The sequence below is a fragment of the Anthonomus grandis genome, chromosome 23, assembly GCF_022605725.1.
Source record: "Anthonomus grandis grandis chromosome 23, icAntGran1.3, whole genome shotgun sequence".
Lineage (NCBI taxonomy): Eukaryota > Metazoa > Arthropoda > Insecta > Coleoptera > Curculionidae > Anthonomus > Anthonomus grandis.
Window position 1 is genome coordinate 1,049,274 of NC_065568.1, and position 72,089 is coordinate 1,121,362.

The 72,089-nt window shown below is 33.3% G+C and overlaps 1 long non-coding RNA gene across 1 annotated transcript; it reads left to right on the forward strand.

Moving 5' to 3' along the window:
* The first annotated feature begins 24,970 nt into the window (after positions 1-24,970).
* LOC126749272 (uncharacterized) lies at positions 24,971-45,673 on the forward strand. Its single transcript, XR_007664946.1, has 3 exons — positions 24,971-25,235; positions 34,077-34,255; positions 45,188-45,673. It is a non-coding gene; the product is annotated as an uncharacterized LOC126749272 (long non-coding RNA).
* Positions 45,674-72,089: the final 26,416 nt, after the last annotated feature.

Genomic DNA, 72,089 nt, shown 5'->3' on the forward strand with positions numbered 1-72,089 from the left:
AAAAAGCTGAAAATGGTTTTGTAAAAATCGTGTTTTGCGTCAGGTACAATAAATACATTATGAAATGTATTATGATGCCATAATTTTAACCTTTTCGAAATTGCTGGCTCATAAATGTCCCAAGAATTTTTTCAAGAACACGAAACCAGCGCTTTGTAATGCATTGGGATGGGATAATTCAGTATTGGGGATATCTCGAACGGGATTTCCGAGCAACGACGTACGTTCTCGACATTTGTAGAGAAGGTTGGTGGCTCTCGAGACGTGCGCATTTTTCTCAATTCGCTACGCTTTCAGTGAATATTAATAATAGTTGTGCCTTTATTTTGGACGCGGTAGTGATGGATTTGGATAGACCAGGTAAGAATCCACTAATTTCGATATAATTTAAATTGTTCTAAAATATTTTTATTTAGTTAATAAAACTTAAACCGTAACAAGTATTATGAAGATTTTTTTGGGTATTATTTTTGCTTACTAATGGATTTGATATACTTTCCACCTAGATCCAGCTATTATTTCTATTACGATTAAAGGTTTCAGTCCTGTAGAAGTAAATGTTTTTATAATTAGTCGCGGAAAAGCGCGGATAAGTACTACTAGGGCACATTGAATTGATTTGTTTTTATCTGAATAAAAATAAAATAAAAACATTGTTATTGTAAGAGTAATAACAGGCGAACATTTTTTTGTTATAGATTGCCAAGGTCCCTTGGGAGTAAAACTAGTGACCCGTAGAAACATGTTCGACCGTATGCAGGCCCTGGGTCTACCAAGTTTGGAAGAAAAACTAAATGCTTTGAAGGATCAAATTTTGTCCTGTGACAATTTTACAGAAGATCAAATTGAAAGTTTTAAAGCCAGTTTTGCACGTTTTAAATCACAAACGAAGCAAAGGTGGGTAAAGGCCCATAAGAAGGAAGACGTGTTTTTAAAATACAATCAATCATGGTTAGAAGGAACTATTGAAATTCCCGTGGTTATTCAAAAAAGGCCAGGCCGACCACCTAAGATGTTTGAAGAATCAAGTGAAAGGACTAAAAGAAGAAAAACCGAAGAAATACGGGCTTCATTAGCCAAGGAAGTTATCATTTATGCTGCTCAGGTTGAGTTGCGAAAAAGCGGAAAACGCGATGCTTCCGACATACTAAAGGAAATAACCACAAGTAGCCCGTTACGTGCTACGAAATATAAGAAGGCGTTTTCAGAAACAAAAACCAAAGAGCCTACCCAACTTGCTCCATTGGAGGCGCTATCAATGTTTGTGGAAGCAGATTTAACTCGAAGACAATATGAGGTAATCCGAAATACGAACAAAAAGTTTTTTCCTTGTTACAGTCTTTTACAAAAAGAAAAACAAAAATGTTACCCACCAACAGAAGAATGCAACGTAACCAATACCAGTGCCGAAAGTAATTTGCAAGCTTTGGTTGATCTCACCGTAATGCGTTTATCTACCTACCTGAACGAAGTCCTAATAACGCTGAGAGAGGAAGAAAAAGACAGTTTAAAGGTTATTTGCAAATGGGGCTGTGATGGCTCACAACAATGTCAATTCAAACAAAAATTTGAAAATGACGCCGACTCAGACGCTAACATATTTCAAAGCTGTTTTGTACCTCTAAGACTAGTTTGTGGTAAAGAAGGTAAAAATATAGTCTGGGAAAATCCTCCTCCCTCATCTCCCAGGTACTGTAGACCAATAAGGTTTCGATTCGTAAAAGAAAGTACAGATGTTACGCAGGAAGAAATTGAGTATATAAATAAGTCTATACAGCGATTTCAACCAACACGTGTTAATTTACAAGAAAAAGAATTGTTAGTTAGGCATGTCTTTATCATGACAATGGTGGATGGAAAGGTCTGCAATGCAGCTACAGGCACTAAATCAACCAGCAAGTGCTATATATGTGGTGCAACCTCCAAAGAATTTAACCAGTTAAATCTAGAAAAGCCAGTCTGTTCTGAAGCTTTAGAGTTTGGACTCTCAATTTTACATGCGAGAATTCGCTTTTTCGAAACTATCCTCCACTTGGCATATAAATTGCCGGTGAAAAAATACAGAGAACGAAAGACCGAAACAGAAAAAAGTATGGAAAAGGAGAGAAAGCTGGAAATTCAGGAAAGATTTCGCCGAGAAACTGGACTCTTAGTGGATATGCCAAATGCTAATTTCGGCAATACAAATGACGGCAACACGAGCAGGAGGTTTTTCGAGGACCCAAAACTGTCATCAGAAATAACTGGCATTAGCTATGAGCTAATCTATAGACTAAAAGTAATTTTGCAAGTAATTTCAAGTGGTTATATAATTAATCATGAAAAATACAACATATATGCATTGGAAACTGCTAGGTTATATGTTAGTCTGTACCCTTGGCACCCAATGAGTCCAACTATGCATAAAGTACTTATTCATGGTGCAGTTATAATAAAAAATGCATTATTGCCCATTGAACAGCTCTCCGAAGAGGCTGCAGAAGCCCGAAATAAACATTTCCGAGCATACCGTCAAGATTTTGCCCGAAAATTCTCCAGGAAGGACTGCAACAGGGACATTTTTAATCGGCTTCTTTTAAGTTCCGATCCGGTATTAAGTGGCATAACGAAAGTAAACAGAAGAAAATTGGGATCTTTTCTACCAGAAACCATAACACTTCTGATGCCTGCCAGTCCTCCAGACAGCGTAACTACTGCAGATCCATCAGACAGCGAAGATAATATTTTATTTGACGAATGTTAGTTTTTTTATCATTATTAATTTTATTATTATTAATTTTTTTTAAATTAAATCAACTTGACTTATTAAAATAAGATGTTATTTACTTTAAAATATCCTTTGGCATAGATAAAAACAAAAAAATAATTTTGGCCGCATAGATTAATGAAATACCCCTATGTGCACCAGTAGAAACCGTAGAAGGACTCCACAAGGAAATTTAAAATGCTTCAAATATTATTAAAAACAATCTCCAATCAATTAAACGTACAGGGTGGCCAGATAAGAATGCAAAGTGCTTTATTTTGGAAACTATTCGTCGTAGAAACTTGCGGTAAAAAATTTTATGACTAAAGTGGCCAAAAGAATACCGTTGAAAATATTTTTAGATTTCCAAGATGGTCGCCAGGGGGCGTAACCGCCATATTAAACTTTTTAAGTGATTTTTCACTGATATCTACTCAGTAAATATTACAAAAAAATATATGCTTTTTAAAGCTCAGCTTTACTCGAGTAATTTTTGTTTAACCCTTTGTGACGTATCTATTAAAAAAAAGTGGTGGGGGGTAATTCAATTTTTTTTTGACAGCTGTAACTCTTAAACGACTGAACGGATTTTAATAAACTTGGTCTCGTTAGAAAAAACATTTATTGTTCCATCAAATTCGTCTTATCTGTGATATGTCTAGTTCTTAGTAATGCCGCTAGAGCGCGTTTTTTGATCTAATAACAGAAAATTGCAAAATTCTCTAAAAAATTAAATTAAAAAAAAAATTAAATGCAATATGACTTTTTTTTCTTATAAATGTAGTGAAACGATAGCTAAATAGGCCAGTGGAAACCGCATCTCGATACCTTATTCATAGCCTGAAATATCGAAGAAAGAATATTTAGTTATCATATAATTTTAATAAGACGATATTACACCGATATTTATTGTTATTTATTTGTCTTTTTTCAAGGTTCGATGATAAAATGTCTTAATTTAATAATTTAGTTTACTTTCAGATTACATTTCTATCATGTCGTTCTGCGCTAAGCTTTGACAGATACGGATTTCGATAGACAACTTGCATTATTGCCATTGGCTTCTGGGAATGGTTAACGAAAACTATCAATTTCTATACAGAATTCGCCATAATCGCCATAATATACATTATTGGTCTTCATAAATCCCCATTGGAAGCAAGAAGTTCAGCATCAAGGACGCTGTAGTATAAATGTATGGTGTGGTATAATAGGTGGCACAATTATAGGACCATATGTCTTTGGCGAGGCATTAAGAGGTAACATCTAGAATTCCGCAGAAACACATTGCCAATTTTATTGGGAGATGTAAATCTGGAGCTTAGGCGCAATATATTTTTGCAACTTGATGATTGTCCAGCGCATTTTGCAAGAAATATGCGAGAACCCCTAATAGCAGCATACCCATTGCTGCATTTAGGTGTTAAATGCTGAATTACCATACTTCCTATACTCGATGTATAGAAAGAGGAAGCCTGTTTCTATGGCCAGCCAGGTCCGACTTTACTGTTTTAGATTTTTACCTCTGGGGGAGAGTAAAAGATCTCGTTTTTCGGACCAGGCCTACATTCAGAAAATATGATCCTTAGAATTCAAAATGCGATTCATGGTTTGCCTAGAGAGGAAATTGAATGTGTAGTCATTTCTACGAGGGAAAAATTGCAGCTACGCGTGAACATAGTGGCGCCCATTTTGAACATCTAGGACGACACTGGAGCAATATTCTGTAGTGAATTGCAAATACACATTTTGTATTGTTCAGACATACTTAAGACCCTAACGTACCATTATAGCGTCACTGTACGTTATTTTAAAAAAATTGAGTTTTCTTTCATAAACTTTAATTTTTATTCCTTCTCTATAATAAAAACCGCTAGGTTCTAGGAGTCAAGTTAATTCTTCAGAACATTGGCGCGACTTTTAAAATTGACATAAATACAGTATACTCGCGGTAACGTGAACTTACGATTTTATGAACAACTCATTAATGTGAACACCAATAATTTTCTATGTTAATTCTATAGTGTGAACAAACTTATATTTCGATAATGTGAATTTTAAGAAATCTTTAGTAATCTTAAGAAATCTGTGTAGACTTGTCTAGGCTTGTTAGTGGATATTGGGTTTACGCATTTGAAACCTTGTTTGGTCATTTAGTTGATGTTTATTAGATAAGAGAGAGTGTCGCATCTTGCGCAGTGGCCTTTTAAAATGGTTTAAATGTTTAACTATGAGAAATCAACAATTTTGGAAGAGCACAAAAATGGTACGAGTGTTACTGCACTAGCAAATAAATATCAAATAGCAAAATCAACTATTTGTGCAATTAAAAATAAAGAAGAAAAAATTCTAAAAGTTGCTGGAGAGAGTTTAAGACCTAATAAAATAAAAAAATGCACTTTGAAGAAGTGCAGAAAACCCCAAGATGGAAACTTTCCTGTATAAATGGTTTACCAAAAAGCGTGAACGAAATTTGCCAGTTACGGGTGATATGCTTAAAGAAAAGGCTCTAGATTTACATAGAAAATTAAAACTCAACGATGAATTTAATGCAAGCGATGGATGGCTTCAAAAATTTTAATGGCGATATGGTATAAGGCTGCTTAAAATTGCAGGTGAAAAGTTGTCCTCGCAGCCTCACCTTGTAAATCCCTTTATTGAAGGCTTAAGAAAAAGGATGAAGCAGCTTAGTGAAGATCAAATTTATAATGCAGATGAGACTGGTTTATATTGAAAGTTATAGCCAGATAAAACCTATGTTGCAATTTTTGAAAAAGCGGCGCTTGGTCCAAAAATAGCTAAACAAAGAATAACTCCTTTGGGGTGCACAAATGCTACAGGATCGCACAAACTAACGCCTTTAGTACTAGGAAAAGCAAAATCACCCAGATGTTTTAAAGGATTTGATAATCCAGTCATCTATAAAAGCACTAAAAATGCCTGGATGACGCAGGAAATTTTTAAAAATTGGTTTTTTAAGCATTTTGTTCCGGAGGTAAGTGAAAGTTTTGTTTGCTTTTTAATTTTTTAAGACTAAATTGGGTTTTTAGGTTGAATCATTTTTACAAAGCAAAAACTTTCCTTTAAAAGCCGTTCTCCTGTTAGACAATGCCTCTTCGCATTCACCGGCAGAAGAATTAAAAACTTCTGATGGACACATTTTTGTTGTCTATATGCCCCCAAATGTTACACCATTAATTCAACCATTAGACCAAAATGTTTTGCGAATAACCAAACTATTTTACAAAAAAGCCTATTAAGTTCAATTGTATCAAAGGGTCAAGGAGTAGCTGAGGCCCTAAAAGTTATAACTTTAAGAGATGCTATTATGCAATTGCATATGACCTGGCAAAAAATAGAGCCTTCAGTAATTTCTTGTTGGAATAATATTTTGGGAAAAAATTTGGAGGAGGATGACCTACCTTTAGCTCGACTAAAAGAGATGTGGGAAAATAATGTTAGAGTAGGTACAGTTAATGAAACCACATTGCTTCAAACAATTGAACAGGTATTATTTAGTGCTAGTTACTCCTTTTAATTACCGATTTTTGGAAATTAAAAGAAGAAAGTCTGTAATAGTTTTCGAATTTCTTTGAGATATGATTGTTTCTAGATTGATCATAATCCCAAAGACATTGAGGAATGGAATACAGACGCAGTGGAGGAAAATCTCGGTAGCAATGATTCAGAAGATAGTGACTGCGAGATATTAACTTTTGAAGAAAAAAAAGTTACGCATTTAGAGGCTCTTGCAGCCTTGAAAATTGTCACACAATGGGCCAGCCAAAACTATGTCGACATAAAGGACATTATTACACTAAAAGGTTTAGAAGAAAAGGCTGTAGCATTAAACCTGTCGCAAAAAAAGTGCAAACAAAAATTACATCTTTTTTTAAATAAAACTTTTGTATAATGCTTAAAACTGTAATAAATAAATTTATAAATAAATACAAAAATAAATAAAGTACAATGTAGTTCCCTTTTATTTTAATTTTAGCTATTTTTAATATAATCTCTATAATGTGAACATTTCAGTAATGCGAACTAAGTCGAAATTTTTTGAGTTCACATTAACGCGAGCCTACTGTAGTAGTAAATAAATATTTCAAGTAGTCTTAAGTTATCGTGTTTATTGTGTACGTATAAAATAAATCGGTTAACTATTTTTGAACATCGAGTGTTTTAATTTACACCTTAACGGTAAAAACGCTACAATTTGAAAACATACCTGACCTGTCTACAACAGTTTTTTAAAGTTGCAAAATCAATGTCTGAGGGTTTTTCTGCAGTTTCTGCTGTGCCACAGGGTAGTAATTTGAGGTCGTTGCTCTTTTTAATTCTTATTGATAGCCATCCAAGGGTGGTAAAACACTGGGAAAGTCTCCTTTTTTGTTGATGACTTTAAGATCTAGAAGTTGCAAGAAGATATAAACTTTGTAGAAAATTGCTTTGAGCAAAATCGATATCAAATTTCCTTATTTCATAAATAATAAATTATTAATTAACAAAACAGAGGTAAAGGATCTGAAAGTTGTTTTTCAAAGTAATATAAAATTCAATAGTCATTTTGAGAATATTACTAATAGGGTCAAGTGGGGTAGTTGTAAAAACGGGGTACATGTAAAAGGCGTGTTTGTCAAATAGCCGCGGACTTTAAAATGTATGGTGCTTCTGCAGCAATGTTTTAACCTTGGACTATAATGTACATGATCAGGTTGCATTTGTACAGGGTGAGTTTTTCAAAGCGCGGAGTAGTATTATGCATTGATGATATTATTTATCGATGACGTGCTCCTGGACTATTATTTGGTTAAGCATTCTTCACATTTTAAAAATATTTTGGACTATACAGGGTGTTCCGAAAAAGCAGGGCACTACAAAAGTTAATTTTTTTAAATGGAACACCCTGTATTGCAACACATTTTTGAATTCTTTGCGTAATTACCAATCTTTTTTGATAATGGTTTAATATGCCAAAAATTAATAGTTTAGGAGATAAATCAAATTTTGTTAAAAATTTAGAATTTGCACGCATCTCTTTAATATTAAAATTTAGCACCTAAATTTTGAATACAGACTTAATTTTTATCATCAGAAGTAGTATAAAGTTACTTTGATATGCGTGCTATGTAAAATTATTCATTTTGTTATACAGGGTGTTTTTTTTGAAAGGCCAAACTTGCCCAACTTTAAATATAAAAAATCTCTCTTATTTTAAATGAAACACCCTGTATATTTTCATGTCATCTAAAAGCTTACTTAAGAGCCTATAAATTTTATTAATAATGTCCTATCTCTATATCTAACAGTTTTTGAGATATCATGGATTTTTCTGTTTTTCTCCTGTAAAAACTGACAATGCCGACTTAAAGTTTTGAAGCACCTCGTATTTTTTATGCATCCATCAAGGCGCCGTGGAAACAAATGAAAAAAATCTCAATAACAAAAAGACAGTTACATTAGTTAATTAGAGATTAATAGTTAGATTTGTTTTAAGGTGTTTTTTAGATATTTGTTTTCAATATTAAAAATGAATTATTCAAGAAATGAATTTATTGATATGATTTTTGTTTTGGGTGAAGCAAATAAAAATTGTCTGCTAGCTCAAAGGCTATATAGAGAAAAATATCCTCAACGGCGCACATCCGATTCCCGCAGTTTTCGCGTTGTTATGGACCGATTTATGACGACTGGTAGCGTGGATCTGCCAAAACGTAATGTTGCTAATAGGGTGGCAAATGAAGGTAAAGAACTTGAAATTCTTTTGCAAATTGAGGAGGATCCCCACATTGGTAGCCGTAGGTTAGCCTTACTTTCTGATGTTTCGCAGACAACGGTAAACCGGACAACACGGTAATATAAATACCACCCATATCACATTAAGTTGCATCAAGAACTTCACAATCAAGATTTTCAGCTACGTGTAACTTTTTGTGAATGGTTACTTCGCAAAATTGAAATTAATCCAAATTTTGTTAACTATATTATGTATTCCGACGAGGCGACATTTAAAAGCAATGGTGCTGTCAATAGGCATAATATGCACTATTATGCAACAGAGAACCCTCATTGGGTACGTGAGGTTCAGCACCAGAATCATTGGTCCCTTAATGTATGGTGCGGCATCCATAATAACCGTATAATTGGACCATATTTTTTTAATGAACCTCTGAATGGGCATTCATATCGAGTATTTTTACAGCAGCAATTGCCTGAATTATTAGAAGTCAATCTCCAGGAACGGCAAAGTATGTGGTTTCAACAAGATGGTGCGCCTCCCCATTTTCATCGTGCAGTAAGGGAATATTTGGATCAAGAATATCCTCAAAGATGGATTGGTCGCGGAGGATTTGTTGCATGGCCGCCAAGGTCTTGCGATCTTACGCCGCTAGATTTCTTTCTGTGGGGTTATCTCAAAGATAAAGTCTATGCAACAAAACCAACTACAAGGGAGGATATGATTATTAGAATTAGGGATGCCTGTCAAACCGTAACACCAGGAATGTTATACCATGTTCGACAAAATATAATTAAAAGAATTAATATTTGTATCGAACAAGGAGGACATATCTTTGAACATTTGTTGAACAGAAATTAACTTTTATTATATAAAAATAAGTGAATTTAATAAAAAGAAACGTCCATAAATTTGTTTCATTTTATAAGAAAAAAATAACACGAAATGAAGAAATATAAGTATATTTCAAAAACTATTAGAGATAGGGATAGAATATTATTAATAAAATTTATAGGCTCTTAAGTAAGCTATTAGATGACATGAAAATATACAGGGTGTTTCATTTAAAATAAGAGAGATTTTTATATTTAAAGTTGGGCAAGTTTGGCCTTTCAAAAAAAACACCCTGTATAACAAAAAGAATAATTTTACATAGCACGCATATCAAAGTAACTTTATTTTACCTAAGGATTAAAATTCACATGGGTTTTCCTATGTTCCGCTCGGCGACGCACCACCCGGTATATACATCTGCTTGTCAAAGACCCACTTGCTGTAACTGCACTAAAAAAAGCAATAAAACAGATAATTTAAATATTTGGAAATATGTTTCTTTATATTCACTTATAAATAAAAAATAATTGTAGCTTGAGCTATGATAGCTTGCTACATCTATAAATGCTTATTCTGCTCTACATGTTGGATAAAAATATGTTTAAGTAAAATCTGTACTGTTGTGACGAATTCATGAAGAGTTATCTATGTTGTTGGGTATTACATCAGTAATACAGTAAAAATCAATTTAGAAAATACTATGTCATACGCTCAAATATTGAAAGCTAAAATAAGCTAAAATATTGAAAAGAAGATATATGACCTTAAATTTTTAACGAAACCTTTTGTTATATTTGATTTAATGTAAGTTCAATAAGTCTTAAATGCAATAATTTACTTGAAGATATTTTTTATATACACAAGAGCTGAGAATTAATCAATTGATCTCTGAGCTTGTTTCTTCTTTTCAATATACTACCTCATTTTATTATAGATAATAAACTTGAAAATGATGAGAAAAGCCTAATTTTAAAAAATTTTAAATTTCTTAGGTTGATGTTAATACATGCTTTTTTAATGAAATTTAATTAATAATGTTGCAAGCATTCCAAATAATAAAAGAAATAATGGTGATGTCATTTGAAAAAAAAAGTTGAGGTCATTTTTAGGGGATCACATGTCGGGAGTAGTGTTTTTAAGTAATTTTGGGTATACATTTTCTTTAAAAAAATTATACTTAAAAATAAAAAAGTTACAGCCTGTGACGTTGATAGTGGAACACCCTGTATAAATCGAGTTTCTTATAAAGAAAATACATAATAAAATAATTATTATTGAGTCTTAGTTTCTTTGAAATGTCTTTTTTGTTCTTGAATGGCTGAAGAGCTTCTATCTTTCTTCAAGATTCATTGTATTTAGGTCCAACGTAAGAAGATTCGACATTTTTCTTTTATCATGAAAGTGAAAACTTTAATTTTGAGTGATACGTCATTCATTGTTAGTTGGCTCAGTTTATAAGTCCTTGAGATGAATGGCTTGATTTGGATAATGCATTCATTGGTAGTTTCTACCAAATAAGAACTATGAAGTAAGACATTGTCTTTGAAAATTGGGCATGACACTGGAGCATTCAATTGGCCTGGAATGGATATCAACCATTTTCCATCCATAATTCTATTAACTTGAATATCTTGGAGTTCTATGCAAAAAGGGCGACACATTATAGCATTATGCAGACAGTATGAGAATCTTTACATAAATACTGTAGTTCGGCAGATAATTATTTATCCATATAAGAATACGTCCTATCGCTAACCATAAGGAATGGCTTTTGGGGTAAGTTTAAGAAAAATTGATTTTGGTGATACAGAATAGGTATAACTGATACTAGTGATATATATACAGGGTGCCTCCGATTAAGTCGGCACTATTGATATCTTTGTTAATATTTAAGATACAGGGTCGGTTAAATTAGCAAACTAGTAGGATTTTTTCTGTTGATTAAAATGGTGAAAACAGGAAAAAAATTGAACATCGCGTTTTCGAGAAAATGTGAAAAATGTACTTTTGTTAAATGGAATCCCCTGTATATTTTTACATAAATCAAAAGATAATAATTTTCTTAATAAAAAAGTTTATTTACACTAATAGCCTAAACCTAAAAATAACAAAGTTGTAGTGTATTAATAATTTTGTCAAATTTAGGCAAGTTATTGTTATAACCAATAACTGCATATGGCATTAAACATACAATGTTTTCATTTTTATCTTTTTCTTTGAAAAGTCTAATATGTTCAATTAAAGTTGAATTTAATCTTTTATCAGGGCTGTTTGATTCGGGCTGTTGTGGGGTTGTAAAATGCATTTTAATATTATGTGATTTGAATAATGCTTTAACACTTTCATTTTGGAATTCAAATCCGTTATCTAAAATAATTGTTTTATGAATACCACAGAATGAAAAATACTATACCAGAGTAAACTACTGAAATTACTGTACCAAAATAGGTTAAAACTTTTGAAAATTAATCAATTAAAACAAGGCATTTTTCATTTCAAAAGATGATAAAAAAGTTACTTTTGTGTTTGACAGCCAGTAAAAAGTAAGCATTTATAGCAGGTGACTTTAATATTGAACTTTTAAAACCTAATAGAAATAAAGAAGAACTCTTAACAATCATGAACTCATTTAATTTCTAACCAACAATTACAGAAAAAACTAGGTTAAATAGTTGCATGGATAATATATTTACCAATATTGATATTGCTTGTGTGCTAGGCATGATAATGCAAACTCATATTTCAAATCATAAAGGGCAAAAAATAATTTTTTAAACTAAAAACCAGTAAAATGTATATATATATATATATATATATATATATATATATATATATATATATATATATATATATATATATATATATATATATATATATATATATATATATATATATATATATATATATATATATATAAACACAATATATATATAAACGAAGCTTAGAGCGAAGATTATATATATATATATATATATATATATATACATTTTACTGGTTTATATATATATATATATATAGGGTGTTTCCTAACTATGGTATGAAACTATACAGGGTGAATCGTTAGGTCATTTTATGAAAAAAAGTTCCTATGTCAGGAGTTGCTTCGTTTCTGAGATACAGAGCGATGAAGGTTCAAAAAAATAACGGTATTTTCAAAATACCATAACTATTCTTAAACCGATTTGGTTGAAATTTGGTGCAGTTATTTGAAGTTATAAGACGCTTATTTAGCTGTAACTAGATTGAAATTATTAGGTCCAGTGGCGTGTCAGTGGGCACCACATGCTTATTTTTGAGAAAAAACAAGGCCTAATCTCTATAAAAAATGTCACATCAACTGCAAATATTGACCAAACCGAACAAAATATCAAAAGCCACAGAGAGAGCCCCCAATCTTTACTTGTTATCTCCCAATAATGGATGATAAAGAAAGCATCAAGTTTACAATAAGTATCACATGATTTTCGATACACTGTAAGCAAGTGCTTTATTTACAAAATAAGTTTTTTAAGTAATCTTACTACAGCAATCTTACCATTTAAAGAATATTTGAGCAATGCGACAATCCTTTATTGCTATTAATGATAATCAAAAATATTGGGAATTTTCTTTAAGTTATTCTTAATTATATTAATTAATAAATTGTTCATTGCCAAGGAATTTGCAAAACCACCCATTGCTCTCTGAACCTTAAAAAATTAAAGGATATACTCCATCTGATTGCCGCTTCCTTTGATCTTTTATGTGCTAGTTTCTTAGTAATTATTAAAATTGCGGAGCTCTGAACTAAATGAGTTTGCAAAGACAGATATACAGTATCTTCTAGTGAATTAAAAATTAGTTTTTGTTATAGGGTTAATACTTGGTATCTGTTTGCTAATACTATTACAGGCCTTTTACGAATTTCATTATTATATTGTTCCATAAGTTTTATAATGATAGAAGTAATAAATGGTAGAAGCTGTTTATTTGATATAATAAATATTATGACTTAGAATAGGGCAACAAAAAAGCAAATACCTATACTCTCAAAAGTGTTATAAACTATATAATTAAATTTCTTAATAAGAGAAACAGGGATATACATTTCTTAGACAGGTAAGTGACTGCTCCCTTACCCGATTTATTCAGCAAGTGTCAAACATTAAATCAGAAATATTTTAACTTACGCTATTTTAAATTAAATAAGGGGGTCTATCTTGCATGGACCCCCTTCGCCACTGCTGCCTCCTTATTCAGGAAGAGAGTTAAAATCTCATCTACCAGCCCTATGCACGCCACTTTCTACCTTGCCGTCTTCCATCGGTGCGTACACGATAAGCTGAAATTGTAAAAGGGTCTTTTTTGGAATTTCACACTTATTTTCTGACCATTGCCTACAACGTAAAAGAAAAAAAATAGAGGTAATAGTTAGTATTCAAGACACAGAACACAAATATCACAGAACACAAATATATACAAATATAGCTTGCCGCCTTCTCACATTTAACACAGCTGTTGTTACTGACAGCTGCCAATGTTGTCTGTCAATACCAAGTGTCAAACGAAAAGAAAACAAACTAATGCTTCATCCAGATGTTACAGATATCGACGCTACCGGTCGATATTCATTTGGGATTCATTCTTCATTCCCTCGAAGTATCGTATACTTTTGTATATATATGTTACCGCTAATATGCATAATAGCTAGACATATTGGGAATTATGCGTAAATACTGAAACCGTTGGTAGTTATGCAAAATAACGGCGCGTATCAGAAATTATCGATAACTACTAAAATCACTTAGATTCAATTAGAAATTAAATATTTTATAATTATTAAAGATTTCTTAATAAGTTTTTATTATTCTACGTTTATGGCCACGGTTGCTCCTGATTTGATGTTATGACATAGTATATGAGTATATATTAAACTAATATATATAAACTATATATTATATGAGTGAACTTGTGAAAAGATCGGCTTAAATCGCCTTTTTCCCATGGTGCGGGACAAACAGCACATGTTTTTACTATCACAATGGTCCACAAAAACACTCAAATACATCTTTTTTCAGCCAAACACTAAAGAAAAAATAGAACTTCACAAATGCCGTGTTACCATTTCAAATTTTTTTGAAGCGGTTTTAGGAATAAGAATGTTAATAACTTTTTTTGCTTTGAAGACCTTATTTTTGAGCTTAAAATAACATATATCTATTTCTACTTTCTATTTTTAATCCAAAATCTAACATCAATAAGCTAAATTAATATTATTATATGTGAAGGAATTATGTGTGAAGGAAATTATGTGTGAGAGACTTCCCTCGCGTCTGGAGCTGCTTAAGTAATCGTTAAGTACGATCCGTACTTATTAGTAAATAGCGTATTTGGTGCAAATATTTAATCGGGACTTTGACAGTGTTGTGGTTTTAACATCTTGTGTTAATTATAGCTGAAAAATTCCTCTTTTGAAAATGCGTGTAAACTTGACAACAGAGAATCGATGAATATGTTTAGAAACAGAACACCTTCCTTGCCCCTGTGCATATGTATTTTGTAAAACAACTCTGACAAATTCTAAGATTTTATATTATAATTGCAACAGAAGTGACTCGAAAGGTAAGATTTAAAAATATATAAGGCGAACTAAATCGTCCCACTTTTATTAATTATTATTATATAAGTGGTATAATTATTAATATTATTAATTATTAACAAAATTGACATCATGGACAGAATTATTACAATGATAGTTTTAAAAACCTATTTGTATTTGTATTAAAAAGATTTGTTTATTGTAGGTTTTACTGGAAAGTATTTAAAAAATACTACAAAAATTGGAGGGAGCATAAAAATGCATTATAGCAACTTTTATTGAAAGTAGTAAGTTTAAAAAATATTGTTAGATCTGTACACAGTGGCGGACTTACCGTAAAGAAGATATAGTCTATGGCCTAGGGCGGCAAAATTCAAGGCAAATTAAGTGTAAAAAAGTATTTTTTGCATTGCATTAAATTGTTTGTTTCAACTTTCTATTTCAAAGTGTACTACTGAAAGATCATGTTCTGCCTTGAAACATGCTTAAAACTATCATCATTCTTCATTGAGGAAGGAAAAGATTTTTCTGATTGATTTGTATTTTTCGGACCATCCCGTCTCACACATGCGTGATAGGTTTAGAGCGTAATTTCGACATGTAGATGATTCTTTGTAAAACTTTATAACATCCTTTACAGTGGCGAAAGTATTTCTAATTTCTGGCACTTCGTTCGCATCATTCACAACAAGGTTAAGTTTGTGACTTAAAAAAATGCAAATATAAAGCACGAGGATATTTTTTTCTCAAAATGGCTTGTACGCCACCCACTTTCCCAGCCATTGTAAAGAGCCATCGAATCCACACCTTTCGCAATCTTTGGTTGGGAGGTTAAAACTAATCAAGAAATTGTCAATTGCTTCGGCAATTGCTGAAGCATTTTGTGCTTTTAGTTCAATGAACCCTACAAATTCTTCTCTGATTTTCCTTTTGCTTTCGTCGTAGAATCGCACGTCTATTGACAGCTGTTCTTTCCCAGCTAGGTCTGCTGTTTCATCAACTAAGACTGCGTAAGCCATGGTCTTCTGAACCTAACTTATTATATTCTCCTTAATAACTTCGTCACATAAATTTATCAATTCGTGTTGTATTTTTGGAGATGTGTAAACTGCATTGCGATGGCACCTTTCTAGGTGACTCTTTAATTTGTCATCCCCTGAATTGATTCTCAACTTCAATAAATCTACTAAAACACCCTTATCTGTTTGTTTTCTCCTAATAGAGATATCATGTCTACCGCAAAATACTATACAAAAAATAATTGATAACAATATTTGTCTGTTTTCATCGATTGCTTTTTGGTGTCCACTTTGCAGTTAGATGTCTACAGGAACATTTTCAAGAAATTTTTTTGCAGCATTTGTCGCTGTTAAATAAAGGTTGGGTTGGGTTGGATTGGGCATGATGCAAGCATGATTAATTTTTTTTTTTTCAAATGGCTTGCAAATTGCTTTTTTTTTCAAATCATTTTTAATATCGTAATTTCTGGGCGAGATTTAAGGATTTTTTAACAACTCCCTCTTCTTTTCTGTCGATAGTTGGGTAGCCAACCCATTATAACGACTCAGATTATTTCCATAATAGCCATCGTCCACTATAATTTCAGGATCGACGTAGATGTCATAAGTTTGTTGGGACGTCGATGGAGAAGAATAGTCGGCAACAGATATATAACAGCTTCTGGAGAATGTGACGCTTGTCCAATGTTAGCATGTTAGCATAGCAATGTTAATGATCTTGACATTACATGAGTAGTTTTATCATAGTTGTCATTTTCATCACTTCCACTGCTACTTTTCCGACATTTTTCCCTTTTTCGCGTGTTGTCCCTAAAAATGGATACACAAAATACAGAAAATAAAGATTAAAATAAATATAATAACATTACATTGAAATATCATTTACTTCGGACTTATCAGTTAAAGTAATATTGCGATATTCAAAATTTGTTAACTTTGTGGTTTGAATAAAGAAATCAAATAGTTATATTAGGTTTTGTTTTGTTTTGACTCATCTCTTTCAAAGAATTTCCTGATATCCATTTGACAAAGTAATATTTTCAGTATCAAATTGTTCCGCAGTAAACGTAAATTCGTGTCGGCGCAACTAAACTCTAAAACACTATGACGCATGAAATATTGGCTTGTATTAAGCTCCGAACTGAATTGAATTGTATTGGTTGTCTCGTCGTCTCGTCGAATTGAATTGCCTTGCTCTGCCTCACGATCCCGCTTATATATTGAAATATTCCTGCTCTCGAAATACGTAGGATATACTGACTCTCGACTCTATTTTCGTCCTTGTCTCATACTTGCTCTCACTGCCTTTCCTTTCCAGCTAAAACATTCTTCGTGGTATTGCTATTCAATAGAATAATGTTACTCAAACTTTTTTCGTGAGGGAACCGTTTTAAAAAACTAAATTTTTAACGGCACCCTAAACTCTAAATTAAAAGCAAAAGTAGTTATATGTGAATTGTTTATTAATAATCATACAAAAAAAGATAGATTCAGTAAGTAGTGAGTTAGTAAGCAAATGATAACACTAATTTCATTAAATGCGAAGCATATAATTGTTTTTTATTCCTCATCAACTGGGTAATGTCAGGCTTGATAGAAGAAAGTTGAATTCTCATGTCTGGTTCGGCATCCAGTCTATTGCGGTATTTTGTTTTTGTAACTGTATATGCTGAAAGTCCGGTTTCACATAAATACGTTGTTGGGAACGGCAGAAGAACATTCAAAGCTTCTGTAGCAAGTTGTGGATTTTCATCACGAACCCTGCACCAAAAATCATTTAGTAAAATTGTTTTGAACAATGATTCTATGCTTGTATCCGATGTCATTTCTAGAAATGATTCATAGATCTGATTAGATATATTTTCAGGCTTTTGTAATTTAGATGAAAAAGGGTTTTGAATCCATGAGTTTATTTTCAGTTTTGTATTCTGTTCTTCAGCAAAGTAAGATTCAAAAGTCTCTTGCAGATCATTGAGATATTGCACCAATCCAACAAATATTTCATTTTGAAATATTTCTGTATCACTAAGACTATGGTGACTAAGGAACTCACTTTGCAATGAAAAGCTTTCGATTTCTCTCTTACCAAAACAAGTAATCCAAAAATCTAATTTTCTTTTAAAGGCAGTTATTTTGTTGTTCACATTGAAAACTGTTGTCTGTTTTCCTTGTAGTGACAGGTTTAATTGGTTAAGTTTTACAAAGATGTTTGCTAAAAATGCTAGTCTAAATAACCAGCTTTTATCGGACAAACGGTCTTTTAAATTAAAACATCTGTAAGAAAAGTTTGTAATTCTGTTCTTAGTTTAAAAAGCCTTGTTAAAGTTTTACCCCGAGACAACCATCTCACTTCAGTATGGAGCAATAGTGTTTTATGATCGCTACCATAATCTTCACATAATATTGAGAACAATCGGGATTGTAGTGGACGTGACTTGACAAAATTTATTATTTTCACTAACTCATCAAGAACCAATTTTAGATTTGGTGGCATTTTCTTAACAGCGAGAGGTTATCTACGCAGGATGCAGTGGCTGGATTTACAAATTGGCGCTTTCATTTTTATTCGTGATATTGCTCCTGCTGTTCTACCTGTCATTGCCTTGGCTCCATCGGTACAAATATTAATGCAATCATTCCAATCGAGTTGGATTTCTTCAAAAAATATGTTAATCGTGTTAAAAATGTCTTCTCCGGTTATGTTAGTAGGCAGCGATGAGCACATAAGCAAGTCTTCTTCGAGTGAATGTTTATATGGATATCGCACAATTACTAGCAGATGACCAGTCCAGCAACATCAGTTGAGCCATCCATTTGCAAGACGAATTTGTTATTTTGAAACCAGTTCTTGTTTTATGTTTGCTGAGATATACCCAATTCGGCGCGTACCTGTATCGTTCGAAAGCGGCACTGTAGAAAGATGCTTTACAGATTTTTCGTCGAGCATACATTTTGTTATGTCTACCACACATGGTTTTATTAGCTTTTCAGCGATAGTGTGCGCTTCTCCTGCTTGGGCACTGCGGTAACTAACCAAATACTTACATACAAATTGTTCTTTTTTACGTAGAAAAAATTCTTTACTTTTGTTTTTGAAGTCGGGATGTACAGTTCCTAAATGTCGGCGCATCTTAGCAGGTACCATCGAACTAATAAGAAGGAGTTTGCTGCACAACATACAAAGAGGTGAGCCGTTAGAATCAACAAATCCGAGATTAATGTATGATTCGTCATACTTTCGTTTTTTCACCTTCAGTGTGTTATTAGATATTTTACTACTTGAACTTGAAACCATAAAACTAGAACTTGACGCCGTCATATCACCTTGATTTGACGCATCATCCAAGCGAATCACATTTTTTGCAACACCTTTAATCCAGCACTCCATTCTTCTTTAACACTAATTTGATTTGGTCAATTTTATAACAAATAGTATCTTTTGAAGCACGAAATACAAGATTTTAAAACCACTACGAACAACAACAAGACAAGCAAACATAAAATACTGTGCGCAGTGTGAGTAAATTTTGCGGTACGTTGCTTGATTTATAAATTCTCCGCGCCAAACAATCCTCCTTTATATTATACCAGCAACCATCGAATCATCTCGAATTCCTAAGAAACTTCGGAGAGCCAGATTTTCTCCGAAGTACGCGTGAGCACGAGAAACAGCGCGACGAACCGAGGTCATGCGATTGCTTATAGTCCGGGGGGCGTATAGTGGCGTACGAGTAACGGTGTAACACAATGGTATGTGCTATACTGGGGAATCCCACTCCAATAACCACCCCGACAATCTACCATTACGGAACACAGAATCCAAGAAACTAAGTAGCACTAACACCGAACTATGTAGCCAAAGTATTGACGAAGATTAACGTGAACTACTACTAAGACTTGAAGACCTTGAATAACGCAGAAGATCAATAAGAAGAACATTTAATTCACCTGATGTTGTAACGAGAGGTTCAAACGCATCGGCGAGTCGTTTTTTTACAAGAATAATTGATAAGAGCAAAAGTACGGATGTATCGCTTACAGAAACATCTCCAGAACCCGAAAGAGAATGCCACAAGATGGAAGCACAACAAAGGATGCAATAAAATATTACAGAATTATTGCAAAACATAAACAAATTAGTAGAGTTCGGACGAGCAAATAAAAATGTCTACAAACAAGTAAAAGGGCTAGCACAGTCTATCAATCAAGCGGCCAGTAAAGTGGAAAGGGAACTCTACAAGAACTTTGATAGTTTCCTAATAAAAAAAAGGGAGAAGGTACACAAACTTCAGTGTGGACTCAGCAAGGTGAAAGAGATCTACTTGACATAGAAAAACTAACATCTTACGATGTATGGAACACGGAACCTCAAAAGGACTGGAAGGACAGTGTTTATCTGAACACGGTAATAAAAGTAGATAACCCCCTCAAAACAAAAGAGGCAACGGTTAAAGTCATTTTAGTATGTGCAAACGAATTAGAAATGTGTACAATACGTACGAGCATCGAGGCGCTGTTTAAAGAGCGATATCGAGAAATCATCGACACGGCAGCCAATTTTGAGGTGTATAACCGCACAGCAGTGAAGATCACAAGAAATCACAAATCAAAAGATCATTAGAATAAACCAGGGAACTAGTGAGAAGGAACTTTGGGATCGTTTAATAGAACTGCGACAGGAAACTATAGATGATGATAAAGTGGCAATCCATAAAATAGAAGGATAGGAAATTCACAGGCTTAAAAAAATGGTTGAGGCCATTTTTTATGGCCAAAATACATACGTAACCATCTATACAAACAATGAGAAAGACCTGCAGAAAGAAGAAAAAATAAAAGAAAACGACAGAAGGAGATGGCAGAGAGGCACAACTGTCATAATCCTCGAGAAGGGCAACAACCCCTTTGAAGAGATTGCAAAAGAACTGAAAGCCAAATTAAGAGGCACAGTAAAAAGATAATTCAGAAAATGCAAGAGGCAAAAAGTGGCAGTGTTCTCTTGGTTACGGATAAAAACGATCAAGCAGTGAAATTCCTTAAGCAAAAAATAGAAGAAACTATGGAAAACATAAAAACGTAGTATATGCATAAATTGTGATAAGGACGGTCACCTCTCTAAAGATTGTGTTGAGCAGGCAAACTGCTTCATCTGCAATAAGGGACACAAATTGGGAACAGGCCGATGAACTGCTTTTAAGAGAGCCATTTCGCAAGCCAAGAAGTAGAGAAAATACGACTGTCATAAAGAGAAACCTAATATGTGATAAAACTGTGATATGAACTGACCGACTGTAAAAAGACTGTGATATATTCTTTCTAGTACTAGTTCCTAATTAATTTTACATATTTTACTTATTTATTAAATCCAATTAAATAAGTTGAAGATGCTCCAAATAAACGCCGACCGCTCCGCTGGTGCCCACGATATGGCAGCGAAAGTTGCAACAAAAGAATCTACAGATATTTTAGTAGTGAGTGAGTCAAATATAAAATTAACAAAAAAGTCACTCTGGAGTACAGACAGGGCAAGCTGGGTGGCCTGGTTAAACTCTTAAACACAAACATTAATGTCAAGAGGGTTATGAAAGAAAACGGAGTGAAGAATGGGGTTCGCCGGAAACTGATAGAAAAGAACAGTATATCTTGGAGCCCGGGGCAAGACTTGGACTAGCAGTTCATAATGACAGAACCCCCACATTCGTAAGGAGAAACTCGAGATCTCATATAGACTTAACTCTATCTACGCAAGGAATAGCTAAAAATATTAGAGAGTGGAGGGTTTTGGATCACGAGCTCTTATCACTACATCTACATATAGCTGTTGAAATTCTCATTAAAAATTATATCAAGCATGACATTCAAAAATAAAACCATAATCAACAGAGAAAGGCTACGCGAGAAGATGAATGAATTAATCGCGAGAAAAACCAGAAAATCACTACAATCTGACAAATATGGTCAGAAAGATTCTCAACGATTCTACAGATAAACATTATGGACGAAACAGACAAAGAACCCATACTGGTGGAGTAAAAAATAGAGACACTAAGAAAGAGCTGCCAAAGAAGTCGCAGGACAAAACAAAGGTTTCATACAAACAAAATTTGACTTGGCAACAGTCGAACAGCGAAGTGCTGCCCATGAAAAACACATAAACGCAAGAAAAGCGCTCAAGGACGAAATTAGAAAGGAAAAAACAAAAATGTGGAAAGAACTCTGTAATGAACTGGAGAACGACCTGTGGGGACAAGCCTATCACATTGTCAGAAAAAACATAAAAGGCGGTACAGAACCAATAAAATTGACAGATGATAGAGTGTCGGAAGTAATAAACGAGCTGTTTCCCAGTTATCCAATCTCGAATGCTTCTACGGCGAGATTGGATCACTGTATGCAAAGGGTGGCTCAGGTACTTACCTTCATACTCACTTTTCTTCCTTCACCCTCGCCTTCTTTCTTCTAAACTTGGGGCGAGACTCTTTTCGTCTTTCTATTTCGACCGCTCTTGGTCAACCCTTGATATTTTTGATCCCGGCGCTATTAGGTTTTCGAGGGCAAAAAAAAATAAAATAAAATAAATTGATAACATGATAATGACTCGGCTATGGACAAGAACTATAAATAAATAATAAGAGGGTAAAACTACAGGAGAAAAGTTTACGGAGCAGGGGCACGGATCCCCAGTTCCAGTCGGTGACGCGGTTGAGCAGGCCCCGTCCGACCGTCAGCCAAAAAACTGCTCATTTCCATTGGCAGGGAACCAGGCCTGGGAGCAGTCCTATGCGACTGAGAAAGGAAAGAGAAAGGAATTATTAGAGATGGATTCTTCCCAGCGAGAAACAGTATATCCAGGACACCCCCATTTGCAAAGGGGACCATATCGTAGGAGGTAAAGAAACACCAGACAAGTGAAGAGGAAGACGCAGTATGCAACAAAAACAAAAAAAGGAAACGAAACGCTACTCCAGAAGCACAGAATATATTTTGGATCATATCGAGAAACCTTGAAGTACTGAAAACTAGGGTTGACGAACTAATGAAGTTTTGTGACCAAACGCAAAATGTACACAAAAATATTAAAACTTTAGCAAAGCAAATAGGCTTAACAAAACTAAACGGTTGCAGAATATAAAAGTGACAAATACGAAAGACATCAGACAAAAAAGGAACAAAACGTTAAGATCGCAAAATATGAAAAAAGATTAAATAATTTAGTAGCTAAGGAATTTACAGATGCGTAAACACAAACGGGAGAAGAAGACTGTGGGGGCCAGCTAAAACTACCCGTCTTAGCTGCTTTATCCACTTAAAATACTCGGATACAGGGCAAATGATAAACTACGAATTCCTCGTACTCAGAACGTAATTTATTCATACTTGAGTTTCAAATGATAAAGAAAACAAATAAACACTTTTTACACAGTTATCGGGAGTATTTAACAAACATTAAACTTAAAATTTACATGAGTAACCGCATGATTACAGAGGGCCAAAACACGGCGGCCGCGCGACGTTACTTAATTGTTACCGAATGGATGACAATAGACGATTAACTTATTGTCCGGGGAGCGGGGAAATAACAGCGCGTAATTATAAATAGATTGAAAAATGAGCGCTGTTGCCACTACACTTAAACTAATTATGAAATTAGGGGAAAATAATACTGTCCCGAACAAAGACATTATTACTACGTAAAGTTGATAATTTTGAGAAAATAGCAGGCCTTAAAATAGCCCGACACAGTACACACAGCTATAAAAGTAGGTAGCCCTCTTGCAACAGAGAACAGTGTACTCAAAGTGGTAATCACAGTGCCAGAAGACCCGAAAATGGAGAAGTCCATACAAGATACCTATAGACACAGATACCCAGATCTGTGCGACATGACAGAACCTTTCGACATACTTGAAATTACTAGTAGAATTGCATCCCAAAGAGACCTAAAGCAAAACCAAAAAATAATAAAAATAAATAATTCTACTAAATGTCAACAAACGCTTTATGAACTAGCTAAATGCCCGCGGCGTTGCTCGCGTGAAATTTGAAAATAAAAGAAAAGTTCTACTGAAGAACTTCTTTGTAAACAACTTTTTTTGTTTTGCCTTCTTGTGACAGAATTGATAAATTTTTTGGTGAACTTGTTCTAGAACAGGCTACATAGAATTATCCATGCGTAAAGCAATCCTGTCTCAAATCAATCTCTGCTGTCTTTGAGTCTGGCCCTGCGACCTGTAATAAACAAAACAAAAAATTCTTCAAAGAAAGAGAAAAATTGAAAAATGAATAATATTAATTTAGCTTATTGATGTTAGATTTTGGATTAAAAATAAAAAGTAGAAATAGATATATGCTATTCTAAGCTCAAAAATAAGGTCTTCAAAGTAAAAAAAGTTATTAACATTCTTATTCCTGAAACTGCTTCAAAAAAGTTTGAAATGGTAACACGGCATTTGTAAAGTTCTGTTTTTTCTTTAGTGTTTGGCTGAAAAAAGACGTATTTGAGTGTTTTTATGGACCATTGCGATAATAAAAACTTGTGCTGTTTGTTCCGCACCATGGGAAAAAGGCGATTTAAGCCGATCTTTTCACAAGTTCACTCATATAATATATAGTTTGCTCATATACTATGTCATATCATTAAATCAGGAGCAACCGTGGCCATAAACGTACAATAATAAAAACTTATTAATAAATCTTTAATAATTGTAAAATATTTAATTTCTAATTGAATCTAAGTGATTTTAGTAGTTATCGATAATTTCTGATACGCGCCGTTATTTTGCATAACTACCAACGGTTTTAGTATTTACGCATAATTCCCAATATGTCTAGCTATTGTGCATATTAGCGGATTTTGGATATTAGCGGTAACATATATATACAAAAGTATACGATACTTCGAGGGAATGAAGAATGAATCCCAAATGAATATCGACCGGTAGCGTCGATATCTGTAACATCTGGATGAAGCATTAGTTTATTTTCTTTTCGTTTGACACTTGATATTGACAGACAACATTGGCAGCTGTCAGTAACAACAGTGTTAATTGTGAGAAGGCGGCAAACCTCTTGAATACTAACCATTAATTCTATTGTTTTTCTTTTACGTTGTAGGCAATGGTCGGAAAATAAGTGTGAAATTTCAGAAAAGACCATTTGACAATTCCAGCATATCGTGTACGCACTCATGGAAAACGGCAAGATAGAAAGTGGCGTGCATAGGGCTGGTAGATAAGATTTTAACTCTTTTCCTGAATAAGGAGGCAGCAATGGCGAAGGGGATCCATGCAAGGAGGACCCATGTATATAATTTAAAATAGCGTAAGTTAAAATATTTCTGATTTAATGTTTGACACTTGCTGAATAAATCAGGTAAGGGAGCAGTCACTTACCTGTCAATGTATATCCCTGTTTCTCTTAATTAGAAATTTAATTATACAGCTTATAACATTTTTGAGAGTTTGGTATTTGCTTTTTGTTGCCCTATCCTAAGTCATCCCCTAAGTCATAATATTTATTATATCAAATAAACAGCTTCTACCACTTATTACTTCTATCATTATAAAACTTATGGAACAACATAATAATGAAATTAGTAAAAGGCCTGGAATGGTATTAGCAAACAGATACCAAGTACTAACCCTATGACAAAAACTAATTTTTAATTCACTAGAAGATACTGTATATCTGTCTTTATCAACTTATTTAGTTAAGAGCTTCGCAATTTTAATAGTTACCAAAAAGCTAGCACATAAAAGTTCAAAGGAAGCAGCAATCAGATGGACTGTATCCTTTAATTTCTTAATATTCTTATATTCTTAAAATGGTGAGATTGCTGTGGTAAGATTACTTAAAAGACTTATTTTGTAAACAAAGCACTTGCTTACAGTATCACAGATTTAGTCACAGGTGCATGGAGAATGTAAACTCCTGGACAAAATTATCGCACCACTTGATTTTTAGAGATTTTTTTTTAATAAAGATAAAAAAATAAGCAAACTTATAAGCATTGTTACCTATGCATTATTAATTAACAAAAACAATTATATTCTATTTAACAAAACGAGATTTAAGTAACTAAATTCAATACAAGGAAAAGCATCGATTTTCAACTTCAAACTTCAATTTTGATACAAAAATAAAACAATAGACCCATAATGAATTCTCAATAATGTGTATTGCCACCTCTAGCTGCAATGACCGCTTGAAGTCTTCGCAGCATTCCTCGTATCAAATTATGAAAACTTTCCTGCGGATGTAGTCTCACTCCTCACGAGCAGCATGTTCCATGATAAAGCATAAACATAGTTTTTGTCCAGTTCTGCTTTTTATATGAGAAAAGATATTACAACTGTTTTAACTGATATTTATTTTTATTTAAATTTTCTTGACAAAATATTCAGTGGTGCGATAATTTTGTCCAGGGGCCGTATTTTTGAAACCATGCGAAAATCTTCGAATGCGAATAAAGTCGAGCGGCAAAATTCGCACACGAATTAAAAAGTGCATTTTTGAACAGCATTCGAAATTTCATTCGCATGCGAACATGAAATGTAGTGGCAACGTAGCAAAGTCGAGTGCTATTGGAGGCCGTGTCAGCCGGGATGGATTTTTAACCTAACCTAAAATTTAACTCTAAAAACATTAGGGAATTTTGAGGTTTTTTCATGCGTTTCTTGGGTTTTTGCAAATTGACTTTTTTTTTTAAATGAATTCAAATAATAAAAAATATTGCGGTTTTGTGTCGAGTGAGCAAAAGAAAGAACTAATTTCATTTATGGAAGAGCACCCGGAATTAAAGTCGGGCAAATTCACCCAAAATTTTTCGGCTAAAACTGCACAAGCCTTGTGGATAAAAGTAGCGGACAGATTACAGTCTCTGGAGCACATAAAGAGCATATCAATTCTATCGTAATAGTCTTGCTTAATCTATATAATTTATTAAATTGAGCATCTGAATACATTTCAAATGGGTCAAGAAATGAAGAGTACATCCTATTCCTTTCGACGACGTTTCTTTGCACAAGATTGTTTAATCTTGCCATTTGATTATAATTTTTTTTTCAATAAATAACAAAAAAACACTACGAAAATACTTAACCAACTCACAAATTTAAAACAAATACAAAGCTAGTTTAAAATCAAAACAAGACAAGTGGCAGAATCGCACACGAACTTTGAAATTCGAATGGTATATACCCATTCGAGACACCGCATGCGAAAAAGTTCGCATACGAAGCGGTCGAAAATACGAATATCGATTTTTCGTGCGAAATCCTCTAATTTCGTATGCGAATCAACGTCGAATGGTTTCAAAAATACGGCCCCAGGAGTTTATTTACTTTGAATAACCAAGAGTTATAAAATTATACAATTAAAATGCAAAAAGACCATATTAAATCTGAGATTTCTTATCTTAGGGTTGTTGATTTTAAAATCACACTTTTCAGTCCAGTCATAATAATCAGATTATATCAGTCACAGGCTGTGTTCAATATCTACTTGTAAGATGTCTAATATTTATCTCTGGTTTGACATATTCTGGAATACTGATCCCTTGTTTTGTCTCCTTCATTTCTGTTTAATTTCTTTTTGAAAATCATTTATTTAAACAAACTTAGATTATGTTTAATGAGCTTTGGATAAAAAACAAGTGGTTGTGGCAGTGTCCATTGATCTGAAGAAAGCTTTTGATGTAGCATCAATATTTTGTTGCAAAAGTTGCTTGAGGGATTTGGGGGGGTTTAATAGTCTCCGTATGAGCGTCTTTGAAAGAGTATTTCCTATAATGACTTTAGGATTTTCTTTTTAGAAAAAAAAATTTCATTAGCTTTTTCTCACAAGATTTATGTCCAGTTTTCCAACAAGTTTTAAGTAACCATTTTAATGAATTGACATTAATTTAATTTTACCAAGTAATAAATAATGTTAAACCTGAAGAAAGTAATCAAATAATTTAATTTTCTCATAAAGAAAAAACTATTCATTGCAGAATTCAAGAAACTTTCACTCTAATAAAATTAAGCTATTATTGGAAATCAAGGAAAAATGTTATTATAAAATATATTGATAATTGTAAAATCTGTCGAAAATCTAAATATAATAGCAAACATTTGAAACCATTTGAAGTTATTTATATAGATACACTTATATTAGGAAATAATAATAATATATTTCTTTATTGAGTACTATGAAGTAACATTATATATGAAAACTTATATAAAATAAAATGATATCACCAAAAAAGGCCTATTTAGTAAAAAAAAAAACATCTCCCTGACATTACTACATATAAGTTTACATGCTTAGGTATTCACCTTGCAGTTTCACCTTCTGTTTAAACCTGTTTCGTTTGATTTTCTATAGTTTATATTTTATGTGGAAGTTTATTAAATAACTTTATGCACATATAGTAGGGACTCTGTTCAAAGAGTGAAAGCCTCTATATAGGATAGTTAATATTACATATGCGAGTATTAAACCCATGATCAACAGAAGTAGGAAACTTATCTCTATTCTTAAATAAAAACATCACTGCTTCAAATATAAACAAGTTACACAGTTGAAATTCCCTTAGATCTAAAAATAGATTTACAAGATTCTAACTACTGCATCTTAAACATTATTCTAATCACCTTGTTTTGAATGTCAAATATATGTTTTATATTAGAGTTGGCTGCCCAGAAAATAATGCCATGCCTAGCTGCGGACTCAAAGTTTTCAAAATACTAATCCGTTCTTTTAGGTATTTTAGCACTGTACAGAAACAAAAATAAGCTTTATTTAATTTAACTTGTAAATGTTCAATGTGATCTGAAAAGTCTAAAAATTCATCAATATGTACACACACTTTAACCTTGTAATTGTTGAGGTGTACTTCTTTTGGGGTCACTTCCTTGTTTTGTTTTGCTTTAAAAATCAAACGGTTGTTTTTTGCTCATTCAGTATAAACTTGTTTTTACTAAACCAATCTTTGCTTTTTTGAAACAGTAGATCTTCATTCTAGCATAGCTTAGATATGTTCAGAAACACCACTAATAAATTTGTCATCATCTGCAAATATTCTTAGGGTATTGGCTAATCTTAGGCTATGTCAATAATTTCAAAAGACAAGTCATTTATGAACACCATTAATTAAATAATCTAAATTTGTGATATTTTGCTTGTTAACATTACTTGTTGGACTCTATTGTTGAGATAAGAAGTGAACCATTTTAAGGAATTATTTCTCACCCCATATTACTGTAATTTCTTTATTAATAAATTTCTATCTAATCAATCATATGCCTTAGAAAGGTCTAAAAATATTGCCAATGAAAGCTTTCGCCTCTCCAAATTCCTCAAGACTGCACAAGTGAAACTGAAATATGGCAGTTTGTGTAGATTTACTCTCAAGATATCCATATTGATTATCAGACAAAATATTGCACTCTTTTAAAAAAACTGAGAAGTTGATTGCAAACAATTAACTTAAACAGCTTTGAAAAACTTGGAAGTAGGCTGATCAGTCTACAGTGCGTCTACAAGATACGCGAATTTATACGTAAAAATGACAACAAATTTTAGGGTTGAAATTTGACAGCTTGGCATATTTTATTTTTTTTTCAAATCAAGCATTGTAAAGTAGTATATCTAGGGAAGATATAAAAAAAGTTTATAAGAAGTTGTTTAGAATGCAAAATTAAGCCCGAATACCGATATTTATAACCATCGGCCTACTTTGATTTTTACGTTTAAATTATTATTTATTTAATTATTTATTCTTACTTTTCAATATTAATATTTAAAATAGTGAAAATTATTTTTAAAATTATTGCCCTTGGACTATTTCCTTTACGATCGGTAGGAATTTTTTTGGGGCTCGTGGAATGCATGTCGCTTATTATATTGGGTTCTTTTTTGCTGCATTTACGAGTTTTTGTGGAACTTTTTAAAATGTAAACATTCTCAATTAAATGTAGCAGCTACTATAAAACATTGTCACTGTCAAAGTTATGTAACAAAAAACAGAAAAAGACGATGACAACGGTGCTGCTAGAATCCTGGCTTTGGAGTCAATTACTGAGGCCGGCGGTGCTGAACATAAGTAAATCTGAATTACAAAGCATTTATCATGCCAACAATATTAAAGCATTTAAACCAAGGTACTTCCAATGAAAATTCTAAACTTTGTAATCCATGGCAAAAGGCAATATTTTCAAAAAGTCAACGCATGGCGCGCCATATCTTACCATTTAGATATTATTGGACCATAGTTTATTGAAGGATCTCTTAATCAACGTATCTTTGAATTTTGGAAAGATTTTTTGAAGAATACTTAGAACCTTTACCAGTTGATGAAAGAATAAATCTTTATTTTCAACACGACGGTTGTCCAGCGCACTCCACTATAGCAGAGCAGCAGAATGGTTGAATCGAGAAGCAGTAGCAGAATGGTTGAATAGAACTTTTCCAAATCAATGGATTGGAAGACGCGGCCCGATTGGGTGGCCGCCAAGGTCACCTGATTTAACCATTTTTGATTCCTATTTTATGGGGCCGGCTCAGGCAAATTGTTTATTCAGAGCCATTAGCAAATGACAGGGAATTACTAAGACAAAGAATTAGAGATGCTTGTAATTAAATTTCCATTGAAAAATTAGAAATTCTTTTAAAATGTTTAGAAAAGATATTGAAAAATGTTTCAATAATTCGTTTGAAACATGTTTTGAGGTAGCTACTTTGAGTAAATTTAAAATAAATAAATAAAATAATTTTTCTTGTTAAATTAGACATACTATGTACATTTTATTACAATCATATTTTTGAGGATGGTTTGTAACTTTTAGATCAGTGATTTAACTATTAGATAAATAAATTAGTTAGTTTTCCTCTAATAATTAAATATGAATAAAAAAATTAATTGGTACACAAAACGTAAAAATCAAGTAGGCCTATGGGTATGAAATTCGGTATTCGGGCATAAATTTTGCATTCTAAACAACAACTTTTTCTTATAAACTTATTTATATATTGCCTAGAAATACTACTTTACCTACTTATAAAATTTAAAACATGCTCGTATCAAGGCAAGCTTGATTTGAAAAAAAAAATGAAAAAAATTTAATTTTTTAATCAAGCAGGGCTGGATGCCAAATGGTCAAATTTCAACTACAAAATTTTTGTTGAAATTTAACCTCGTAATTTTTACGTATAAATTCCCTCATTCCCTCACAAAAACTTCAGATATTGTTGGAATGCAAATGTTGATAATACTTGCTGATATGTCATTTTCGTAGCTCAATTTATCTTTTACGTTTTTAGGAATACTTAAACGTTCGTTTGGGCTTTATAGACCATAACAAGAAGCTTCTAGGGTTAGCTGCTGTCATCTCAATCTGTTTTTACATCTAATTAATTCTTTACTTCCCTCTTTACTTCCCCCCAACTTCCTTATTATATTTATAGAGATCTTTTTTATTTTTCTGACATATTAGTTTCTTTGGAAAACTTTGATTAAAAATCAGTTGAAATATATTTGTAAAAGCATTTGTATTCATTAGCTATCATTCTGACCAAAAACGTCAGCCCAGTTCTCTTCTTTTAGCTGTTGAATAAAAAAAAGTTTGTTTCAGGAAAAAATTGTTTCTATTGATACACAAGATCCCATGAAATTAATGGCTGCTCATATTTATCTGGAATATATACATTTATATTGAATTAAAACTGATTGAAATAGAGTAAAATTCCATGATCTAAATAATAACCCTGAAATACTACCGTACAAATTAGATAAGATTTCACTCTTATTATAAAAGAACATTTTAATTATCGTTTTAAATACTGATTTTTATTTATATTAGAGAATGTGAAAACACCTTGTTAGCGTTATTTGCTTATAAAAAACGAATTGAAAATAGTATTAGACAAGTAAACCCAAATATACATATTGAAAAACAAAAAAAAATGTATCTGCAAATCAATATATTCTAAAAGGTTGCATATTACAATTAAAAAAGTATCACTCAATCAATCAAATAGTTATCAATATCTTGAACTACATTTTGTAATCAATTAAATATCAATGATATATCAAATCATTTATAATTATTATAATATAATTGGAAAAGTTGAACACATTACATAATTCAATAATTGATCCAACTGGATTAATAAAAGAAATAAATATGTTAAAAAATTAATTAACAATTGATAGTTTGCCAATACCAGTTAATATCTAAAACATTTTAAATTTTTCGATTATTGAAATTAAATTTAATTTGACTCAAATGGTGCACTTATTACCTTTAGATTAGTATTACCATTGGTCGAATCAGATATATATCACTAGTATCAATTATACCTATTCTGTATCGCCAAAATCAATTTTTCTTAAACTTACCACAAAAACCATTCCTTGTGGTTAGCGATAGGAAGTATTCTTATATGGATAAATTATCTGCCGAACTACAACTCTATGAGTATTTATGTAAAGATGCTCATTCTGTCTGCATAATGCTACAACGTGTCGCCCTTTTTGCATAGAACTCCAAGATATTCAAGTTAATAGAATTATGGATGGAAAATGGTTGATATCCATTCCAGGCCAATTGAATGCTCCAGTGTCATGCCCAATTTTCAAAAGCAATGTCTTTACTTCATAGTTCTTATTTGGTAGAAACTACCAATGAATGCATTATCTAAATCAAGCCATTCATCTCAAGGACTTATAAACTGAGCCAACTTAACTATGAATGACATATCACTCAAAATTAAATTTAAGAGTTCACTTTCATGATAAAAGAAAAATATCGAATCTTCCTACGTTGGACCTAAATACAATGAATCTTGAAGAAAGATAGAAGCGCTTCAGTCATTCAAGAACAAAAAAGACTTTTCAAAGAAATTAAGACTTAATAATTATTTTAATCTGTATTTTCTTTATAGGAAACTCGATTTATACAGGGTGTTCTGCTATCAACGTCACAGGCTGTAACTTTTTTATTTTTAAGTATAATTTTTTTAAAGAAAATGTATACCCAAAATTACTTAAAAATACTACCCTCGACACGTGATCCCCTAAAAATTACCTCAACTTTTTTTTTCAAATGACATCACCATTATTTTTTTAAATGTTTAGAATATTTGTAAAATTATTAATAAAATTTCATAAAAAAAGCACGTATTAACATCATCCTAAGGAATTTTTAATTTAAAATTTTTAAAATTAGGTTTTCTCATCGTTTTCAAGTTTAATATCTATAATAAAATGAGGTAGTATATTGAAAAGAAGAAATGAGCTCAGAGATCAATAGATCAATCCTCAGCTCTTGTGTATATAAAAAAAATCTAATATACCTCAAGTAAATTATTGTATTTAAGACTTATTGAACTTACATTAAATTAAATATAACAAAAGGTTTCATTAAAAATTTAAGATCATATATCTTCTTTTCAATATTTGAGCACATGACACAGTATTTTCTAAATTGATTTTTATTGTATTACTGATGTAATACCCAACAACATAGATAACTCATCATAAATTCGTCACAACAGTACAGAATTTACTTATTTTTATCCAACATATAGAGCAGAATAAGCATTTATAGATGTAGCAAGCTATCAAAGCTCAAGCTACAATTATTTTTTTATTTTTAAGTGAATGTAAGGAAACATATTTCTAAATATTTAAATTATCAGTTTTATTGACTTTTTTGGTGCATTTACAGCATCTCATCTGGTAGGGCTCTATTCAACTCTGAAAAATGTAGTTTCTTCTCCTTATTTCTAAAGTTTGAATATTAAAGTCCTTTAGCATGGTTTTATATGAAACTATGCACAAGTAAACATTACCTATGATAACATGAAGTTAACTTAATATTTTTTTCTGAATTTTTTCTATTGTATCACATTTTAGTAGTGCATTATATACAGTTATTGTAGGATTAATATATGTAAAGTTCCTTGAATTCCTTATAACAATACCAAGTGCACCGTACACTTTATTAGTAATATTCTCAACATGACTATTGAATTTTATATTAGTTTGAAAAACAATTTGAAGATCCTTTATCTCTGTTTTGTTAATTAATAATTTATTATTTATGAAATAAGGAAATTTGATATCGATTTTGCTCAAAGCAATTTTCTACAAAGTTTATATCTTCTTGCAACTTCTAGATCTTAAAGTCGTCAACAAAAAGGAAACTTTCCCAGTGTTTTACCACCCTTGGATGGCTATCAAGAAGAATTAAAAAGAGCAACGACCTCAAATTACTACCCTGTGGCACAGCAGAAACTGCAGAAAAACCCTCAGACATTGATTTTGCAACTTTAAAAACCTGTTGTAGTGAGGTCAGGTATGTTTTCAAATTGTAGCGTTTTTACCGTTAAGGTGTAAATTAAAACACTCGATGTACAAAAATAGTTAACCGATTATTTTATACGTACACACTAAACACGATAACTTAAGACTACTTGAAATATTTATTTACTACTATTTATGTCAATTTGATAGCGCCATGAAATGTTTTAAGTCTCCAGATCCACTTTTTTGTTGGCTCAATTCATCATATTTCTTATACCTGTAATTTTAGAGTAGACAACAATGTAATGTTGGATTCACTTAAGGTTGAGGAATTTTATTTTGATTTTAAAAATGGGAACTATCAGGGTTTAAATGATTATTTTTTTTCTATAAATTGGGATACTATTTTTAATGATAACGATATTAACATTATGGTGTCAGAGTTCTATAACATTTTAAATTTTTGTATACAATGTTTTGTGCCTAAAAAAAAATATAAGACATCTAGCTTTCCTCCATATTTTTCTACCGAATTAAGAAGATTGGTATTTCTCAAAAAAAGTAAGCATAAAAAATATGATGAAATAGATTATCATGAATTTACCGTTCTGAGAGCTCATTGTAAAAGGTTAAGTCAAGAGTGCTACATAAATTATCTTGCTACTTTGAATGAGAACTTGACTAGTAATCCGAAAAATTTTTGGAAGTTCGTTAATAAGAAAAGAGCATCTAACATTGTGCCAAGGGAAATGTTTTTAGATAATAGTGTTGCAACTGATGGTCAGCAGATTGTTGATTTATTCGCTACTCACTTTTCTGCAGTCTATTCAAATGCAAACACAACCCCACCTGAAAAGTCTTTTAGCCAAATTAATATTGACTGTCCTGTCATAAGTCTGGCTGAGGTGTTTAATAAGCTGGGGGCTTTGCCTAATAAGTTAATGATTGGTCCAGATGGAATCCCCAATATTCTTTTAAAAAACTGTCGATATGTACTATCACAGCCACTATGTAAACTTTTTAACTTATCTCTTATTTCTGGAACATTTCCAGACATATGGAAGGAAGGTTTTATTTCTCCTATTTTTAAATCAGGGTCGAGGGATGATGTCAGAAATTATCGTAGTGTGTCCATAGTGTCATCCATCCCCAAACTTTTTGACAGCCTTATGTTTGCCCATTTAAATTGGCAATGTAGAGAAATTATTGTTGAGGAACAGCATGGTTTTAGAGGTGGTCGGTCCACTCTTACAAATTTACTCATATACCACAACAAGTTGTCAGATGCCTTGGAGAGGGGGTATCAAATTGATGCTGTATATACAGACTTCTCCAAGGCGTTTGACGAGGTAAATCATTTGTTATTAATTGGAAAATTGAGAAATATAGGTTTTTCTGATAGATTGCTAAAATGGTTGCTTAGCTTTCTTAGTGATAGAAAGCAAGTGATTAAACTTGGTAATTTTATGTCTGGGGTGATTGAAGTTTGTTCTGGAGTGCCACAAGGCGGACACTGCTCTCCTTTGCTATTTAGTTTGTTTGTTAATGACCTTAGGGATATCTTGGAGTATTGTGAATTTTTAATGTTTGCTGATGACCTCAAACTTTTCTTGGTTATTATGAATGAACTTGATATCAGCCTCTTACAGAAAGATCTTGATGGCCTTTCTCTGTGGTGCCAAAATAATTTGTTGGATTTAAATATTAATAAATGCTTCCAAATTTCATTTCATAGGAAAAAAAGTAGGAGACCATCATTTTACACAATTAACGGCCAGAAACTTCAATTAAAGGATGTTGCTAAGGATTTAGGAATACTGTTTGACACGTAATTAAACTTCTGCAATCATATAGACCAAATAGTAGTAAAAGCTAATAGAATGTTAGGTTTTACTCTTAGAAATTGTGAGGGGTTATCGTTGCAAGCTGTCAAATCTGTATATGTGAGATTGGTACGATCACAGCTTGAGTATGGCTCAATTATCTGGACTCCCCAGTATAATGTCTATAAGTCATTACTGGAGAGTGTGCAAAACAAATTTTTAAGATATTATAACTGCATGTTTAATTTGGATCTTATTGCTAATCATGATTATTCCCAAATATTGAATTATGTTAAAGTTTTGTCTTTGGATAAAAGAAGAACAATGTTTGACATCTGTTTTATCTATAAGTTGTTGAATGGTATTATATCCTGTCCGGATTTACTTTCCCAAGTTAAATTTTCTATTTCTCAGAGAACACTTAGACAAAATAATTTATTTCATTTTGGGTTCCATAGAACCAATTATGGTAAAAACTCTTTTTTGGTGAGATTTCTAGATTTTTTGTATCGGGAGGAGAGGCTAGATGTTTTTGGCAATTCATATGGGTCTTTTAAGGGTAGTTTAATGAAAATTTTGAATACTTAGTATTGTTCAATTAATATTTTTAATTAATATCTTGTTTGATGGGTGAACCAAGTGAGAATTTATGTTCCTAATCTATTGGTTAATACAAAGATATTTTTTTTTTGTTTATTTACTTTAGAGTCTTTTTTTTTAACTCTTAATAGTTTAAGTAAGGATTATTAATTATTGACATAACTGTATTTTATAATTTTTTTTTTTGTAATGGGGATTTCCCGTTTAATGAATAAAAAAAAAAAAAAAAAAAAAAGAATAAGCATTGATAGATGTAGCATCTCAAGTTACAATTTTTTTTATTTATAAGTGAATATAAAGAAACATATTTCCAAATATTTAAATTATCAGTTTTATTGGATTTTTTTAATGCAATTACGGCAAGTGGGTCTTTGACAAGCAGATGTATATATAAGATCACTGTCTCATCTGGTAGGCCTCTATTCGACTCTGAAAAATTTAGTTTTTTCTCCTTATTTCTAATGTTTGAATATTAAAGTCCTTTAGCATGGTTTTATACGAAACTGTGTACAAGTAAACATTACCTATGTTAACATGAAGATAACATGTGAAGTTCCTTGAATTCCTTATAACAATACCAAGTGCACCATACACTTTAGGGTCAAGTGGGGTAATTGTAAATGAAATATGCAATTTTTATAAATGTCAATATTTTTAAATATATTTGTAAATAATTTGAAAATCATTGGATATATTATAGGCTTCCTTAGAGTATTTAAATAAAATAAGTTTTGGTTAAAAGTCTCTCTACTGCTTTATTTTTATATCAAAAAAATATTACTGTTTGCTTTCGCTAAAATCAATCAATTGACTTGGGAATTTACGTTATTTAAGTCAACGATATATATTTTTTATGCTATTAAAAGCAGGGAACAAAGCTGAACAGATTGGTAAAAACCGCATTCAGATATAACTACTCAAACTAAAGTTATTAAAAAAATGTAACCATTAAAAAATTAAAATTACAAAAATCGTCGTAAATTCCTATCACATTAGTCGAATTGAGAAAGCTTGTGTTTAAATGAATATTCGTTTAAACAAAGAAACTTAGTAGAAGTAGTTTTTCGAAAATCCATGAGGAGGCGTTCTTTCATATAATACATTTATATTTTTTTTTAATTTTTTTAAAAAGCTTTTTTTAAAAATTGCTCTAGTGTCGTCTTAGATTTTCAAAATGGGCGCCCCTATGTTCACGCGTAGCTGCAATTTTTCCCTCATAGAGATAACGACACATTCAATTTCCTCTCTAGGCAAACCATGAATCGTTTTGAATTCTGTGGATCATATTTTCTGGATGTAGGCCTGGTCCGAAAAACGAGGTCTTTTACTCTCCCCCAGAGGTAAAAATCTAAAACAGTAAAGTCGGACCTGGCTGGCCATAGAAACAGGCTTTCTCTTTCTATACATCGAGTATAGGAAGTATGATAATGCAGCATTTAACACCTAAATGCAGCAATGGGTATGCTGCAATTAGGGGTTCTCGCATATTTCTTCCAAAATGCGCTGGACAACCATCAAGTTGCAGAAACATATAGCGCCTAAGATCCAGATTTACATCTCCCAATAAAATTGGCAATGTGTTTCTGCGGAACTCTAGATGTTACCTCTTAGTGCCTCGTCAAATTGTGCCACCTATTATACCACACCATACATTTATACTACAGCGTCCTTGATGCTGAACTTCTTGCTTCCAATGGGAATTTATGAAGACCAATAATGTATATTGTGGCGATTTACCCCACCAGTGCTATTAAAAGTAGACTCGCCTGTCCAAAGAATTCTGTATAGAAATTGAGGGTTTTCGTTAACCATTCCCAGAAGCCAATGGCAATAATCGAGTCCATATCTGTCGCAGCTTAGTGCAGAACGACATGATAGGGATGTAATCTGAAAGTAAACTAAATTTGCATCAATATGAATCCTATTTGATTAACCTCTAAGTTATTGTATATACAGGGTGGTTCAGTTTAAGCGTCGATTTAGGCGAATTTAAAAAGAAATAGACTTTCATTATAAAATTTTTCTCAGAAATGTTTAATAACAAAGATACAGGGTGCTAAAGTTAAGAATAATTAATTGTTTATTTATCATAACTTTTAAACTACCTGCTCAATTTTAATTAAATTTGGCATGCAGGTTATTGTAGTGAATTATCAAGTACTGATGAAGCCGATTTCTAATAATATTGCCAGTGGCGTAACATACGGAGGGACTTGGTCCTTTTTTGTCTCAAATCTGCGAGGCGATTAAATATTTTTTTATTTGAAGTCAACTGTTTAATTTGGAAAAAAAGGCACTGTGTCTAAAATATCTTAGTTTAATTGTACAGAAACGCCAGTTAAAACTGCTGCAAAAACTAAAAAAAAAAAGAAAATTAGGTTTGAATCTTTTTTTCAAATCCAAATCCGATTTCCTTTTTTTTTTATAAATTTTCGCAACATTTTGGCAGGTATTTCTGAACAATTAAAGTAAAACCACAGATTTACAGAATACAGATGCAAAACTGATAGAAAATACGCGTGCGAGCGCCAGACTTCAGACGCGCCTCCTGGGTGATGGATTTCCATCACCCGCCTAGTACGGTGGCAAGGGGTTTAATTTGCTGCAAGTCTCCGCGTCGCGTGCTTCTAATTTTCTTTGTGTAGTACGCGTGTTTATGATTAATAATTAAATTGAAATAATATATTTGTATTTTTTTTAAATATTTTTTTAGTATTATTTTTGTTGAAATGGGGGGGGGGGGGGGGGTATAAGTGTGTATATCTTTATTGTTCCAGCCACAGTGGTGGAGGAACGAAAATTTTGGAAAATTTTTAACAAAAAAAAACAAGATGTAACTTTAAAATGTAAATTTCGTACTTGTTATATGATAACAATAAAGGCTGTACTAGCACTTTGGCAGCAACTTTCTAGTGCTGTAGTGGGCTTTAGCTATATTAAATTGAGAAGAATCAACCAGGATTGTTTAGAAAATTTTTTTGGCAGTACTAGACAACAACAAGGCAATTCCATAAATCCAACTCCAATAGAATTTGAAAGGGCTTTCAGAAAACTTTTTTGTCAAACTTTTTTGCATTCAAATCACATGAATTGTGCTGACGACTTAGGACTTCTCTTAGAGCATTTGAATAATGCTAAACGTGCGACTTTGCAAAAAAAAATTATTCCAGAGCAAGAAATTAAAGCAATTACCCTGCAAGATTATGATTACAAAAAGGAAAACTTGCCAACGCAAAATGCATTTATTTACGTCTGTGGGTACTTAATTAATAAAACTCAGTAACTCATTAAATTCATAAACGTGATATTTGTTTAAAATTTGCCAGTGATGCTAATGTTTTAGACAACAACTTATTTACTAGACTTAAACAGTACCATAATGACAGTAACAGTGTTATCGAAAACATTGAAAGGGGTCTGAAGTCGCCAAATGAACAATTTATAAAAAAATTTCACAAAAATATTTTGAGATAATGAAAAGCATTAATTTTACTCACCCATGTGATTTAAAAAAATGAAATTATTTATACGACTTAAAATATTTTATACTTTAAAATTCGCAAACAAAGATTTATCATCTGCAAAAAAATCAGATAAAACTAAAAGAAAATTAAAAATGTTGTTTCATCTTTAATGTTTTATTAAATAAGATCTTTAAATCTGTTAAATGAAATAAAAATGTACTCAAGAACCCTTACATTCTGTTTTATTTAAGCCTATTTCTATTTTGACATTATAAATGCATTATAATATCCAAGCGAAATTATAGTGCAGAACATCTATCCCTACAAAAAAAAAAAACTTAAAAATGCATTGGTGCGGCCAGTCCAAACCATCCTTTTCAAGGGCATCGAATATCGGGAGCTTATATCCGCGATCTTTCGCATCTGGTATTCTGTAAATCTGTGGTACAACATTTTGAAAACAGTGCCTTAAATCATAATTTTGCACGAGTAACTTTTCGTTTCAAATTAAACGGAGAATCTAACAGTTGACTTCTTATATAAAAATATTTTATCACCTCGCAGATTTTAGACAAAAAAGAACCAAGTCCCGTATATTACGCCACTGGCAATTTTTTTAAAAATTGACTTCATCAGTAATTGACAATTCACTACAATAACCTGCATGCGACATTCAATTAAAATTAAGCTGGTAGTTTAAAAGATATGATAAATAAACGAAAGATAATGTTTAATATCTTTGTTATTAAACATTTCTGAGAAAAATTTTATAATGAAAGTCTATTTCTTTTTCAATTCTCTATCACATATTAAAATTAATGACGTTTGAACTGGACAAATTACCTGGTAAAATGACAGGCCCTAAAAGAAAGTTATCCAGAACACCTGCCCATTTGATGATGTGTCTCAACTATGGCCCTAGGATTCTCTTCAGCCAATATGTGTGCGTTATGGATATTTGTCATGCCGTTTCTCGTGAATGTGGCCTCGTCAGTAAACAGAATCGCCCTTATAAAATCCACATTTCTATTATTCATTTCACATAACCATGTACAAAAAGCAACTCTTGCCTCGGGATCGTCGGGTATTCGGGTGAAGATGAAATGGGTAAAGTTGTTGAACTCCGTAAAATATTATGTGTCTCGGTTTTCTTAATCCTCACCCGTTCAGCCAAAACCTTAGTACTAACGTTTGGTGATTCTTCGTCAAGTCTTAAAATTTCTTCCTCTTGCCCTAATTGCACCGCAGGAGGTCCGCCGCAATTACCCTTCTGTCTTTCGATGAAACTTTCAGTCTCCCTTAGGCAGTTAATCAAATTTAAAAAATATTTTCTTTTGGGATGAAATCGATTTGGGAATGTCCGATGAATGAAATTAGGGTATTTACCGTTTACAATAATATCTAAAACTTGCCAAACATCAAAGACATATTCGCCATTTCGGAAAAGGGTACATTTCTTGGTCTATGGGCCATTATGGTTTTATAAGTTGTAAGAAAACACCAAATACAAATATGTAATTAAAAAACGTAGATTTATTTTAGGAGTAATTAAGAAGCTTGTAAAGAGTGTCAGAAGCGTTTAAATTTGTTACTTTGACAATACGTAAAAAGTTACTGGATCCCAAGGTCAGCCAATTTGTTTAGAAAGAAGTATCTAGATTTTAAAATTAAGATATCTAATAAACGGATTCTCAGGCCGACATTTACTAAGAATACTTTTTTTACAAGAAAAGATTGGATAATTAGAATTTTACTAGACCTTTATTATACAGGGAAACAAAAAAATTTGGTATTTTTAACACATGCAATATACCGCAGGTGGCACCCTCTGCAAGGTATAGCAAATCCGTGAACGGATTTCAATTTCTCGTTCCAAAAAACCCCCTCATACCAAATTTTAATATAATATCTTATGAAACACTCGACTTATTAAAAAAACGATTCTATATTTCTTATTTTGACGCCCTGTATATTGAATACCGAGCGCCCAATTAAAAAATGGCATAACGAAAGTCGCATTATTTTGGTCCACCCTATTTATGGCCGGCGGATTGGCCTCCTTTTTCCGGACACCCTGTATATACTCAGAGCAAAAAAACGTCTTTTTGAATCAAGTTAAAGTTAAATTACATTCTAAATTATGGTTTTGACGTTTTAACTTATTATTAGTTTACAAACAAATTTTGTCTGCAAAACCTACTTTATACGCTACCTAATATAAGTTCATTCAAATAGTATATAGGGCCGTTTTGAGACACTAGAGCAATATTTTAAAAATTGTATTTAATAATTTCTTTTAAAAGAATACATAAAATTTAAATATCGTTACGGTGCCTGATGTGATCAATGGTTTCCGATTATTATTTCAAAACTGCTCAAAAAACAATTAGGATTTACTATAGTCAAGTCAACACTATTCATCAGATATACAGGGTGTTTTGGGAGGAAACGGAAATATTTTGGGAACATGTTCAAAGGTCAAAATAAGATAAATCAACCCATATGTTTTAATCCGATTCTGAACCAGTTTTTTTGTAAGATTTTTTGTTTTAAAAGCAACACAAACAAATACTAGTAAAAAACAAAATTCCACTAATTTAAAATGTTTTCGAAAACACCCTCACCAAGTTCAAGGCAAGCTGCAGTACGCTTGTTAAGCGCTCGTGTTGTACAGGGTGACCAGATAAGAATGCAAAGTGCTATATCTTGGAAACTATTCGTCGTATCTTAAACATTTTAAGTGATTTTTCACTGAAATCTACTCAGTAAATGTTACGAAAAAATATATGCTTTTTAAAGCTGAGCTCTACTCGAGTAATTTTTGTTTAACACTTTGTGACGTATCTATTAAAATAAAGTGGTGGGGCATAATTTAATGTTCCTTTAAATAAACAGCTGCAACTCCTAAACGACTGAACGGATTTTAACAAACTTGGTCTCGTTGGAAAAAACATTTATTGCCCCATCAAATCCCTCTTATCTGTAATATGTCTAGTTCTTAGTAATGCCGCTAGAGCGCGTTTTTTGATCTAATAACAGAAAATTGCAAAATTCTCTAAAAAATTAAATGCAATAATATGACGTTTTTTTCATAAAAATGTAGTGAAATGATAGCTAAATAGGCCAGTGAAAACCGTATCTCGATATCCTATTCGTAGCCTGAAATATCGAAGAAAGAATATTTAGATATTATATAATTTTAATAAGACGATGTTACACCGATATTTATTGTTATTTATTTGTCTTTTTTTAAGGTTCAATGATAAAATGTCTTAATTTAATAATTTTTAAATAATTAAAATATTCTTTGTTCAAAAAATTAAAAAAAAAAACGCGTAAAAAAAACGCGTAATCACCGTCATTTTGACCAGGGGCTTTTTCTTTGATTCTTGTAGCTGCTTGATTCATCCTCCATAATATCTATATTCGCGTCTTCATTTTTATCACATTCTGACGAAGACCCGCTTTCGGAACATGGAAAGGATCCTGTTCACATCCGATAAATTATCAACAAGGTGCTGCAACTCACTGCTGATAATCGGTGATTTTTTCTAAAATCGAATAAATAATTATTACACTACAACATACTGCACGGATAAATAAGTCCTGCGTTATAACACGGCTGGAATATATGTATATAAGTAAAATTGTTGTTAACTGTTTTAATTTACAAGAATTAAACAACTTGATTTTTCGAAGGAACAAATTTTATTTGTAAGTGTACAGTTTGGCGGTACGAGCGAATCTGACTGAAAATACAAAATGCCATCTAAAGCAAAGTAACAAATTGCGTCACCCAAGTTGGGCGGCGTGATAGTCAAAACAATAATAATATTAAAACAACGTATATTCAACACTGCTGAGGTGAGCTTATTATTTCCTTGGAATTTCGCATGATGTAACATATATCCCACTGACCATTTTTTTGTGCTTAACATTGTATAAAAAGATTAAAAATGGATAATATCATTTACCTTTTACTCATACTACTAGCGGCACTTTGAATACAGCCAATATATAAGGTTATTTCCGGTTTATGAATCAAAAACACGTGCACACCTCGAGAGCCACCGACCTTCTCTACAAATGCCGCGAACGTACGTCGTAGCTCGGGAATCCCGTTCGAGATATCCCCAATACTGAATTATCCCATCCCAATGCATTAGAAAGAAGGGCTGGTGTCGTGTTCTTCTTGGGACATTTATGAGCCAGCAATCTCGAAAAGGTTAAAATTATGGCATCATAATACATTTCATAATGATTTTTACAAAACCATTTTCAGCTTAAATACAAAAAACAACCATACTTACGGCATATAAAGTAAATGACACTGTTTAGTGGCTTAAAATCACATTTCTGGGAACCAGCTCACTAAATAACTACATATTTTATCGATTTTTCCTAAAATATTAGGTCTTTCTTTCTTAAATACTTGAGAAAATTTTAGAAAAAACGAAAAATTCCAAATCGCCAAAATTTTGTAAAACCTTCTGTCTCTTGTCTTATTATAAAGGTGCATGCATGTCTTAGATAACATGGTTAAATATTTCAATTGTTATTGTTAAATGTTTAAATTTGCTGAGTGCTTTTCAAAACAAAAACGATGGCTTGTGACAGTTGTGCTTTTAGGATCAGCGAATTTTTAGTGATGAGTTTCAATCGCCGAAAACTGGTGGATTGTTTAGTGAACCATGGTGTGTTAAGATAAAATCTACGAACTGTAACACCTGAACCAACCAACACGACCTAAGCTCCCTCCATGTGCTCAACATTTACGAGCACTCTATATACTTTTTCATACCAATAGAATCTGCTGGTATCATCGATGGGTATTAGCTTGTGTAGAAATAGTGAAACCCGTTCACTATTATAACGTGAAAACACTGCTATCATTTTTGGCAGATAAATATAGATGTCTTCCGGGATTTCTCTTCTTATATAGGATACACTTTTTAGACGTATTTGTTTCCTATTACTTACGTTGAAGTATATTTTAATAAAATAGTTATCTACATTTAAAGAAATATAACCTTCAATATAGCTTCAACCCTTTTTCCCATATAAAAATAAATTTCAGTAGTTTGTTTATATTTGTAGGTTAACATAGCAACATCGCCCTAGCTCAGTGGATAAGCAGTAAACCAAGAACGATTTTATTTTTTTTTAGGGTTTTTTGACCTTTATTTTGTTCAAAAAGACCCTGTAGCTGCTTGTTGTATTTAGGTATGTAGTACAGATGCTGTTTCACTATTTTATAGTTAATTTACCTTACCCAGCACCTCTATTCACTCCCGGGTCCGATAAGCTTCTAGGGTAAAATAAATACATTAAAACAGCGCCGACATGTGTTCCACAAAGATATTAGAAAAGTTGTATATAGAGAAATTTTCTTATAGCAGAAAACCGTTTTATAAACTGTTACTAAAATTAGTATCTTAAATTATTTTCGGTCTTTTAAATACCCAAATTCAGTTTCGCAGTTTTTTAGGCATTTTATTTTTATGCAATATTTTTTTTATTGCCTTCAAAAATAAAGAATAGCGCACACCAATGAAGCGACCATATTTTCGGCCCGTCTGAACTATTAATTATTATTCTCTTCTATTAATAATTATTCTTCGCAAACGCAGGTATCATTTTCGGCTTGTGAAAGTTCATTCAACATTCTGCCACTTATTTATTATTAATGGGATAAACTAATAAAAGGTTACTACTGGATTTTGTGTTTTAATTTTTCAACCCTTATAGGTTCAATACTTGGCAACTGGATTGAGGAAATATAAATGAGAAGATAATCAATAGGGAGGATATACATATAAATGGTATTGACGATAATTTTCTACACCGAGACCTATAACAGAAAATCAAATGCTTCGGTTTCAGGATTTTCCCATTAAAATTTTTATTGTGTTTTAATTTTGTACTTTGTCACTATCTTTGTGACGAATTTATAGAGCGTGACAAATTTTAAAAAGTATCTATTCTGAACGGTTAAAGAATTATTGTTTGTCTCTTACGCTTTCCCATCTAAAATGCACGCTCTTGAAAATTTAAACCAACTTGAAATCGTGAGCCTGATTTCATCAATAAGGTCATCTCTGCTGTATTATGTTTATTAGTTTATACAATGCCAAAACACCAGCTTTTAAAGTGCAAGGTCCTGAATTGAGTAAGGCATCTTTGCAGAAGCACTTTGTAAGATGTGTTATTAGGTATTATAATAGGTGATGACTTTCTTTTTGGTTATTGCCGAAGAGAAAAACTACATTTAAAACGTTCGGAAATTGAATAACAATTGTCAACCATTTGATATTATTTTGTATTTTTCCAGATAGTATGAAATAACCATGAACACCAGCCTTTAAAGTGTAGAGCCTGAATTGAGTAGGGCATCTGTCAAGTAACACTTTGTAGGACGTGTTTTATATTTTTTGAGATTCATTTACCTCACAGTCCTATGATGTTTTCTGATAAAACAAATAAGGTAATTTGATGTTGTAATTGACCTTATCAGGATGGAATATTAAAATAAATTGTCGATTCCGTTTTGATATAAACTGCAATTTGTGATATTAAATAAAACAATATCTGGTAGAGTGAAAGAAAAACCACCCTAATGGGAATTAGATATAGAGATTAAAGATCTTATCTGCAGGATAATTCTACAGAAATTTCACAGAACCATTTACTTAGTATGACCTGCCAGTCCCATCACTAAACTTAAGAGATCCAGTACGAAAAATCAAATTCGTACAGCCACTTCTCTTAAATGTTGAGCTGAATCTAGACTTTAAGTGTATTAAGTATATAAGTTACAGTACACAAGTTAATTCTTATTAAATTAACTTGCCCTCCTCTAACAGGATTGACGTTAAACTCGTTAAATGTTTACGATAAAGAATTTAACTTCTAATTCCGTAGATAGTCATAACCGGACCGAATTAAGTAGGGACTTTATGTGAGTTTTTTTTTTTATGGTAAACACAAGCACAAGAGGAAAGTCCTATGTCACTCTTGGAGTGGTGCTTGCGCGAAGATATTCGCAAGATGCCGCAACTGCTAGACGCGTTCTTCTTGCCGGAACAGCCCTGGGTGGAATCAGCTCTGCCAGCTCAGAGGAGCACTTACCGTGATAATAACGGTAGAATAAACAGAGATCAGCCACCTTTCTCCTGTGCTCCAGACTATACAGACTCTTTGTCAGTTCTGGTTTGTCGATAAGACGAATAGCTCTCTTCTGTATAGAGTCCAGCAGGTTTAAACTATGCTTGGGTGCAGAGCTCTAGACATGCGAGCAATACTCGAGGGAAGGGCGTATTTGAGCCTTATAAAGAGTCAGCAGCTGTTCTGGTGTATACAGTTTTTTCGTTTTGAAAAGCATTCCGTTTTTTGGAAGCCGCCCTGGCGACCTCGGCAACGTTGGTCATGCCAGGACACACTGTTGGTGACCTCGACTCCTAGAAGATGTAAAGATGATTTCATTGGCAATGTTTTCCCTGCCATAACCAGCTCCGGGCCACCAAAGTTAGTCTTCATCGTAAATACTGCAGCCTGCGTTTTTTTTAGCGTTAAAATTGACCAAATTGTTATCGCCCCACTCCAAGATTGCTCTAATATCGTTGTTGGTTGAAGCTACTTGTTGCTGCCTAAGATTCTGAGAACTTGCGGCTGTCGTTGGTTTGGCGGACTTAAATGTGGAAATAAGTGTGCTATCGTCTGCAAAGCTGTAGATTGGATTGACAGTGGTTCCTAGCAAATCGTTGATATATACCAAGAAAAGGGTGGGGGATAGAATGCATCCTTGAGGGACTCCAGCGTTAATATTAAATTTGTCGAAGAGGTATCCATCGACGGCTACTTGGATTGTTCGTTGTTCAAGAAAACTTTTGATCCAATTCAATAATGAGTTTTGTATGCCGATTGAGGAGAGCTTGGTTAGTAGTCCCTCATGCCACACTCTGTCAAATGCCTTGGAAATGTCAAGAGCGACTGAGCGGGACTCGCCGTGCTTCTCCATGGCCTCCGTCCACAAGTGTGTGACGTAGGCCAGAAGATCGCCGGTGGATCTAAGCTTTCGGAAGCCGTATTGATGATCGCTGATTAGTCCAGACGATTCCAGATATCTTAACAGTTGTTGGTTGACTGCTTTCTCCAGAGTTTACAACTAATACTATGGAAAAAACAGTGATGATACTCTATAATTTGCTCATTTAGGGGAGAGTCGGTGAATTGTGCGCACCTATGAAAAAAACTTGGTATTTTAGTAAATATGTCGTATAAAAATTTGCAATTTGGCTCAGATGTTCTTCATTTTGTGTACTATAAGGCGAGCGAATCAATTAGTACCAAAAAATATATTGTAAAATTAAGAACAAGATTAAATGAAATCTTGCCGTGCGCACGATTACCCAGCCTATGTGGTTAAAATTAGAAGATCAATCGACTTGTAAGGAAGAGTGATCCTAATTATGCGAGCAGCCTCATCGAAAGATTATAAACACCCTGTAGTAGCAGCGCGACGTACCTACATACGACGTTCATAGAATTTAAAAAATTGATTCGGCAGCATATCGTCGATTGAGATGCAATAAATAGCTCGTAACCCCCATGAACATTTTTTTAAAGGAGAAGAAACTAACTACACGTGAGTGGCGACGGTACCTTAAACCAATAAATCCTGGATATTTAACAAAAAAAATAACTGTATGATCGTAAAAAGAAAAATAATGATTTTGAGCTATTTAAGTGGGGTAACGAGATATTGCTCGAATTAAATGTTGACCAAATGTGGGTTAACAGAATTATGTAAGTTAGGTCCATCTAAGGGGCTTGAAATAAAGATGTCACTATTAAAATGCAAAAAAATTTAATTTTTAGCAAGAATAGGAAAATCAGAACCAACTAAACCTACATGTGACTCAAATTCTCATAAAAGGCGTGGCAATCTACAGGAATAACTGATTTAAGTTCGTGGAGATGTTTAAACTTTTGAGCTTTTATTTTCTTCTTAGTCAAATTTAGTGGCGGCCAAATAAGGCAGACTTCTTTTCGGCATCGCCGTTGGGGAAGCTCAGTCCATGAATCATCAAAATTTAGTTTATAGAAAATTATTCCTTCGGAGGTGTATTTTATCGCTCGGATATCCGTAACATTTTTGCTTCCTGGTCTTATACTACCATACATTTGATTGACCTTTACAGAAGAGTCACGGAATAAGTCGTAATTGACCCATTCCGCACAATAAGGAAATGGATTTCTGCGAGCATCTCGTGTAATTGACAAATAAGTCGAAGGAAGGTAAATCTCTTTAGTTTCTTTGATTTTAGTTCAATTCTACTATGAACAGAATCACATTGCATTTGCGTATGTCCACGCTCAAGGTACTTCTGTTGAATAATAATATTTTTGGTTGCTGATAAAAAAAGAAGAGCATTGGCCATGATATTGTTCCTATTTTGGTAGGTGCACCCATCACTGTAAATAATAATTTGCTTGCTGTTGTTAGTGAATCTCGAAATGTAGTCAACGACCAAAGACGCAAGCGTGGAAGCTGAAAGGTCACTTTCGACTTCACTAAACCAGTAACACATTACATGCTTAGTTTTTATGTTCATATTTGTAAAATTGTAACAGCATAATTTTATTTTATAGTACAAAGAACTAGCATTCAAACTGGGGCGTACTTTTACAGCTTGCAAGTCCATCATCAACAGTACTGCCTTTTCAGCATCGGCCAATTTTATATCATTCGCCTTTTCTTGTCTTGCTCTATTTCTTTTAGCAATGTGTATCGCATAAAGTCCTTCTTCTAAATTTCCTACTTCATACTGGCAACAAAGATCGCACCTATCTTTTTTCGGCTGATTAATGGCAAGATTTTTTTCTTGAAACAGGTCATCGAAAGTTTTTCGACTCATAGATTTTTTATTTTCAGTTTCACATCTTGAAAGATACGCCCTAAATAAAGCCATTTTTGATGGCACATTTTGGTCCAAGTACAAGTTAGATGATGTTTGACGACAATAATGGGATGGCAAGAAAGACAATTCATCAAAAAACTGATTTAAAAATTCCTTATCACTATTTTTCTTTTCGCTTAAGTGAGCAGCCCTATTCTCATTCTTGCCAACTTTTGATTCATGCGTACCATGTTCAGCCTTTTTAACCCATGAGCTTACTTAAAATTCTCCTAGATATGGAGTAGACAAGAAAAGTTTTTTGCAGACATTCGTTTTCTGGCCATCTATTGTTAAACTATAAAACATCGAAAAGTTTCTCGACGAATTTTCATTTTTTGTGTATCTTCTTTTAACAGCTAACAGAGCTACATTATTAACCACATACACTTTTCGCTGATCCCAAGTCATTTTCCAAAACTTTTCAAAAAGCTGCCTTCTTTTCTCTTCGAAAATATTTGAACAGGAACGTAGTTTACTATTTTTACAAAGATTGGAATCACATTATTCTTTCAGCTTTAGGGGCAATTTGTTTGTATTTTTTGGTCTCGCCGTCTTTTTTAAATCCGGTATATTTTTGTCCTTTCTGGCGAAGAATTCTATTTTTTTCCCTCTTCCATAGTTGTTTTAAAGGTTTCCTTTTACGTTTTTAGTCACATTTTCTACATTACCGCTACTTGATCCACCGTCTTCATGTTGTTCATTTTCTTCTTGGTAACTTGAGTCGCTCTCCAAATCTGATTCATTGTTTCTTTCTGATATCATGGCTGATGCTTCTTCCTCGGTCTGCATGTCTCCTAACCTGGGGCTGTTTAGTCTTTCATTATCATCCGTTTCGTCCTTTATAATCTCCAAATTTGTATTGTTTGGTACATCACTAAATGGTATGTCGATTACACTATGTGACTGCGAAATGTTGCAAGTTTCGCTTTCTAAGGTATATAATTCTTCTCTTAGATTGTTCGCGTCTAAAAATAATTCTGTAACGGAATCGACAGTAGGTTGAGCAGCTATCGTCTCATTCTCCATAATGTCTTCAAAACTTTGCAAATAATTGTGCAAGATTTGAGGCTCTATTAGATACTCTTTTTCATAATGGCCTACTTGTTCATCTGGCCGGTTGATTTTCTCCTGAACTACTAGAAGCAGATTCATTTACCTCATTGGATTTACATTCTGGAAAAAAAAAACAATTTTCTCTTACACAAACCAAAATACTTAACTTGGTGTGTCTTTTCAGAATTTGACATAAAAAATGGCCAACGTTGCCAGTATTAAGTAGCTTAGTAGCTTAGGCTTTAGCCATTTATTAGCATTACATCATTACATCAGACCTCTGTCAATCAACCCCAAAGGTTTTATGAGTTGTAAACGCTCCATACACTATTTTTTTATTTGTTAGACCCCCTATGTACAGGGTGGCCAAATAAGAATGCGAGGTACTGTATCTGGGAAACTATTCATCGTAGAAGCTTGCGATAAAAAAATTTATTACTAAAATGGCTAAGAGAATGACCTGGAAAATATTTTCAAGTTTCTAAAATGGCTGCTAGGGGGCGCAACTGCAATCTTGAATCTAGAAAACTGATGTTTCTGTAAATATGCAATGCATAGAGCGTGATGGTCAGCATTTCGAGCATTTACGGGGGCATTAAAACCCTTTCTTTTTAAAATCGGTCCTTTTTAGGGCCACAACTTACATTATAAAAGAAATTCGAAATAAATTATTTTGTAGTTTTTATAAATATTAAGGGATTTCCATATAAAATTTTCTTTGGCCTAAATTTTAGGTTAGGATGAAGATATTAAGATGCGGTTTTCGCAAGCATATTTAGGCGTCATTAAGCTATTTTTTTGTATAAAAAAATTTATACCATTGCATTTAAGTTTTTTGAGAAAATTAGTCATTTGTGTCAGAAAGCCGAAAAAAGCCCTCTAGCGGCGAGATGTAAAACTAAAAAAACATGAAATATAATAATATTCGTAGCTTAATAATAGCTCTTTTCAACTAGCCCAAGTTTGATAAAATCGGCTAAGGCGTTTTTAGTATACAGGGTGTGTTTTAAGCCAACTTTTGAACACCCCCCACCACTTTATTTTTAGAGATACAGCAGAACTATTCAAATAAAAAAGGTTCGGATTAGTCTCTACTTTAATAATCAGCTATTTTTTTGTTAGGTTAATTCAGCAAAATTTACAGAAACATCAGTTTTCTAGATTCAAGATTGCAGTTGCGCCCCCTAGCGGCCATTTTAGAAACTTGAAAATATTTTCCAGGTCATTCTCTTGACCATTTTAGTAATAAATTGCATTGCAATTGCAATTTTTATCGCAAGCTTCTACGATGAATTGTTTCCCAGATACAGTACCTCGCATTCTTATTTGGCCACCCTGTACATTATTTCAAGAGTAGCCTGTCACCTTTTTACCTTTAAATTACAAATTAATAAACTAAAACTACTTGGGCACTCACCGGTAGATGGTAAACACATTTCAACAAGTAATTTACTTCGTTTACATACATTATAATTAAATGCGTTATTCATTTTAAAACACATTTAAATTAAAACACGAACAACACACAAAACAAACACAGTATGGGTTACTTTTGTTTATGACAAACAATGTCAAAACCTCGTAAGCCACTTCGATACTCCTGTCACTGTGGGATGCGATGTTTTGCTTTAAACGGCAATACCTCGTAAGCCGCACATGTGGGGGGAGTACGTGGTATTGCATTTATGGGTGGGATATGTGGGAGATTTATGAGTGTGGGAAACCAGATTTTTTATTTTAAATATATTTAAATTATCGTCAAACTGTGGCTTGGTAGATATTGCATATACATAATATGGCATGCCACAAATATAATGATAACAAAATCTCATTTTTGCAAAAAGTGTGGGTTACGAGCTATTGCATCTTAACCGACGATATTAGTACTAGCATAATAATAATAACAGTATTTTATTTATCTAGTGTGTAATAATGGCTATTATTAGTCACAGCCATTGTACGCGTGTTAAATACTATATTTTATCTACAACTTTACACTTACAGTAGCGGCCAAAAGTAGAGAAACTTTTGATTATTTTTAAAAAAATATTGATTGATTACTTTTTAAAAATATATTTTATTGTTTTAGGTGGAACACAAATACAACATAAAAAATAAATAACTAGTGTATAAGAAAATTATTTACAAACCCACAAAAAATTTTTTTTTTATTTTTTAAGCGGTCAAAAGTAGAGAAGAGAAACTTAAGCAAAATATTACAAATACTTAAAATAAACCTAATATTTGGTAGCAAAACCTTTGTTTTTAATAACTTCTGCACATCTTCTGGGCATCGACTCCAACAATTTTACAATTTTTTCTTCTGGTATTTCCTGCCAGGCCTGCGATAATGCGCAAAACAGTTCTTCTTTGTTTTTAAATTTTTCGGGATATTTACGCCTAACATCTTACTCCAATTGTTCCCATAGGTTTTCAATGGGATTTAAGTCGGGGCTTTGTGGAGGCCAGGCTAAAACGTTGAGCTGTTCCTCCGCAAAAAAATCTTTAACAATTTTAGCTGTATGTTTAGGATCATTATCCTGTTGAAATTTCCAAATTAGTGGAAGGTTTTCTTTGGCGTAAGGTATCATATGATTCTTGAGGATCTGTAAATATTGATATCTGTCCATAATACCCTCAACTTTTATTAGCGGACCTAGTCCATGCCCAGAAAAAGAACCCCATACCATGACATTACCTCCACCATGTTTTATGGTCGGCCTAGTGTATTTAGGATTGAATCTTTGATGTGGGGGACGCCTTACATACTTTATTCCATCCGACCCAAATAAATTAAATTTACTTTCATCGGACCAAAGTATGTTTTTCCATTGGTTATAAGTCCAAGTGGAATGTTCTCTAGCAAATTTTAAACGAGCATGCCGATTTTTCTTGGAAATGAATGGTTTCTTTGCCGGTCGTCTGGCTTGGAGGTTTCCTTCGCCTAAGCGTCTTCTTATGGAACGGATGGATAGTGAAATGGAAGGGTTTCCTTTCTTAATATCCACGGCAGTAAAGAAAGGATTTTTTTGGGAACATCTTCTTATTACTTTATCATCTGAAGGAGTAGTCTTTCGCGGCCTTCCGGTCTAAGGTTTAATTAAAGAACCTCCACGTTCTTTGTACATCTTGATTTGTTTAGATATAACACTTTTATTAAGCTTTAAATCAATTGCAATTTGATTTTGTTTCAATCCATCTTGATATTTTTTTATAATTAGTTCTTTTAACTGAACTGACAAATGAATACCTCGTGGCATCTTACTCGACTAATATCCACGGCAGTAAAGAAAGGATTTTTTTGGGAACATCTTCTTATTACTTTATCATCTGAAGGAGTAGTCTTTCGCGGCCTTCCGGTCTTAGGTTTAATTAAAGAACCTCCACGTTCTTTGTACATCTTGATTTGTTTAGATATAACACTTTTATTAAGCTTTAAATCAATTGCAATTTGATTTTGTTTCAATCCATCTTGATATTTTTTTATAATTAGTTCTTTTAACTGAACTGACAAATGAATACCTCGTGGCATCTTACTCGACTAATACTAACACACGACTAAAATATTATTCTCTTTATTCAAAAACTGTTTGTTTAGGAATGATCGGAAAAAAAGTTTCTCTACTTATGGCCGCAAAAAAATGAAAAATATTTTGGTATTTTCGTCATGTGTTAAAGAATGTGTTTATTTTTATATCATTATAAGTAACTTAAGGTACCCAATGATTTAGTGATGAAATTAAAACTTTTTATTTAACCTATTAATTAATTTTTAAAAAAATTAAAAGTTTCTCTACATTTGGCCGCTACTGTATATGTAAGTATACAATATACTTTTTTAGTTCAAGAATGTGTTGATATTTTTAATATCACCTGTCACCTAGATGGTGTACAGTGGAGTAATAGACCAATTAGGTTCTCAATCAAGTCGTCAAAGTTAATCTATTACTTATGTTTACAAGTACTTAATAGTTGTAGATAAAATATTTATTTCTACAATTTATAAAATAGTTCAAATTCTGGTAAAGATAATAAGGGATTAAGTCGGCATTAAAGCATAAAAGAAAAAAAAAAGTAAGTGGCAAAATATAAAAATATAAAGCATTAATTGGTATGTATGTAGAAGCCTATTCTGTAGACCTTTAGTTTAAACCTAAGTACCTACATACTTATATTTTTAAAATAAATAATTTAAACTAAAATAAAACAATATCTCTCGATTTTATGATTTAGTTAATCTGTTTTTTATGAAATTGATAATTGATATACAGGATGTTTCAGTTTATTGTTGCATAACTTTAAGATTCGATAGAACTTTTAAAATTAATGCATAAAGTCTATATAAACATAGGTCGAAAAATGATTGGCTTCCGAAATACAGGGTGTTGAAAGTAAAAAATGTCATTTTTTATTCAACTAAAAAGAACGTTACGTTTCTGCTTTTTTCACAATAAAAATTATTTTTATAATTTTCCACAAGTTTCTAACAAAAACCACCTCTTCATTTTTTTCTGTCCGGAGAATGGTTTGTGCCAAAAAAAATAAAATCAATTTACCTTCATGACCTGTGCATCTTTAGGGATTAAGCAAAGAGTTGCCTCGCCGAATGAAAAATCCGCCACCCATTGCAATAAGTAATTACATGCATTATAACAAATTGGCCATTAAGCTAGTTTTAATCACTTATCGCATAATATGACTCTAATATATAAAGATATCACGTAGGGAAATCTTTTGGGGGGGAGATCATAACCTAATATCTGAATCGAAGTGCGTCAAGACTCAAGAGTTTTGGTTACAGTCGGGCCGGATAACCCCTGGATGCATGTTGAGCTAGAAGTGTGAGTAAACTGATGTTTTATTTGCTTGCAATGCAAAACTCACTGTTCATACTATCTGAATATTGCTTTGCTCATTTGTAAATTTGTTTATGTTAAATAGGTTTGTCCTAGTATTTTAACAAAATTTAACATTTTTCTAAGAGCAATAAGTATACATCTTCCAAAGTGTTATCAAACCCAGACATTCTAGTTATGCGATTATCATCACATTTCCACCATTGATCGTTATAATTAACTATAGATGTATAATAGAGAAAAAATGAAAACTAAGTCTCAGTCTCAAAATGTCTTTTTAATTAATCAGGTGACACGTTTCGCTAATAAAGCATCATCAGACCTTATTCTGATGCTTAACAACACTTTTTACTCGGAATATTTGATCATCCAAATTAACACTTTCAGAAGCAAAATTGTAAAATTTAGTATTTATCTTATTCCCTTGAGGGCGAATACTCTGAAGACATACTACCAGATATTTATGGCAAATAACCACAAATAACACATTACAGTATGGGCATAATCTATCAGAGTCTTTTAGCATTAACATTGAATTAAAATCAATTAAATTGCCACAGTTTTCAGGAAAATAAAGAAAATGAGTGTATATTAATTGTTCATTTTCATTCATATTAATATTACAGTTTTGACAATTTAAAAGTTCATGACCATTAGCTTTTATGAAAATGCTAAAATCATCTGCATCTAATCCTCTGATTAAAGATTGACAAAATGATTGAGCGTCCATTTGTTGATTTACAGCAAAATTTTCACCATTTCGACCAGACACCAATTGTCGAACTTTTAATGTGGAATTAATTTTGGTCAGCATAATATCATTTAGAATACTGTTTAGCGCTGTATTTCGCTTTGAAATGGAAAAGCGAAATTCAGGTAAACATAAAAATGACTGTACGATGCTATTTGCATAACATGAAACCATATCGGTATTTAATAAAGCAGGCGGTTTAGTAAATAGGTTGGGGTTGTTTTCGTCATCGGAACTAATATCTACTACCATATTATCATTATTATGTTCTACACTTTGGTAAGTAGAGATAGCCAATGAATTTTGTGTTGGTAAAATTTGCATTTGCTTGGTATTAAATTTTAGTTCAGTAGAGCCTTTTGTTGATTGTTTATTTTTATCAACGTTTTTTACCTGCTTAGGCAGAAAACCTTTATCAGAAATACTAACCTCTAGTGATTTATGGTGACTATACACAGTATTATAAATATTGTAACTTAAATTATTAAAATTACTAAAAAGCTAATCAATTTGAGTTTTTGATTTTGTAGTTGATTCGCCAAAACTCAATTTGCAACTTAAACCTTTAGATATTAAACAATTTTTCAAACCATTTTCATTTTGATTGATAATATCTTAATTAAAATCACCCATGATTAGGATATCACTTTGTTGATCAATAATCTCTTCCAAACAAAATTTAGCATGTGCAATGCTCAATTTTGGGGGAATATAAACTGCTATGATAATAATAATAATCTTTATTTAGCAAAAATGCTACATGACATATCAAAATTAAATATATAAATACAAAGCTTGTTTAGTTTATTTTACATCCATACACACACACACGTAATTCCACAATCGATGTTTTGATTTGGTTGCGCTCGGGTCGGGTTGCGGCCTTGTTGACTCAGCTAAAATAGTGCGGTCCCACGCTGTTTCCATGGCTGCACGTTTTATCCGGGTCACCAGGACAATGACGACATCCCGGCAACATAGAAACACACCACCCTAACCATGACCACAGTATAAAGAACAAGACAGTAGGTTCACTCTCTTGCGGCCGTTTGAAGTAGGGACTTCTAAACAGTGCCTTTTTTTACGCGGTCGTAAATCATTATTTAGTTTCGACGGCAATCCTTTACGATACGGGGGGTGTTTGAAACATTTTTAATAAGGAATATTTTCGTACATCGCGGCGGGCAGCGTGTAATATATGGAATTTTTTGAAATTAAAGGCACTTTGTATTATTGTTAAAATGAAATTGAAAGAATATTATTAAGTATCTCTTTTGAACAAATAACTGTAAGAAAAACACTTGGTAGATAGCTTTAAAATTAAGTTTATTAGAATGTACACAATTAAATCTTAGCTTTACGTTCCTTTCATGCTCTTTTCTTAACTGACCAAGAAACTACCTACCTAATATTACATACACTTAATTAATAATAACTTCGTTAATATACCCATTTTTTAAATATTTAATAAAATTTACATAATAATGTGATAACAACACTCAGCATATGGAACTCGGTAACAGTGAAATATAAAAAGGCAGTTAAATAAAAAAAACTTATTAAATGCCTAATTATTTGCTTTTTAAATAGGGGATGAAAGAACAAACCACTAAAATTCAAATAAAATAAAAATAGGTGTTTTACAACCTAGAATTCATATAAATATGCAAAATAAATATAGTTTTACATTGGGGATTATAGTACACAACAATATTTTGAAACTTAAACCCTTAAAAACCACCCTTAATGACGAAAAAAATGCAGTTTTAAGTATGGTTAGACGGTATAAGTGGCTAAAATTGATATCATTCAAATGATTGCAATGCAACTAATAATAAATCGGATAGCTTTCACTATTAAAAACCACCACTAATAACAGAATATTACCAAAAATTTTGCATTTTTTTAGATTAAAATTACGATTTAAAAAAAATATGTACTCTAAATCGCTGACACTTTTTGAACGTATTATTGGTACCTATATATAGTCCATTGTAGAAGGCTACGCTTTAATTTTTGAAATAAATACATAATTTTTTATGATAAATTTTTTTAAAACTGCAATTATTTTTATTTTATTCCTAACTTTTTTAATTTTTATGCTAATGACTTACAATCAAGTTTATTTTTAAAGTTTTTGATAGTACATACTTGGAAAAATGTGCTAGATATTTGTCTAATAACGTTTTTTTTTTTTATTTCACGTTATTATTTTACGTCATTATATTTTGTTATCTAAAAAAAGGGGTGATGTTCACACAGTTGTATCTTAGTGCCTATAGCACCTAGATAAATCAAACAAAAGCCAATCTTTTGTTTTTAAACCAACTTTTGTTTATTAGATTTTTTTGTAGGATCTCAATTTTCCGAGATATTTAAGAAATACTGAAGAAAAGCGTGTATTTTTTTCTGTAAACTAATCCATTTTTATTTTTAAAAAAATGTATATCCCCTTTTACTCCTGCAGCCATCTACGCAACATATCGCCGGCATTTTTAAAGTACAAAATTTCCGCACAACGCTATTATAGTTCTAATATTGAAGACGCCCCTGTATAACGCAGTCGCCACCGGGCAGCAAAAAAGAGTAGCATCAGAAAGCGAGTGAGAAAGGCAATATTTTGGGCGGCGCTTAGAGTGATCCTTCTATTCTAGTTTATGTTCGGTGCCATGACCTAGATATGGATGCGTACAAACTAAATATTTAAAATTAAACAATTTTACAGTATAATTAAGAATACAAAATAATCATTTACATATTACCTATTTACAGAAAATAAAAAATAAAATAAAAATCTGTTTTTGTGGTTATACTAACATTAATATTTTGTTAAGATGTATTCCCTTAGTAGCCTTTTGAAGAGGTTAACACTATTACAAACTTTTATATCATTTGGTAATTTATTAAACTCACTAAAGCCTTTGCAAAGAATAGAATTTAGCAATTGGTTGGTATTACATCTATTAACTAAAATAAAATCAGTACAGTTTCTTGTGTTATAATTATGCACGTCTCGAAAAATTGATAATTTATCAGTTATATTGGCAAAAGACCTTGCTTTAATTTAAATATAAAAAAATTAAATATAAATTAATTAAAAGCAATCCTTTATTGAACAGATAACATACTTAAAACATTTAACATAATTTTAATAGGTGTGTATCGGTTGCATTTTAATATCGTTCTCATGGCTCGATTTTGAATTTTCTCAATTTGGTTGATTTTATACTGAGGCAAATTGTATAATATTGTTGAACAAAATTGTATATGAGGTAGTGCAATGGCATTGTATAAAGAAAGTTTAGCATAAAGTGATAAATTTTGGCCTACTCCGTTTATAAACCTTTTTTGAAAACTTCATCATAATGTAATCAGCGTGTCAATGAAAATTTAAATTTGAGTCCAGAATTGTTCCCAAGTACTTAATATTTTCGTCGTACATCAATCTTTCACCGTTTATTGTTATAGCAATGCTTTGCACATCTAGTGAACTTGTTTTAGATTTTTTTGCAAATATGCAGAATTTAGATTTAGTGGTATTTAAACTTAATTTGTTTTTACAAAGCCAGCAAAATAGATTTTTAAGTTCATCATTTATGTCCGCTATAGTTTGTTTTAAGTTTTTACCAATAATATATAACATGGTATCGTCTGCAAATAAAACTATAGAACATTTTTTTGTTAGTCTTACTATGTCATTTATGTACAACAAAAACAGTAATGGGCCCAACACTGTTCCCTGTGGTATGCCGTAATTAACTATTAGATATTCAGATAAAAAATTATTATATTTAACTTTTTGAACTCTGTTGGACAAATAAGATTTAAACCATTTTAGAGCATCGTGTTTTACACCTATGCTTTTTAATTTTTTTAACAAAATATCCCTATTTATGGTCTCGAAGGCTCTTTTAAAGTCCAGAGACACAGCCAAAACGTAGTTGTCAGAATCTATAGCTTTAAGAAATTCATCACAAATATTTACAACTGCAGACTCCCAAGAGTGATTTTTACGAAAACCTGATTGGTTGGGCACTATTATTTGGTTTTTGTCACAAAACTGCACTAATTGTTCTTTAACGCACATTTCTAGTAGCTTTTCGTAGATCGAAACTCTGTTAATAGGTCGAAATTCACTATGTTTTTTTGTGTTTTGCACTTTGGGAACTGGAATGACAGACTCCGGGAAAACACCACTACTCAGTGATGTATTGACAATGTCCAAAAGTCGGTCACTAATAACATAAAATGCATCAGATAGAACTTGTTTATTGCGGAGGGTTGTTGGGTGGGGTCAGAAATAAAACAGAAACCTGTTTACCTAAATGTCGACGTTTCGACTTATATAAACCATGTTAAAAATAACTCTACGCTCCTATTTTAATTATAACTTAAGAAACCTAGACTTAGTGTCCTGAGGATGACTTAATATAAGTCGAAACGTCGACATTTAGGTAAACAGGTTTCTGTTTTATTTCTGACCCCACCCAACAACCCTCCGCAATATTGAAGATATTGGGTCACAAACACGAAATTGAAAAGAACTTGTTTAGTTATTCCACTTTCACCATCCCCGACGTTTTTTAGACTTTTAAGAATTTTCTTCATCTTGGCCATAGATATTCTTTTAAAATCTGTAAAGAAATTATTAGCTGTTGGAATCTCGGGGTTTATCTGAGTTATGTTGGGCTGCGGTATATTTTGAACAATTAGGTCAACACTGTCAACAAAATAATGGTTAAATGTTTGTGCTATATTTTTTTAATTGGTTACTACTTCTGTATCAAAAATAATTTCGCTGGGTAACAATTGACTTTTTCCTGGTAGCAGAGTTTTAAGATGTTTCCATAGCTCCTTTGGGTTATTTCTATTTTGGTCAATGGCCTCTGCAAAATATTTTTCCTTCTCTTGTCGGATTTTATTGACTATGTCATTTCGTTTCCTTTTATATGCATTCCAAGTAGCTTCGGTTTTACTAAAAACAGCTCTTTATATAAAACGTCTCTTTCGCACATCATAACTCTAATATCGAATTGAAATTTGAAATTCGATTCATTCAACTCTAATATCGTGCGTAATCCACTTCTTATCTACATATTTTTGTTTAATGACATTTTTTACTACGGGACACATTTTAATTGTACAAATATCTGTGACAAAAGACTCTGCCCGTAAATTTACGTTGGAAATATTGTTGTTCCAAGTTGTTTGTAATAAATCTTGTTGTAAAATAGCACTATTATAATTACGCATGGTTCTCTTGTATGTGGTTACATCAACATTTTTCTGTCTTTGGTGGCCATCCGTTACAGTCAAAATCGAGTGGAGTTAAGTGTACCTTATGCTGAAGATTTTTGTCATTTGTGATGATGTAGTCAATTAGTGTCTGGCTTCTATTTGTGATCCTGGTGGGTGTTTTAACAATTTGTGTAAAACCGTAGGAATATATGTCGTTTTTTATTTTTTTTGCATAATAGGAGTACTTAAGCAAATCAAAGTTAAAGTCACCTGTAATAATAATTGTCCCATTAAATTCAATAATCCGGTCTAGGTATTCATCAAAAAATTTAATGAAATCTGCGTCATTTTTTCGCGGTGGGTGATATACAACACCACATAACAGTTTATTACTGCCTGAAGAAATCTCCAAAGACAACAACCACACATAATTGTTAATGCATTGTGCAGTTTTAACTCTGTATTTAATATCACTCCTTACAAGCGCCAATACTCCGCCAGTTCTATTATTATCTGTGGTACATTGCTCTATTTTGTACCCCTCTATCTTAAGTTCACAAGGTTCTACTTCTTCTGACACATGAGTTTCACTTAATAAAAGAATTTTAGGTCTCCAATCATTCAGTAATAAGGTAATACCATCTTTGTTGTTAAGATAGACTTGACAATTAAAATAGACTATATTAGAATTTAAAGCTATATTTAGGTCTAACTGCTATTTTATATACCTTCTGCTCTGGATTTCTTCGATGCTCTTATATGACTCACATTTAGCTACATCCCATGTCACGTGACCAACATCCAAATTAAGGCCAAATTTCTGGTTTGATAAGACACAATTTACGCACTTAACCCTTTCAGCGTTACATTCCTTTACGTCATGATTGCCACTGCATTTATCACATACTTTACTTTGTTGACACTCTTTGGCCATATGTCCATACCGACAGCACTTAAAACACCTCTTAATATTGTAGTCATTAAATACCACGCAACGATTCCATCCAATATTCATTTTTTTCCCTTTCAATGAAAAGTCCATAGTTAATTGGGTCAACTTCCAGGATTAAGTTAAACTTTTTATTTACCACTGTTGTTCTTCGTAGTACTTTAATTTTTGTATCAGGACGCCTCTGGATATTATTCTGCTTTTCGATTTTGGACACTATTTCTTCATCGCCTAAAGAATGTTCACTTTCATTTATTCCGACCACTTTAATTGGCCTTTTCAGATTCTTTGGCACATCTACAGTGTACTTGTCGCCCATTTTCTGCTGTATTTCAGTCCTAATACTGGTAAGGTCCTTTTCGTTACCACAATTGACTATAATTCCACCGTTTTTGGTAGCTTTTCCTAATGACAATCCCGCCCCTATATCCGTTGGGTTCACCTTGCTTCTAATGTCCTCCTTCACTTGATTTACATTTTTTTCTGCCTTTTTTGTTTTACAACCAAAACATTGCTGTTTTTTAAGGCACTGGCATACGATGTACCTGGCTTCCCATTAGTTAAAACAGGTGTTGGTACTGTGATCCCCTTTAATGATGTAATTTCATCCTTAAGGCTTTTATTTTCCACTAGTAACATGTCTACTTTTTCGGTAAGCTCCTTGGTCTTTGCCACCAAAAACTGCAAGGTATTGCTGATTTCACTGGCAAAATCCTGATCCAGAATATCGTCAACACGGCTTCTTTTTCTTGTACGCTCACTTTTGCTACTTTCCTCACTTGACCCTACTTCACATTTCCAAGTGACCTTTTTCATGTGAAAGCCGCGCATATCAACATTTCCACACTTCCCATGGTAGTACTTTTTACACCCCGTACATTGGATAATATTTTTTATATCCTCAAACTGTTGTTTGCATTTTACGCAAAAACCTGAGGGATCTCCATCGAAGACCATAGCCCCACCGGTCATTTTTCACTATTTTTACCAAAACAAAAATTTTATTCAACAAAAATTTAAAATACGGTCACACCTTGGTACACTTATATGTTTACTTAATTTATTGTAAACACGCAACAAACGGTAGACCGCCTATCATACGTGTTAACCGTCTCGCACCTCGACGACTACTAAATAAGCTATGACATAAATTTCATTCAAGTAAAATGTGATTACTTGAAACACTGTACCACAGAAATCTTTGGTGTATTTTTTCACTGACTTTATTTTTGCTGATACATTTTTTTTCTTGAAACAAATTATGCCAAAGGGTTTACTTACAGTTTGATCGTTATTCAGGTTGGCAAACACTTCAAAATCATTTATTTTTAAATTTTGTTTATTTTTAAGTAACCAGGTTTCAACAAAAATTAGGAAATGTGCGTCTTTAAAAATGGGATGGATTTTTTATAAAATTAAAATTTTTTGGTAGACTTTGCACATTTTGATAAGCAATAATGTATTTGACATTAAAATCATTAAGATACTGAGTGTCATACCTGCATGTTATAAGTTTGTTTTCTTGCATATTTACCAGTTCTTTATAAGCGGCATCCTTTTCGGTTACCGGTTTGGGGACTTTAAAGTTACCAATGATGTAGAGGCCACTAAGCTTTGTAGCCCGACTGCACGCAACATAGGTACTGGTTCTCGTCATGCGATTTCCAACGTGAACAGCCACTTGCTTGTAGATGGCACCTTGACTCTTGTGGATTGTAATTCCTTCACTGATTACAAGAGGAAACTGAAGACGCTCAACGTGAACATTGCTGCCTTTTTGAACTTTAATAGCTCTTGCAGCTTTTTCTATGGGCGTCCAAGTGTATAACACACCCATAGACTTCTTAAGGGATTCGTTTCTCTTGCGGCATTCCTGGCCTGACTTGGAATCGAAGAACTCCATCCACACTCTGAATGGAATTTTATTTCGGTTATAGTCTATTTGACGTAGGATGCCATCACTGGTGTCCACATTCATTGAAATCATATATTTGGCATCTACCTGCAATATTAAATTTAACATTAGGCCAAAACTCTCCCCCTTTTTTTTAAGCTTGTTGCGTGTTCCAGAAATAAATGTTTTAGTCGTTCTGAGCAACTCCCTTTGATTACGTCTCTGGCTTGACTTACGGCTCGCTCGGTTTTAAATGTAGACAGTTTCATTTCATTGAATGCCTCTACTTCTGCATTGGTGGAAAATAAATGCATAGTGTCTTCAGGAATTTGGTCAATATTGTCGACTTCCCTGGACTTAATCAATTGCACATCTTCGTCGGTCATTTTACCAAACGCCATATTATTAAGGGCAACTGCAAAAGACTTATCTTCACTCTGTCTCATTATTTCTGAAAGTTCAAAATATTTAAAATGATCCCACAGATACGTTCCGCATAATTCTTTATACGGATTTGTTTTTACTGGGCAAAAAATATACATATCCCTTACTGGGGGTAATTGACGCTTATCACCGGATAAAATTATTGAAATATTTTCAAAGATGGCGTCAGATTTAAAGATTTGCTGCAATCTACTGTTAATATGGTCAAACAATCTGGCGCCAACCATGGAATATTCATCAACAATAATTAATTTTAAGTCACACAAATTACAATAAATACAGGGTGTCCAGGAATGGATTTCCCTTTTTGAAGGCTAACCAATTTTTTTTTTTCAGTTTTAAAAAGAATTTATTAAGGTAGGACTACACACAATATATACGGATTTCATGTTTTAAAAATTATATTGTCGAGATGCCTTCCATTTCGGTCAAAACACTCTTGTAGTGCCGCCTTCATGTGGTCGAAAACTGCTAAACACATCTCGGGTGGTATTCCATTAAATTCTTCCCGTATTTTTTGTTTTAACTCTTGCAAGGTGGCAGGTCTATCAACATAAACTTTACTTTTGAGGAATCCCCACAAAAAAAAGTCCAGTGGGGTGAGGTCGGGAGACCTAGCCGGCCAGTTTAGATCTCCAAAACGGGAAATCACCTTTTCCGGAAATAATCCTCTAACGACTTCCATAGACGCTCGGGCTGTGTGTGCGGTAGCCCCGTCCTGTTGAAACCAGGTATCCTGATTGAAGCCATCAAAATCTTGTAGCTGAGGTGTCAAATAATCCCGAAGCATCGCACAATAACGAGCACTATTAACAGTAAGGGCTGCGCCGCGTCCGTTTTCAAAAAAATACGGACCGATAATTCCCGAGGACGACATAGCACACCACACAGTTACCTTTGGGCTATGTAGGGGCTTTTCGTGTTTTCGCCTTGGATTGTCTGGTGCCCAATAGCGACAGTTTTGCTTATTGACTGCGCCTGAAAGGTGAAAGTGCGCTTCGTCACTGAACAGGATATTGTTAACTCGATCGTTTACAAAAAAAATGGTCTATCATGGTTTCAGCGAAAGAACGCCGGTTTATAAAGTCATTTGGGTTTAATTCTTGCACTATTTGAATTTTGTAGGGATGAAACTTCAAATCTCTCTTTAGAATTGTGTGTAGAGATGATTTGTGCATTTGCAAAGCTTGTGATGTTTTACGAACTGATCCACTAGGGTTTCGAATAATCGCAGCACGCACGGCCTCAACATTCTCAGGAGCAGTTGCAGTCCTTGGACGACCACGGGGTTTTGCATTTACAGCTGACGATGTTTCTCTAAACCTTCGCACCCAGGATTTCACCAAATTTTTGCTCGGAGCGTCCTCCACACGCCTAATATTGAAGTGAGCACAAAATCTTCGTCTTGCAACTATGTAAGAATCATTACTCTTGAAGTATGCCTCAATAATGAACGCGCGATGCACGCCTGACCAACGCTCCATTTTGACTAAATAATCCGCATCGATCCACTATCGAACGCCGCTAACGCGGCTCCGCTATATTACACGGTTGCCAACTTGTTCAAGTTTTAAAAGGGAAATCCATTCTTGGACACCTTGTAAGGGTGTTCAAATAAGGACGCTCGAAAGTTAAAATGGAAAAAAAAGGAAAAAAATTTAAGTCAGCACTAAAAGTCTATATTGATCGTAAATAGCATTCGACGACATTATGTATGGAAGATTATATCGTTTAAATGGCCACCGCGACTGCGCTGTACAGCGTGCATTCGCATGGTCCAATTTTCGAGCACTTTTCCGCACATTTCAGCGTCTACCTGTCCGAGGACGCGAATGATGTTGGCCCTTAATGCTGCAATTGTTTCTGGCTTATCCGCATACACTTGAGACTTCACGTAGCCCCACAGGAAAAAGTCTAAAGGCGTTATATCGCACGATCTTGGTGGCCAGTGCACATCGCCGCCGCGCGAAATAATGAAACCGTTGAACTTTTCATAAATCCAGCGTTGCGCGTGCGGTGTGGCACGTAGCGCCATCCTGCTGGAACCAGATGTCTGTTAGATCCATATCGTCCAGTTGAGGCCACAGGAAATCATTAATCATGGCGCGATACCGATCTCCATTGACCGTAAGCGCGTTGCCCATAGCGTCCTCAAAAAAATATGTACCGATTACGCCGCCAGCCCAGAAACCGCACCATACAGCAGGATGCATAGCAATTGAGCAAGTCACTTCAGGATTTTGGTCAGCCCATATACGGCAATTCTGTTTATTGACATACCCGTTCATCCAGAAATGCGCCTCGTCGCTGAAGATGATTTTTCGTGCAAATGCAGGGTCGACTTGCAACTGCTCTAGAGCCCATGCGGCAAATGTACGGCGCTGTCCATGGTCTTGCGGTTTCAATTCTTGCGTCAATTGAATTTTGTACGCGTGCAATTTCAAGTCTCGACGCATAATTGTCCATGTTGAGGTCTTTGGAAGGGCAAGTTCTTGTGCACGTCGCCGCAATGACTGATGCGGGTCTTGACGCACGCTCTCTCGCACAGCAGCAATATTCTCGATTGTTCTTACTGTTCGTTGCCGTACGGGTGTTGTTTGGTCTGCCACTGAGCCAGTTCTCTCAAATTTATTGAGCAGACGTCGAATAGTAGACTCAGCAGGACGGCCATGCGCACCATAAATTGGACGCAATGCGAGGAACGTTTCACGAATCGAACATCTGTTTTGATGATAAATTTTCACAATTTCCACGCGTTGTTGAATCGTGTACTGCTCCATGATAAAATGTCAAGACTAACTTAATAACCTCACAAAATTTGACAGCTGTATCCCCACCGGTTTGGGCGCGCGCGCCGTTCAAACATCGAGCGTCCCTATCTGAACACCCTTTAGTATTAACGGTGTCATGGTGTAACGGAATTAGTTGTTCACCATACTGACTAACGGGTAACGATAATGCCGCATGTAAGGTTATACCTCCGATATTAAATGCCGCTTTACCTGTAGGCGCACAAAGTAACACTTTTAAACTTTCAGGATTATTTCCCGATATTGCAATAACGACTGGGTTATTGCCGTAATCAGGTGACTTTTGCCTGTACCTGCCGGACCACTAAGTGTGCAGTAGAAAACTTCCCGTTCAATTAGACTGTCTTGCACCACATTAAGGAACTGATACTGCTTGTGATCAGTTTGCTTATGAGGGCTTCATACTCTGAATCGCTTATCTGGGAAAGCGATATGTTTTACTGGCGCTTCGTCGTCTTTCTTATCGATGATTTGATTGAATGGATCATAAATGGGGTTGTCTAGTCCATAAGGCATAAACTCATCATCGATTTCTCCACCGAATCCACCATCGTCTAATTGATTTGATCGGTCTTCGGCAAGTTTCAGTGCTTCGTCGATTACCTGTTCATCTAAGACATTGAACTTTTGTCGATTTGCAACAATCTCTTGGTATCGATCTTTGTATATGGTCTGTTGATCAGTGTTCTCATTTTCAACTTCATCCACTTCATTTCTCCATGGGATGTATAACATTATTTGTTCCCTATAATAGTTAAGAGGGTCTTGCTGAAGTCCATAATTACGGTATGCTAAAATTTTAGCATGACCCCTTTTAACTAAAACGCCACTTCCATCTTTTAAGGGTAAACCATTAGCCTTTGTTTCTTAAAGAAATCATAATAGGCCGCAAACTCAGTCAAACATATGTTTTCCATCTCATCAGGCCGCTGTTCATAGTGTTCTATAAGACCATCACAATAAATATTGGGATCGTCATTGTCCATTTCTTTAAGTTGTGCTAATGGTTTCAACATTTTTGACCTTTCCCTGATTGGATTTGTATGGATGTACACATAGGAGGTACAGATGTCATGCATAGGTTGTAACACGCTGTAGGCGGCTTCTTGGGCACTAACTTCGCTCGCATTTAAGAAAGCTGCTGCAAGAGATTTAAGTTTGCCCTTAACATCTAAATTACCTTTTTTAATTTCTTCCATAGTCTTCATTAAAATATCAGATACACCTCTTCAGACTTATTGATATAGTTGACTATGTAGGTGCAACGACCATATGGCTCAAAAACTAATTGAATGTCCATGTTGCTCTTCATCATGGAGAACATTTCAGCATTAAAATTGTTAATAAATCCATCTTTTGGCAGCCTTTCTAAAAATAAAGTGGTTTTAAATATGTTGTGCTGTATAACATTAAGATACTCATCCTTAGATATACCAAGGTCAGCCAAAAAGTTTTTGAATGACAAATCTGGTTTATCTTTAAGCCTACGCATTATCATCAAAAACTTTTCAGACATGGCCTTACGTAAATCCGCTTCCTTGGTTTTGTCAATTTTTATTGGCGTTAGAATTACCGATTTATCCATTGGAAGGTATGGGATACCATACCTGCAAACTTTGTGTCCCCGCACTTCTTTTTGACACGATTTAGAATGATGATGCGTATTAAATTGAATTATATCACGGACACTTTCTAAATCATTATTACAGGTAATATACCTGTTCGCGAATTCGGCACACTCTTTGAAACTTTCTGGTGTTTCTTGGAATTTTGGAGAATTGGATAACCACAATAACCCGTGAACATGAGGAGACCCACGATGTTGAAATTCTATGCGGTAATAATGATGCTCTATGGGATTTTGTTTAAATGGTCCATTTTGACTCTTCATATGCTTGAACAGCAGTTTGAACCGATAATCAAAGTACCTGGCACAAGTTATCGGATCTGTTCTAATTAAGCGTGTTTTCTCTAAGTAGGGCATACTGGCAGCCTCTTCTAGAGTAACGTTTTTTTGATCAACAACTTGTGCTAATACCTTAATTAATTCGGGCCATGCTGTTTCTGCTGCTGAAACGGTAAAAAAACAGTGTAGGGATTCCAAATTGACGAATCATACACAGTAATTTTGTCTTTTCGTGCTTCCAATAAAGCAGGTGAACCTGCAATTCTACTAAGAAAATGGAATCCCATGTCCCTTCGAATCAGCTGGTCTAGAAAGTTTGCTTGTCTTACTTGTCCAGCTGTATATTTTCCATCCTCATTCCTTTTTTTCTGAGACATGTTGCAATTGCGCTAAATAATTGGATTAGTTGACGTTTTTTAAATGTATACAACAGTCTGTCCTTGCAAATCGCCTGTCTTTGTGCTGGAGTAGTATTTTCGTCTATTCAGAATAGGAGAATTTTGTAAGAAATTGCTTAGCATGTCCACAGAAAAGTGTAGGAAATGAGAGTTAATCGCTAAACTGGTCCAGCATCAAATGTATTGGCGTTTTACCTTCTCCTGGGGCAAAACAGATATTTTCTAGGTTACATTTGTCAAGCAAAGTTTCTTGGCCTCCAGGATTTAAAGGCTCTTCTTCTTCATCTAAGAATTCATCTAAATTTTATATGTTGTTTTTTTCAATTGAAGATTCTGCTTGAATATTTTTATCGTCATTTTTAGATTCTAGGGGCACTTCCATTATTTCGAAAAACGCATTATTGAAGAATTCTTCAAAATTTTCACTACACACTGTTTTAGAATCCAGTTCCACCACTTTTGAGCCTTCATTTAAGATCTGTGCAGAAGATTCTACTTGAGATCGTATATAGTCATTAATATTTTTTTCCCAATCATCTGATTGCTTTATACCCTCTTGTATGTAAAGAGGTTGTTGACACAAAAATTTTGCCGCTTTTAGAACAATTGCGGGGGGCCGTATGGTTTCCAGGAGATAATCATTTTTATAGTTCATTTTTCTCTTGAGCTTAACCTGAATAGTTTGTATCTCCTCTACATTTCTAGGCAATAATTTGGTCGAAGTATCTATATTTATAGGGACATTGACTATTTGGCCAGTTATGCAACACTGTAGTGCATATCCTACCTGTCGGATTTGCATGAAAGGTAACCTGGCCGACACCATTCTTTCTTCAGGGATAGTCAGATCTTTTAACTCAACTGGAATAGGGTGAACAATATTATGATTGCCGGACCAGAACTTTGGCAATTGTCCTTTATAAATATTCGATGAGCAAGAGTTGCAGAAGAAAACCCCATCATTACAAATTTGTGTAGTGAATTGGTTTCCAAATTTGTTTTCTAGCATTTGTAGATCTATTTTTCGACATGAAGTGAAAAACCATAATCGCATACAACAACTGCAAACAATGGTGGGGCCTTCTCTTAATGCTAGTTCAAACTTGGTTGGATGATTGATTGTAGTGTCTTCCTGCATTTTGTCACTATTCTGAATTTCACCTGTATGGGATAACTTTTGAAAAGAATCAATAACTTTTTGTTTTTTATGATTAACAGTTTTTGATGACAATACTTCATTGTTGTCAATAACCGTCAATGACTTTCGCTTATTAGACTCTATTACAACTTCATTGAATTTTACCTTACTTGTACTATCCTCTGGGATCTTGTTTATGGGCAACTTCTGTTGCACATGTACTTCTTTACTAGTATTTTGTAAATTTTCCTCTTTGTTACCTTTGTTAGCTTTCTGTATTTTCAACTTTTTGGATAAATATATGTTTTTTGTCTTAGCGGACTTTTTACTCATTTTTGGCATCTGAAAAATTTATTAAGCATACTTTAACGACAATCCTGGCTACATTTTAGAAATTGACAATTTAACCAGTAATTTTAATACATTTATTGAAAAGTTGTCTAGCAAGAAAATATTATAGAACAATCTATGTCACTCATCTAAAACATAGTTATATGCATATTGTTTGGATTTAATTTAATTTAATATGAAATAAACCGCGAAATCATACATAGGCCGCCGACAGAGTCTCAACCTGCAAGCGTCAATATTTCTTAGAACGAC